We start from the raw sequence: 71938 nt of genomic DNA, 5'->3' as shown, positions 1-71938 counted from the left end.
TTTGACTCAAGTGTGAACACTAACATATTCAGGACTCTTGTTATTTCCGTGGTGTGATTTCTGTAGAGAATCAAGTAAACAAATCAAACCGCAATTCTGAACGCGTTTCTTTGTAACGTGACAGATCTGAAAAAAAAAAGCTGATAAAAAATAATTAAAACTACATAGACATAAACATAACAACATAAAATAAACAAATTTAATTCAAAATATTAACAAAAACTAGTATAATGAAACTAAAATAACACTATTCTGATTTTCACACTTAATGTCTTCAGAAATCTTAATATAACACAAAACATATGTACAGTCCTTTTGAAAGTTGAGCAGCATGAGTAAATCTCGTTCATGTGCGTCTTTAATGAATCTCTGCATGTTTGACTCTAATATTTGATTTGAATATAATAACAGAGACATGTCAAACACTGTGAGGAGTTTAGGATACTAGGACCAAGTCTGAAGGGGATAAATACAGTCTGTGTTTACGTTTATATATTTGTGTGAAGCCATTTTTAATTGATTGTAATATAAAAACGAGTTTCAGTTCTAAAGCTGATGTATCATAACACTCTTCAGTGATCCTGAGTGATACAGACGCACACAGATCTTCCTGATGAAAATGCATCTCACCCGATGAACTCTGGAGGACAGTGGAATCATGCTGTGCCTTAATTTCTCAGCTCTCTCTCTCTAATTAGACTCCGTCCAGCAGCTCGTTCTCCATCAGCCTCCGTCACATGACACCAGCTTGTGCTCCAGTTGGATGGAGACCATCGCCATAGTAACCTTGAGAAGTTGTTGATGTCACCGACCAATTTGAGAATGGAGAGAGAGAAAACAGAGCGAGATGTGAGATGATAAACATGTGATGGTTTTAGTATAACATGATGCTTTTCGATTGTCTTCAGTCTATTATTTGTGAGTGAAGTGTGAAAATGTGTGCATGCTTATCCATGATCAACGTGTGCTGTACAGTAAGAGTGTTCACTGATGTGAAATTGAAGGCAACTCATGAGACTTTAATACTGATATTTGCACTGTGTTATGACGAAACGTGTTCTGCTACTGAACAAGCATTGTTTGTTTTTAAAGCTGTGCATGCATATATCATGAACATTCATTCTGATCATCTACATTCATCTGTTTATGCCTGTTGAATTGAAGTTTACTGTTGCAAAATATTTATTTGAACATTTAAATGAAGATATGCTTTGAATAATACAACAGTCTCACTTTATTTCATTTATCTTGCTAATGAAAAACAGCAACGCTTTGCAATAAAGTATAATTTTTTTGACAGTATTTAATGCATTAGTTAACATGAACTAATTATGAGCTATATGAATTAAAGTGTCTTTGAATTTTAAACTAATTTTAATCTTTTTTTTTTTCGTGAATCTGCCCCCTGGAGAATTTTTTAACGTTTTTATAGTATAAATTGATTAACTGTTGGTTTCCTAGTTTTGTAGCTCATCGTCCTAAAATAACTGATCGGTCGTTAAGGCCCTCACCGTGCAGAAGGGGGCGTGTCCGACCGCGTTCGAAAGGGGCGGGGCGCAGGTGGGTGTGTCTCTCAGCTGACGCGCGCCGCTCGCGCTCTCTCCTTCTCCTCGCGCGCGCGCTTCATCTCCGTCGCGGGCGTCAGCAGCAGCGCATCGCGCGGCTTCACACGTTCGTTCACGCCGCAGCGGCCGAGCAGAGCAGACACACGGACCCGCGGTGAGACAGTGAGTATGTGTGTGAGTGATGGAGACTCTGGATGCTGATGCTGTTCTGGACGGATGCGGATGCAGTGATGCATCATTTTGCATGAGCGCTAACACGCATTATGTAATGAGAGGCAAAGCGAGCGGATGCTTCGTCCTGTAGTCAGGTGAACGCTGGATCTCCATTGTGCTGCTGCTGCTGATGTAGCGCCACTGCATCCTGCACTGTTGCCGTCTCTCTCTCTCTCTCTCTGTGTTAAATGGAGGCAGAGCGTTTTTTATGTTATGATAAACGCAGCCTTGAATGCATCCGAGCATCTGCTGGTTAGCAGCATCACTAGGCCTGCATTCACTGATTCACTGATCATGCGCCGCTTCAAGCAGGTGAAGATGCGTGTTTAGTGCATTTTGTGGTCTGTTTGTGTACAGGCCTCCCTCTCACCCATCCACTCCAGGTTTTTTTCCAGTTGTGTGTGTCTTCTTTGAATTGCACTGCGGTGTGTGAGTGTGATGCATCGACACAGTGTGTCATTCTGCTGCACTGCATGTTTACATCCATGCATTTGCCTTGATTCGCAGATGTGTGTTATGCAGTGATGAGGTTAAGCCGTGAATCTGATCTTGCATTATTGATGGTGTGGCCGAGGCTGATGTGGATGGCAATCTTTAATGTGTGTTGGGATATATGAAGCATGTGAGCGATGATGTAATGCCTGTGAGTGACTGACTGTGCTGGAGAGGGTAGTAGATGCACGTGCCAGTGCTGATCTGATCCAGAGCTCTGCTGGACCAGTGATGTTACTGCACAGCATCAGCAGCAGCACTGCAAAGCTGACCGCCTCGGAGAGAGTTTATGTACAAACTGCGTGTTAATGTGCACCGTACAAAAAAACAATAATGTTGGACATGCACAATGGCAGTGCCTCGGAGGTCTGTGTAAATACCAAGATATTCAGATGGGTTAATCATCCATGTGCATTCAAATGCTGTGATGTATATCCATGTGCACGAGACAAGAGCTGAGTAGTCATGTGTGTTTTTTATTTTTAATGTTGAATGATGTCTTATTGTATCCTATTTTGCCCTTTTTAAAGAAGTACCATGGTAATATGATGTTATCAAAATCCAAAATTGAACCTGTTTTGAAACTGTCCTTGTCCTCCAAGATCAGGAGGAGTGTGTTTCTTCATCAGGTTTGTAGAAATGCAGCACTGCATCAGTGTCTCATCAATGGATGCTCTGCAGTGAATGGGTGCCGTCAGAATGAGAGTCTGATAAAAACATCACAATAATCCACAGCACTCCAGTCCATCAGTGAACATCTGGAGAAGACAATTATTTTTTCCTTTTCATTTAAGATGCTTCCCATTTGTTATCATAAATGGTTTTATGATTCACACAAGAGTAAAAGCAAATAAGGAATGCAATATAGTCAATGTGCAGTTTGATTGACATAAATAATACAGCAAAAAAAAAAAAAAGGATACGTATGCAATTTATTTTCACAAATGACGCTTAGTTTAGAAACAGTTCTGTCATTTAGAGCTGAATGTGAACACTGCCTTTGCTGATGTACAATCAAGATCAGAGTCATGAGATGTGCTCTGTGTTTGTTAATATTTAACTCCAGATATCATCATAATCAGGGTACAGTTTCGCTGAAACCGATCCGTGTTGATCACAGACACATATGCGCTTCATACGACTGAAGACCTTCTCCTCACGGTCTTTTTCTGTCATGTGTTGGCATGAGAACTTGCAGTCAGGTTTTTGAGAGGTCTGATAAACGTTCAGCAAGAAGAGGAAGCAGTTCAGCTTTTATGATTCTCGAGGGACGCACGTATGTTGTTATTTACAACTATTTCCTTTCTCTTGAGCTGTCGGTATAATATCTATTCATTCCACAATGGAACTATTTTTGAGACTATACATGTGGTACACGCACGTTCACATTGGTTGCATTTTATTCTAGTAATGGTGCACATGTAATATTATAAAGCAGCTAGTTGTGTGGTGATTGACATGCATTCCACTGCACTGCTGTTTTAAAAATGGTAAACATGTGTAAACATATCTTTTGCAACATCTTGTGGACGACAAGCCATTCTAAAAACGCAGTGCTCAAGCTAAAAAAAGTTATAAACTCACTTTTTTTCCATTACGCTGCATTTTTATGCATTTACTTTTTTACTTTTCTTAATGAAATAACACATTCTGTGTGAATGGGCTCATAGAGAACAACTTTTAACCTTAGTTTACAGCAGATTTTCCAAAACTGGTGTTCATGAGTTGAAGAAAAACTAATGTATTCTTAAAAAGATTCTTCTCTGAAACTGATCCATACAGGGCCTTAAAAATGACAATGCTGAAAGAAGAGTTTGTTAAGTTTCAAATTCTAAAAGAACATAAAGATAACTTTAATACTTTTTGTGATAAAGGTATGCAAACTTGCTTGATTTTTTTTTACCACTGTCACCACTGGCATATAATGCAACAAAGATGACTAAAGTCAACAGAATATTACTAGAACTACTAATCTCTGTGTAAAAATAACATAATTATTCTGCTATTTTTATTAATTTTTACATCCTATATTTTGGCTCTGAATCTTAGGTGAAAATGTTAATTTTTTCCCCCATCTACAAAACAGCGCATTATTCAGTAGATATACATCTATGACATTTAATATTTTGTCTTTCTTCTTCCCAACTGAATGACCCAATTGAAAAAGAATTATAATGCTATATTGTGTGAAAAAATCCACTAATGCAGTCTATTGTGTTGCAGTGTGTGTGACCCGGCTCACTTCCCCTTCATGCCCGTGTGTGCTGGCGCTGTGGGCGGTGGAGTGAAGCGCTCGAGGCTCCTGGCATGGGCAGCGTAGGGAGCGGGGCGTCCAGTCAGCGGCCAATCACAATGCGCAGCGTGGGCACCCGCACCACCCCAAACGGCCCGCTGGCGGCTGCACCGCCTCCCCCTTCGGCCCGCCGCCGCCTCGATGACCGCAGCTTCAGCGCCGAGCGCATCCCCATCCCCAGCACCAAAACCAAGGGCGTCTCCGCCGACGAGCACAGCTACAATGCAGAGAGAGATTACCATGCTAACGCTCGCAACCACACCGACACAGAGCGCACCGCGGCACACAACACCAACCGCCAGCAGACACTCAACGGAGAGAGGCCGGTGTCCAATGTGGTGTTCACCAATGGGGCACGGAGGGAAGGACACAGGCGCGGAGAGAGTCTGGACCTGTGTGGGAACAACATCGTGCTGAACAATGACAAGAACGGCAGCCATCAAGCTCCACCGCAGCCGCCACAGCACAAGGACAAGAGCAAAGCCAAACCCAATAATCAAAACCAGCCCAACATCCTGCCCATCTCGGGAAAACTCGAGCAGGCACAGGTACGACAAAATTATGAGATAAAAATCCCAAAATAGGAACAACCAAGTCCTAATTATTAGATTAAACATCTGAAAGTTGAAATTATGAGATAGCTACTAAATCATAATTGTGAGATAAAAGATCACGATTTGACATAAATTTGTAATTATGGGATAAATAGTGATAACTGTAATTAAATGCTGAAAATATGAGATAACTGCTAAATCATAATTGTGAGACGACAAACTCAAACGTATGACATACTAAGTCAAAATTATGAGATAATAATAAAAATAGGACATACCAAGTCCTAATTATGAGATAAAACATAATAATTGTCTCTAAAAGTTGAAATTATGAGATAGCTACTAAATTAATTGTGAGGTAAAAGATCACAATTTGGCATACATTATTAATTATGAGATAAAAAGCGATAACTGTGTAATTAAAAGTTTAAACTATGAGATAGCTACTAAATCATAATTGTGAGACGACAAACTCAAAATTTACATACTAAGTCACAATTATGATATAAAAATAGGACATACCAAGTCCTAATTATGAGATAAGACATAATAATTGTCATTAAAAGTTGAAACTATGAGATAGCTACTAAATCATAATTGTGATATAGAAGATCACAATGTGACAAATTTGTAATTATGAGAAAAAAGTGATAACTGTGTAATTTAATGAAAAAAACTCAAAATTATAACACATTAAGTCAAAATTATGAGATAAAAATAATAAAGGACATACCAAGCCCTAATTATGAGATAAAACGTCATAATTAAGTCACTAAAAGTAAAAAAAAAATGAGATAGCTGCTAAATCATAATTGTGATATAAAACATCACAATTTGACATAAATTTGAATATTATTTTTAATTATGAGATAATAAGTGATAACTGTTTAATTAAATGTTGAAAATATCAGATAGCTGTTAAATGATAATTGTTAGACTTAAAGAACTCAAAATTATGACATAATAAGTAAAAATTATGAGATAAAAATAAAATGGACATACTGTAAGTCGTAATTATGAGATAAAACATCATCATTATGTCACTACAAGTTGAAATTCGGAGATAACTACTAAACCATAATTGTGAGATAAAAAGTCAAAATGATGACATACTAAGTAAAATCTATGAGAATTTTTTTTTTCAAAATTAGGACATACCAAGTCATAATTATTAGATTAAAGTAAAAATTAGGACAAAAACAATGACATAAAAGTAATATCTATGAGATAAACAGTCATAATAATGACATTTATTGACTACTATAATTTTGACTTACTCTTTTTTTCCCCTCATGATTATGACTTAGCACCTCATAATTTTGACATTTGGTGTCATAATTATGAATTTTATCCCATGATTATAACTTAGCTTAAAATTTTGTCTTGGCAACTAACTAAAATGAGTTGCAGTACTAAAATGATAAGAACTAAAACTGAAATAAAATATATAAATTAAAGCTAAATAGAACATATATTTACTGTATACTATATATGCAAACTAAATATTACAAAAGCACATTAAAAAAATAATTAAACAAAGTGAAATTTTAACGAAAATGGAAAATATAAAAATAATAATAAGGTAATAAAAAATAACAACATATACTAAAATATAGTTTATACAAAAAAAAAAAAAAACTGTATTTGATGTCACCATTTAAATTAATTTCTATCTCTGCAGACCAACGACTCTCTGGTGCGTCCATCAGCCTTCAAACCTGTGGTACCCAAGAGCTTTCACTCCATGCAGAATCTGGTGTGTCCCCTGCAGTCCAGCTCTGGGACGGCCGGCGGTCCTGGGAGCAGCGGAAGTGGCGGCAGCGGAGGCGAGAAAGGGGGTCCGAACGCGCCTGGCCCACTGTGGGACCAGGACAGCCCCGGCAGCCGTGGGACACACACCGGTGCAGGCCGGGCCGGACAAGGCAGTCTGTCGGACTCCGGGAGGAACTCTCTGACCAGTCTGCCCACGTACACAGGCTCCAGCTACGGCCCACCACCTGCGCTCGGACCCCTCAGTGCCTCCACCAGCCACATCAACCGACTGGGAACCGTCGCCCTGGACAAACTGGACAAGCCGGGTTACCAGAACGGCCTGAGCGCCTCGGACAGCGGCCGCTCCTCCTCAGGCAAGAGCTCCTCCTCGTACCAGCGACTCAGTCACCTGAACGATGCTCCCGCGCCCCTGAGGCCCTCTCCATCATCCGACGACGTTATTCAGGACCTGGAGGAGCGTCTGTGGGAGAGAGAACAAGAAGTAAGTGAGGTGAAAGAACTTTGTACATTCATTAGCAGTATATATATATTAATTTTTCAATGTGCCATCTGCAAAATGCTTTTGTCACCTTGTTTTGTACTTTTGTAAACTGTTTATATTTGCATACTTTCGTGAAAAGCAAAATCATGAATCTGTTGTACATACATGCTGTCTAAATGAATTTTATCATTATTATTAGATTTTTTTGGGGTGTGCTGTTATTCATGTAGCTAGATATAGAAGTTTATGCAAAGTTGCATTAAGAAATGCAATCAGACACGTGACGTGAGCATGCAACAATGCATGAAATCAAGCTTGTGTTTCGTGTGTTTCGGCCACCCTGCTCTACTCGCAGGTGATTCACATGCGGCGAAACCTGGACCAGAGCGAGGCGGCCATCGTGCATGTTTTCGAGGAGAAACAGCGCGTGTGGGAGCGTGAGATGGAGGAGCTGAGGCAGAACTACGCCGGGCGTCTGCAGCAGGTGACCCGACGTGCCCAGCGAACCCAGCAGGCCCTGCAGGCGCAGATCGCCCGTCTGCAGCAGGACAAGCGGCGTCTGCAGGACGAGATGACGATGCTGCTCGCTCAGAGAGAGGAGCTGGAGAAGAAGTGCTTGGACTTCAGGAAGGAGCAGGCCGATATCCTGCCCAGACTGGAGGAGACTAAGTGGGAGGTGAGAGAGACTCGCCTGACATCAAATCACAGTTGGACTTTTTACTTAGTTTTGAGTTTTTACTTAGTTTTGTTCTTCCTCAACACTTTTGTCTTGTTTTCCAGTGAAAACATCTAAACATCCTTGAATCAAGATACATTAAGTTGAGAAGCACAATGCCATTTTTTTTTGAGAAATGAATCAAAATGAAGTGAGTTTATGCCTAAGACAAGATCAAATATCAGTTATAGTTAATAGTTAATTCAAACGGAAAAGAAGTTGCTGTTATTTGATAAACTTTCTATACTGTAAATCCTGAAAAAAAAGTAGTTATGGTTTCCACAAAAATATTTCCAACATAAATAGAAACCAATAATACCTGAGAGGCAAATTAGTATATTAGAAGGATTTTTGAAGCATCATGTGACACTGAAGAGTGAAGACTAGAGTAATGATGCTGAAAAAGTAGCTTTGATCAAAGAAATAAATAATATTTAAACAAAATCTTAAGACCAGGGGATGCTTGCAAATTTTACACATTTCGCACTAGTGGATCATAACCGGGTTGTAAGTGCTGCTTCAAAATGCCAAAAGAAGAAACAGGAGCAAGAGATAAAAAAATAGAGAGTAGGCAATTTATTGAAAACTGCATTTAAAGTCAAACAGGCTGTTCATCAGCTGATCAAAAGTTTAAGACCATAGCCATAAAAAGGTCAAATCTGCACAAAAATATGGCTTTCATGTCATTGTTTTTCAAGCAGTCATACTATCAAGATCTCCTGATGGCAAAGGCAAAAAGGCTTTCTCTCTTTGAACGTGGCAGGATTGTTGAGCTGCACAAGCAAGGTCTCACACAACGTGCCATCGCTGCCGAGGTTGGACACAGTAAGACAGTCATTTTACATTTCTTAAAAAATCCTGAGAGTTATGGGACAAAAAAGTCAAGTGGTAGACCCAAAAAGATTTCACCTGCACTGAGCCGCAGGATCCGACGGGTTGTCCGTGAAGACACAGGTCGATCCTCGACCCAAATTAAGGCCCTTACTGATGCTGACTGCAGTCCAATAACCATAAGACGTCATCTGCTAGAGAAGGGCTTCAAGAACAAAAAACGTCTTCAAAGGCCACGTCTCCTCCCACGACACAAACTTGCCCGTTTGGAATTTGCAAGGGAGCACCAAACATGGGACACTGAAAGGTGGAAGAAAGTTTTATTCTCTGACGAGAAAAAATTTAACCTGGATGGTCCTGATGGCTTCCAACGTTACTGGCATGACAAGGAGATCCCACCTGAGATGTTTTCTACGCGGCACAGTGGAGGAGGCTCCATCATGATCTGGGGAGCTTTTTCCTTCAATGGGAAAATGGAGCTTCAGGTTGTGCAGGGGCGTCAAACGGCGACTGGCTATGTGGATCTGTTGCAGCGGGCATCCCTCTTGACCGAGGGGCCCCGTCTGTGTGGTAATGACTGGGTCTTTCAACAGGACAACACTGCAATTCACAACGCCCGCCTGACAAAGGACTTCTTCCAGGAGAATAACGTTGCTCTTATGGACCATCCTGCGTGTTCCCCTGATCTAAATTCCATTGAGAACATTTGGGGATGGATGGCAAGGGAAGTTTACAAAAACGGACGTCAGTTCCAGACCGTGGATGCCCTTCGTGAAGCCATCTTCACCACATGGAGCAACGTTCCCAACAGCCTCCTGGAAACAGTCGCATCAAGCATGCCGAAACGAGTGTTTGAAGTGATCAACAAGAACGGTGGGGCTACTCACTACTGAGTCCTTTTTTGTCACTTTTAGTTCTGTTGTGAGTTTATTTTTGGGCAATGGTCTTAAATTTTTGATCAGCTGATGAACAGCCTGTTTGACTTTAAATGCAGTTTTCAATAAATTGCCTACTCTCTATTTTTTGTCTCTTGATCCTGTTTCTTCTTTTGGCATTTTGAAGCAGCACTTACAACCCGTTTATGATCCACTAGTGCAAAATGTGTAAAACTTGCGATGCATCCCATGGTCTTAAGATTTTGTTCAGGAGTGTATTTACATAGAAAACCCTTATTTTAAACTGAAATATTTTTCCACAATTTCCGTATAGGCTAAATATCCAGATAACCGTTAGACTGCACAGAAATATATAGTTGTATATGTGTGTGTGCAGGTGTGTCAGAAGGTGGGTGAGATCTCTCTGCTGAAGCAGCAGCTGAGGGAGAGTCAGGGCGAGGTGACACAGCGGGCCGGAGAGATGGTGGCACTGCGAGGACAGCTGAAAGACCTCAACGCCCAGCTGAGAGAGCGAGAGGAGGCTGAGATCAGCCTCAAAGAGTCTTTTTGCACCAAAACTCTGGAGCTGGAGCGCTGCGAGGCCGAGCTACAGACCATGCTTGCCGAGGTAAAGATGCCACACATCTGTGTCTGTCTGTCAGACGATGATAACAGAGAATAAGGTATCTATAAGGTATCTTGGAGGGGTGAGGTGTCCAAGTCTCACCAACTAGCTACTGGGGTGCCTCAGGGCTCAGTTCTTAGACCACTTCTCTTCTCTGTTTACAGTTCATCAGTTCAGTCTGATTCAGTACTCAATGTCTTATATGATATAGGTCCTTTAAGGTATCTTGGAGGGGTGAGGTGTCCATGTCTCACCATCTAGCTACTGGGGTGCCTCAGGGCTCAGTTCTTGTACCACTTTTCTTTTCTGTCTGCACTCCAGCAGTTCAGTCTGATTCAGTACTCTAATTCTTATATGATATAGGTCCTTTAAGGTATTCTTCAAGGTCTCACCATTTAGCTACTGGGGTGCCTCAGGGCTCAGTTTTTGGACCACTTCTCTTCTCTGTCTACATGGCATCATTAGGTTCTGTCATTCAGAAACATGGCTTTTCATACCACGCCTATGCTGATGACACTCAACTCTAACTCTCATTCCATCCTTGTGATCTGATGTTAGCTGCTCGCATCTCAGCTTGTCTAACAGACATGTCTTGCTGGATGAAAGACCATCAGCTCAACTTAGCCAAGACAGAACTCTTTTATTTTACAGTGAAATTTAGATTTAAATTTTTTATTTTATTTTACGGGGGAATATTATTATTTATTAGATTTTTGCCCTAAATCATGCAACCCTATCTGATGTGTGTATATGTCCCTCTCTGTGTCTGCAGGTCACAGTGCTGCGGGACAAGCTGAGTGCATTTGAGACGGAGGTTGCACGGCTGAAGAAGGCCCTCAGTGAACTCAGCAGCAGCTCCAGTCGCTCCAGTGAGCCCAGCCTGACTGATATGGGTCAGCTGGTGGTGTCCCGCAGCCGAGAGCATCTTCTGTCCCCCCCGGAGACGCCCACGTCCCTCAGGGCGCTCCCGGCACCAGACCCGCTGCTCACGCTGCAGAGCGACGACTCCAAGGTCCAGTGGCAGGAGTCGGGCGACCTGCGGCAGCAGCTGGAGCGACTGCAGGGCGAGCTGCGTCTGGAGCGGCAGCAGCGAGAGCGGCAGGCGCTCACCTTCACTCAGGAGCGCCAGACCTGGCAGGACGAGAAAGAGCGCGTGCTGAAGTACCAGGCGCAGCTGCAGCTCAGCTATGTGGAGATGCTGCAGAAGAACCAGGCTCTGGAGGAGCGCGTAGACAAGCTGGGAGCCCAGATCGCAACGCCGTCGCCGCTGGATGCCCCCGTGTCCGTCTCCATATCCCTGACCTCTCCCACCCCACCAGCGGAGGAGAAGAAGCTGCCGGAGATGCACCAGCTGGCTCCGATGTGGCCCGTGCCGACCCGACTGGAGAGGATCGAGTCAACGGAGATCTAATGCATCCCTGATTACAACTGCATTCAGTACAATCCAAAAACTAAACCGCTTGCGAGGACTGTCCAAGGATGCCCTGCTTGTCTGGGGCAGGTGTGTGGGTTGAGGGCAGGTCCGTTGGGTAGTTATGAGTTGCATGTGTGGCCTTATCAGCTGGTTTAGTGCAGAGGAGCTGGCCGCAGGTCAGTAGCCAAGCGGAAAACACTCAGGGGTTTATGGGGAACCGGCATTAACAGACTGTTTCAGCTTTGTGTTTTTACAGGCGCGAGGGTTTAGGCTATTAATAAGTCACCATCTTTTCTGAAGAATATCCTAATAATGACAGCATCTTTCTGTAAACCTCAAACAATCAAAACTAGACTAAAACTGCAGGGAGTTCCTCTTAAAGTGAAGTTCTTGCATGGTGCTTAGATGCAACGCACCATCACGTTTAAGGACCAAATCTTAGTGCCAGTCTCGTATGTTAATGTTTATGTTTGTTGGGCCGCAGAAACATACTCTACAAAAGTACATAGATGTGCAAGATGAAATTAAGCAGGTTATTGAAGCGTTCAAAAGAAGAAGTTCTTCTCTTCTGCTCAGCAAGGCTGCATTTATTTCATTAAAAATGCAGTAAAATTTTGAAATATTATTACAATGTAAAACAGCTGTTTTCTGTGTGAATCTGTGTTAAAGTGTAATGTATTTCTGTGATGCTCCGCTGTATTTTCAGCATCATTCCTCCAGTCTTCAGTGTCACATGATCTTCAGAAATCATTCTACACTCAAAATACAAAATAAATGTTTTGGCTAAAACAATAATAATAATAATAATAATATAGCACAAAAGTTATGCATCAGTCTTTTTGGGTTATGACAACGTAATTCAGATTATGTTTAATCAACAAACTACTCTGACTTGGAGGAACTGAATAATTTCTAACATTAACACAATTTTTTAATTCATTAATCAGAAATATTTAGTTTTTTTTTTCAACTAATTTCAACACATCTATATCTATTAATCGTATCTGTTTGTTTGTTTTTTATAAGAAAAAATCAATTAATGCAGACATTTCAGTTTAAATTACACAATATTAAAATTGTGCATATTAAAGCAGAAATTTTAGTTTAAATTGCAATCCATATTAAGTTGATGTAATCAAAATGGTAAAAAATCAATGCTAAATTTTCAGTTTAAATGAAATGATCAACATTATTATGTCAAAAGAACAGTTTTAACTTTTATCAAAACTGATACATTGCAGACTCCGAATGCATTGTTGCGACGCATAATGAATTGCGCTTCACGAAAAGCGGTGAAATAGAGTTTGTGCATGCCTTCATGTGCTTGAATAGAGTATGTTTGGAGGCCGAGGCCTGGTGTGGGACAGAGGAGCGCTCAACCCCCCTGCTCTATTGCCCAAAGCAGCGGCGGAGGACGTGTATTCATTTCAACTCAGAACGTACTGTATATCACCTGAATGTTGTTTTTGCCCTTTTCTATGTTTTGAGCTACGTAGAGTAAACTAGAAGGAGAGATTGAGTCAATATGTTAGTGCACCTGTCGCTTCGGTCTCAGACCATCCTGCTTTAAACTGAGGACTCGGTTGTTGTGAACAACAGCAGCTGAATGAGGTTTGGTTGATGAAGCTGCTTGACTGATGGACGGCGGCTGAGCCAAAACTGTGCAGAGGGCGACGGGTCCATCTCCAATTAGTCAACGGATGAAGACTTTGCATTCTTCCAAAAAGAGCATATAATGTGTCAATGTATACTTACTGAGAGTATCATTTAGAATATTTGACTTTAAAAATGTCATATGCAGTAGATTGAAGTGATAATTGAAATGTTTTGGCGTAAGTGCACAGAGATCCCGTGGAATATTTGAATGGGTTGGGAAGACTGAAATGAGGGTTGTGTGGTAGATGAAGACTGGAATTGGCATGCTACGAGTACTGTTACTGCAGTGTGTATACAACAGAGCACACTGCGCACAATACTGTTTCCCACAATGCAAAGTGCTTGACTTGACTTTGCATCAACAGTGTGATGATTTAAGAGGGAATAGTAGAAATATTTGATCAAAAATGCTAAATATCCATTTAATTTCCCAGATGCACGCTTGCTGAATACTATGGAAAGTCATTTCCGCCATTGGAATAATAAAAATAAAATTATTTCTCAATTCTAACCTTTTTCTTGCAATTCTGAGAAAATTAGGAAATGCAAGATATAAAGTTATTATTGTAGATATAAGCTCCAAACTGCAAGATATAAACTCACAAATCAGATGAAAAAAAGTCAGAATTGTGAGATATAAACAGAAAATATACACAAATTTGTCAACCTTGTTTCCGCCACTGAAAAAAAAAAAGAAATTGCGACTTTATAGGTCACAGTTCTGACTTTATTTTGGCAATTGCACGTTTATATCTTGCAAATCTGACCATTGTTCATGCAGTTCTGAAACAAATTAAGAATTTCATGATGTAAAGTCAAAATTGTGAGATCTAAACGTGCAATTTGCGAGAAAATAAAAAATTAAGTTAATGGTGGCTTTTTATATTACAATTCTGACCTTTTTAATCTCGATTAAAAAAATTCTCAGACTGATATATGAAGTCAGAATCGTGGGATATAAATTAGCAATTTTTGAGAATTGTGAAATATAAAGTCATCATTGTGAGATATAAACTTGCAAAATGGAGAAAAAAGTCAAAATGGTGAAAAAAAATTAAATAATTGCAATCAACTTTTTTATTTATTTCTTTATTCCATTGGAGAAATAAGCTTCCATAAAACACCATGTGCACTGTGTACTGCTTACTATTTCTTTCTTAATGTGTGCAATTCTGCGTCTTTTTACATTACATTACATCTAATGAATAAAAACTGCCGTGTTGCATTTTTAATACAGTTTTGTGTACAAATGCATCTAGTCAAATCAAGAAAGATTGTATGATGATGTTTCTGTCATCACACTGGAAGTAGAAGGACAAGCGTGCAGTATGTAGTGTGCACTATGTAGTGTGCAGTATACAGTATGCAGTGTGCACTATGTAGTGTGCAGTGTGCTCTCTTGAATAGAAGCAGCACGAGTCGTATGCTTGTATGCTTTTCTAAACATGGCCAGATAACAAACGCACTACAGGCTCTGACGAGGGACAAAAGCAGTTTGCTGTTGTAGTGGTAGCATTTCACAGAACACCTTTTGTCACAAAGTCTTAAACCATTGCTTATAAGCTATAGAACTGATTCCTTTTTGATCAAGTCACATATCACAACACTAAACGAGCAAGATTCGCTGTGTTTTGCATGCGAAATGCATCTGGTGCTGGATGAAGAAACAAGCACAAACAAGTGATTTATTTCCCTCAATGTACCGCTATAGAAATGCAATAGAAAGAGTCTGGAGCGTCTCTCCCATCATTGCCATATCTGAGATAATCACTGCAGCTTTATGACACTAGGTGTTAATAGAGAAAGCTTTAGATGGATGCTGTCTCTGGCCACACTCTTTTGCTGCTATGTGCTTCTTCTGTTGTGTTCTTGGTAGAGACAAAGGCATGTAAATATCACTGTTTCTTCTGTGTACAGAACTATTCTATCCAAATATACCGAGCTAATGCGTGTGAATACTTTTGTGAAGTAATGAGACTGACATGTCAGCTTTTATTTTTCAAAACTATTACTATAGGAATATAATATACATATATGAATCTTAAATCCTTTGATCGGCTGTATTACGGTAAAGTCATACACTCGAGAGTCCCATGTCTCTTCTCTTTCTCGATCAGTTCTTGAGATGTATTGGTGCGCCATGCCACCGAGGTTTTTGTAAAAAATTCATTTTTTCCTTTCGTTCTTTTTTTCAGAAATTGCTTGGAAAAAGCATATCATAGCAAATATTAATTTAAATAATAAAGATGTGGATAAGAAAACATAGCTGCATTTCTTCATTATTATTATTTTTTAAATAAACCTCAACAGGTTCGGTGAACATTTGTGGATGATTTTAGTTACATATGATCAGGGGTGGTTCTAGGGTGAGTGGAGATCCGGGGCTTAGCCCAGAAAAATCCATATATATATGTGACTTTTTATTTTAATAAATCAGAAAGATTTACCTTGTTTAAAATATACAAAAACAATAAAAACAAAAACAAATTTAAAACATTTTATTTAAAGTATTGAAGAAAATACATTTGTTTTTTGCAAACAAGAATTAAGAATTGCAAAACAAATGAAACAGAGCAAAAGCAATGATTTTGCAATAAATATTTTCCATGGTCATATCTATTAATTTATTTGCAATGCTGCTTTTATTTTGTGTGTCAGTCTAATTTGAGCTTGTGATACCATTTTCCCTTTGCGCTTTACTTTTCTGCACGTCTCTCTTTGTGGCACTGTTTTGATGGGGGCGGAGTCAATGGACGGGGGCGTGTACAACATGCCTCCCTGGAAGTGACGTCATCGGCCCGAGACGCAGCTCACTGATCCAGGTCCTGTCATGATGAGCAGAGACTTTCGAGCGGATCGTTTATTTTTATTCAGTAGCATTAAAACATTCATGTTTTCGTTTTATTTACTTTATTAACAAATGTATGTGTATTAGCAGCGTTTGCTCAAGTTAAAGAAGTTGTTAACATGAAAATCTGCTGTTTATTTATTTCTCTCGATGTGCACACTTTTATAGCATTATGTGTATTGGGATCGCTAATCATTTGAGTCAGTTCGGGAGTTCGGAGCGGGATCGCGAATCATTTGAGTCAGTTCGGGAGTTCGTAGCGGGATCGCGAATCATTTGAGTCAGTTCGGGAGTTTGTAGTGGGATCGCGAATCATTTGAATCAGTTCGGGAGTTCGTAGCGGGTTCGCGAATCATTTGAGTCAGTTCGGGAGTTCGTAGCGGGTTCGCGAATCATTTCAGTCAGTTCGGGAGTTCAAAGCGGGATCGCGAATCATTTGAGTCAATTTTACGGATCGCGAATCATTTGAATCAGTTCTGGAGTTTGTAGCGTGATCGCGAATCATTTGAGTCATTTTGGGGATCGCGAATCATTTGTATCAGTTCGGGAGTTCGTAGCGGGATCGCGAATCATTTGAGTCAGTTTGGGGATAGCGAATCATTTGAATCAGTTCAGGAGTTCGTAGAGGTTTTTTGCGAATCATTTGAGTCAGTTTGGAGTTCGCAAATCATAGCTGTATATGGATAGGCATTTTTAACTAATTTAGTAGCTAGTTCTAATTACGTTTTCCACGCTTGTTTAGGTGTGAAATGTGAACTCGTATTTTTTGTTTTTATGATGTGCCTTTTAACAGTATCAAGTATATTAAAAAACTAAACAAATCGTGCCTAAAAAGTGCACGCATCTAGGCTAATGTAAAGTTACATGATGAAGTCATACTAGTGCGCGTGTGCATTTCGAGTGCGTTCTTTCACTGCATTATTCGTTGTATTCAAATGCATTTATGAATGCATGAGTATGATCACAAAATTCGAGATATGAACCCTTTGTGCCAAAAGGGTTCTTTCTTGTCATTATAGAACCTTTTTGGCATAAAAAGTTCTTTGGAGTTGAGTAAAGAACCCTATGGTTATAGAATCCCAATGATCCCTTTCTTCTAAGAATTTGTTGTCATATGATAATTTATGAAATATTAGGTAAAAATAAAAACTACAGCAGAAATAATGATTTTAAATGACTAATTGCTTACATTTTTGTCTTGTTTGTAATTTGTGTATTAAATTGACCATTGTTTTTATAGTTTCTGCAAAAATATGTTGGGTTGTGCAATTACTGTAAAAACTGTAAATCAAAACCATCTGTGTGTGTGTGTCTATATATATATATTTGTTTTGATCAATAACTGTTAGTACTGTAAAATCATGAATATTATATATAAAATTACAATTACAAAATCATGAATTAGATATATAATAGATAATAGATGAGTTAAATATTTCACAACATTTAAAAATATAAATGTATAGGAATATATAAAAATAATCATAAACATATATATATATATATATATATATATATATATATATATATATATATATATATATATATATATATATATATATATATATATATATATTATGTGTGTATATATGTAATTCACATTAATAATCGTAAATGAACGTATATTAATGTAATAAATATATAAATAAATAAATAATTACATTTAATATATTTATATTCTATTCAAATTATAAACTTTCAGATTTGTATTTATTTATTTGTACTGTAGAAATACACAATCTACAATCCCATCAAGAACGTGACAAAAATGTGAGCAGATAATAATAATAATATATATCTTTTTGGCCTACGTATGATCATCGCTGCAGTCTCGGGACTGACTGTGCGCGTGTCCGCTGTTTGTCTCCTGCGAGCTTCCGTAGCGCGCATGACATTGGCACTCACTACACACATGCTTTCTATGTGGATTCAGCACATAAATGAGTGTTTTTACAATGTGTCTTAATTAAATAAATACTTAGTTGACTCGAATAGCTTGATGAATACACGCGCTGAAGGTAAGTCCATCATTCTACACTCATTCGTGCTCAGTTTGTTGTTTTCTGGTTGTTTTCACCGTCTGCTGTCAAGGACGTGCGGTAATTTATGTTTGATTAAAGACGTTTCGCCAAACGGAAATAATGCCTTGTTTAACTGTCTTTTAAGTCAGTGTTTTTTTTTAAACACACGTCATAAAATAAAGCTTGAACATTGATTAAATTCTTGTTTGACGAAGCGAAATACTGAATCTACGATTTTTTTATTTTATTTTTAATTATACTTTGCGAAGCGACTCTTTCATAGAAACAGAAAACACGACAATCTCTTCATATTGTATTTAATATTTAGAGGCTCTGTTTATGTTCTCTCCTGTGTCAGTCAGTTTCGTTACAGTACAGAATCGCTGATATAATAGGAAGTGATTATTCCAAAATTAAGTCTTGTAAAAGCATGCACAGACCCAAATTTAAAGTTACCATGAAATAAAATTCTGACTTTTTAAAAATGGAATATTGACGTTTTTATTGATTAATCTGTGCACATTATTATTATTATTTCAGACATCATCTTTAATTAAAAACATTACATATTCATCACTCATCATTTAGGGAAGAAATTGGAATAATTGCATTTTTTTGTTTCATGCCGACTTTAATATGAGTTTAATTTTAATCTTTAGATGTCACATCAGGTTTAACATTAAGTTGTGTTTTGAATAGTGATAGACGATTTGAGACATAAAGTAATAAACGTAGAAAAATAAATAAGTAACAATTTTCGAAAGTTAAAATAGGCTATTTATATTCACCTAGCTTGTGTAAAATAAGTTTTCTTTGTATTTCATCAAGCTTGTGTACATTTCAGTTGCAGGTGCCAGAATTAATGATACTAGGTATAATTTAGATAATAACTCCTGAGATGTATCTAAAGGCATTATAATGGAATGCATTTCTGTTCCTGTTTCACAGACTAAAATAATTAATATTTGCTGCAGCTTTTGTAGACGGGTTGCATAATAATAATTCAGCCATTAAAAGTGAGAAGAATTAGTGATAATGATTTAACACCAAATACCTGACTTTTGCTTTTAAAGAAGTACAATATTCAGACACTGTTGATCTTTAAAGTAAAAACATAAATCTCTTTTATGATCCTTTCCAGTGCCTGCTATTGATGTCTGCGACAGTGCTGTTTCATCATGTGGCAAAGCGCCATCTTTATGCCAACATACAGCGCGTTTTCATCTTTAGTTCCCAACGTTTGTCATCAAATGTGGAGAATGGAGAGCAAAAGAGAGAAGAAGAGACTGAAAGCACACTGGTATACAAACCCTCGGCTTACTACAAGAGACCGTCGACACGTTCTTCTATTGTGGGCCGCTCCGAAGCTGAAGAAGAACTGTCCGTCAATCGTCCCTTAAACCCTGCTTTCCGTCAAAAGCGTAGCCCGTGTAGTATTAGCGCCTCACGACGGGTCTCCAGTACCAGGAATACGCTGTTAAACACAGCTTCAGACCGAGTAGCCGTTCCGACCCCAAACGCCACCAAAGAGCCAAGTGTCAACAGCGCCCCACGAGCCTTTCAGAGATGTCGGCCTGAATACCGCAACATGACCCATGACCTCTCCCAATGCTCGTCTACTGTAGACCTCAACGAGGCCTTGTTAGTTCTACATAAAGCCACGGTACAAAAAAGCAACATGGAAGCTTCAGAAGTAACTCATTCCTTGTCCAAACTTGGTCAGATTCCCCAAGAACAGATCGTGGTCGTAAGGGGCGACAAGCGATTTAATATGCTCCTGCGGTACAGCGTGGAGATCCTGCAAAACTTCACAACGCCGCAGTTATTGGATGCCCTGAGGGCTTTCGTGAACTTGGCCTTGCCTCATTCTCATAGTATTCTGGGATTGTATGAAACCGAGTTCTGTCGGCGATCCGGCGAGATGGAGCTTCACCAGTTGCTGCTCGCCGCCGACTTCTGGCGATGCCTCGGCCGAGCTGTTCCTAAGTACCTCGAGAGGCTCTTTGACAACGTGAGCCGAAATTATAACCAAATGGGTATTCCAGAGTTGGTGCAGCTCTTGTACATAATCGGAGAAGGCAGGAGATGTCCTGATACCCTCGTTCAACCCCTTGAGTCTTTACTTATGCGTCATTTGAACCAGTTGAAGCCTGAAGAACTGGGCGCCGTTTGTTTAGGCCTCTTCAAATCCCAACGCTCCCTGTCCGAGAGAGCGACGCGCCGGCTTGTGGACAGGGCTCTTGCTGTAGTTGAGGATATGAGTGACTTCGGGATCGTTAATGTAATGAAGTTTATGCGATTTAGCTATCTAGACCATCTCCCGTGGTTGGAAGCCATGGGATCGGAGATTCCTCGACGTGCCCCGCACATGGAGGTGCAAGGACTCATGCACGTCATCTTGGCGTTCTCCGCTCTGCACTACCGAGATGATCGCGTTCTCTTGGCTGTGGCTAAACGATTACCTGACGTGGTCAGTCGGTGCCGGAGTAAAGATGCTGCAAAGATGCTGTGGGCCTTTGGGACTCTAGGAGTCCTTCCCAACCAATGTCCCAACCTTTATCCGTGTCTCACTGCGATCTTACGAGAACGGCAAGTGGAGTTTCAGCGATACCCGGAACATCTGTTGACTGCTTTGCTCGGTCTGGCTTTTGCCGGTCTGTTCCCTGAAGACCTGCTCAGTCTGGCTTTATCTGCAGAGTTTGTCAACAAGGCTTGTAATTCCCAAGAGCTTGAGTTGAGGAAAGACTTATTCACCTTAGACGGAACGGTAGGCTTGGAGTTACCCGAGTCGACGATCCCAAGACTTAGTCTTGCAATTCGGGAAGAAGTGACCAAACAGCTGTGGGATTTTGCTCAATCAGATATCTGCCAGAAGCCAGAGGTGCTCGAGGCTGAAGATGTGTTGCGGAAACTTCTCGGTGGAGAGGTGTTTGTGCGCAAACATATGATTCTTCCACATTTGCGCTCAATTGACTTGGAAGTGCACTTAGACCAAAATGACCAGCCTGTTCCTGTATCCTCCGGACATGGGCAACAAAATCTCGCCTCCCAAAACTTGAATGCAAGGCCCTCTGGAGTTACCATAACTGACGACCTACTAGCTCAACTAACTAATACACAAAAGAGTCCACTGCAGCAGTCCAACAAGTTCCTCCAAAAGCCAGAGGTCCACACAGTTGAACCAGTCCGAGAGAGAGAAAGTATTTTCAATGTGGGTATTGACTTGACGGACAATCTTCTGATGGCGTTGACCAAATCCCGAAAGCGGTCGTCTCGCCTTAGTGATTCTAAACCATCTATTCAGAGACTTGCTGTTCAAGTGACACACAGGAATCACTATTGCTACAGAACTGAGCAGTTGCTTGGATTACATGCACTGAAGAGGAGACAACTTGCGCTGGCTGGATACAGAGTCGTAGAGTTGCCCCATTGGGAATGGTTTCCCTTGCTGCGACGCTCCTATGCAGAGAAACTCGCCTATCTGCACTGCAAGATATTCAGCTGTTCTGACTCCAAAAAATAGACTGATTGAATTCTCTACATATGTGAACTACCAGGTTTTACTCAACCTAGAGATAACATTTCTGTTTTATACTAAACCACAGCACTGATGTTTCTTGTTTTGTTGCACATTTGGAATTCAATAAATGAAAAATTGTGCTCTACAATGTTTGTTAAGCAGTTCTTTGATATAAGTGCTTTATTCTTTGATTTTACATTTTTAAAGATGATTAGGTCAACCCTCCTGTTTAAAACAGTAAATTAGAAAAATACTAAAGATTCAGGGAAAAACTTAGAAAATGTATTGTATCCAATCAGAGATTACAAATATTAAATATGTAAGAAATATAATAATTCCCATTTGTTTTTATTGTATGCACACAATCAAAATTTTAGTTAAATTCCAAATATTACATTAGGACAGTCTGTTATTGTTATTATTTATCTTCAAATCACTTTAAAACCAAATTAACAAACATATATTTCATATAAATATTTTACAATACATTTTCTAAAGCACCTAAGTCAAAATTTGTACAATATATTTATAGAAAAATAATACTGAACACTTTATTGCCTTATTATGAATTAGCTCCCTGCTTTACTATAAATCAATGTGAACATCTGTCTACTAAATTTATTAATGCAACTTTACCATTGCTAATAATGATGTTCTTTAACATGCAGTAATATATAAATGTTGTGTTATTAGTGAATAATAGTTTAATACTGATATAAATAATATCTTATCTATCCATTTTTACCTTAGTTACCCGCATGTATTCAAGATACTATGTAATGAAAACGATTGAAGAGTTTAATAATATTGGTAATTCCTCTTATATGGTAACTGTTTAGTCTTTATATACAAATATTGATCATGAGAATGGATTGTTTGCTTTGGAATATTTTATGAATAGTAGGCCTGAAAATGGAAAATTTGACTCTTAACAACAATATATATTTGTCTTTCAAGATAAGATTTAAGGTTAAAAGTAAAGGTTGTTGGGGCATGTTATATCCCTTCTTATGCTGGTTTATTTTTAGAAAAATGATAAAAAGATTATATACTGAATTTACTTGAATAATATAATTTTTTGGAGATGTTATATTGATGATGCTAGTTTTGGGGGTTCAGAGGAAGATTTGATTTAATTTCACCAATATTTTAATAATACTATTCTAATGTGAAATTATATTTAGAAAAAGGAAAAGATTAACTTTCTGGACCTGTAAGGTATTAAAGACAAAGAAGGATTTTCACATACATCAATATTTAGAAAGCCCACTGGCTTAACCCTCCTAAGTTAATAAATAACATACATTTTGAGACATTTCAAAGATTATGTAGGATATTTGATTAAGAACAAGGTTTTGAGGATAAAGGGTAATTTTCTTTTTAAATAGAGGGTAAAAGTTGGAAATAAAAAGCTAAGATATGTGCAAAAAATATGACAATGGACAATAAATTACAAAGAAAAATAAGCAGGTAATTCTCATAAGGTCTGTTTTGTAACATAATATATATATATATATATATATATATATATATATATATATATATATATATATATATTATTATTAATTGTCAAGTTACTCATGTTATTTATAGACTAGAATGCCCTCACATATTTGGAGAGAACAAAAAGAGGTAATGGGCTAATGAAGAATATCCTATGACTAAACACTTTAAAAGAATGCATAAAAGTAATCCTTTGAATAGGTTACAGATTACTGATCATGTAAATATTACTATTAGAAAAGGAAAGATAACTTAAATGTAACCAAAGAGAGATATTTCGGATTTATAAACTACGTGCTAATATGTATCCAGGACTGAATGAGGACTTTAATACTTTTTTATAATTAATTTTTTAATATGTTTGGGATATTTTAAGTGGTATTTATTGAGGATAATATATATATATAATGTATATATTTATATATGTGTGTGTGTGTGTGTGTTAAAATGTGCTGTTTTTGTAACTGTTTAATGCTATAGTAGAGAGTTGTGGGTCACATGACAATTGTCTATTAATCTGCTGACTTGATGAATGACAGTGCTGTCCCTGAGTTTGTTGTTTGGTCTCCATGAGCAATGATCTGAGACGTGTTGGAGAGTCTTTAGATGTAGCCATCTGATTATAAAGGCTTCTTAGATCTGATAGAGTACCATGATCACCCTAAAGTTTACTTTTGATGGACTATTATGATCCCTAGACCAGAGAGCACCTTCACTTGTTTTTTGTTTTTAGATGCTCTCTCTGATATTGGACTTTGCTGGAAGATTCTAAAGCATCTGAAGACTGGTGCCTGATCATGTAAGAATACTATAGCATCACTTTAGTGTCCTGTCTTTGTTTTGTAGTAGAAGATCTAAGAAATGCTGAGTTATTGGACTCTGTTCGAACCGTATCGCTTTGTGACCTTGAGCAATACAATTTTTTCCCCCCAGACTTCTCTGCTGGGATTGTCCATGGGAATATCTTCTTGTAAAAAATAAATAAATAAAAAGTATCCAGACTAAAATAATATTTTGTCAGACACCAATGGCTGAAAATCAGAATCACTTCTGCTAATATCCAGTGGTATTTCATGATGGAAGGGCCTCGGGCTTGGAGGCGGGGCCTCCAAATCATCCCTTGTCCACCAATCAAGAGCAGCAAAATACTAGGCTGTTTGTTCATTGGATATAACAATTGTCATTCACCTGTAGTAAAACCAACTAATAACCCCCCGTTTCAACCTGAGTCACGCCCACCTCTGAATAATTGAATGAAGAGATTACATACCGGTTTTATGAATGAGATCCAACTTTACTACAAATTGATCTGATGGCGCCGAAACGAACGCAACCTAAAAAGTCAAAGAAAGTGCAGCTCGTCATGCGGACATCTATTTTGGAGTGATTGTAATGTTTTGTAAAAAAAAAAAAAAAAAAACTGAGCCTGATGATCAGCGTCGTTTAGGGATAGATCATTTGACGGTTATTCTGAGTTCAAAAGAGCGCGATCACCGTTGATGGACACTTCGCTTCTGACACTTTGAATCTGAGCGTACAATGCAGAATTTTGTTAGAAAATAGATACGTTACGAACCGTCCGAAAGAATCTGTTCGCGGAAATTAACCAGTCACTGTTTCACTGAGGCGAATTCATGATGAACTGTTGATCTGAATCTTACAAAGGAGTCGGTTCTCCTCGATGGAATCGATTACAACCTGTGGAATCAAATCTTGATTCCTTTACGCCTCTGAATCAAGGAATCGATTCCTTTCCTTTGGAATCGTTTTCCAGCCCTAGTCAGGCGCTGACTGTCAAAATACTAAGTTAAAGAAAAAGTAAAGAAGTTTGTCAGTCAAACAGCAAGCGCTGTATAAATTGGTTATTAAACAAATTAAAGTATGCATGTATTGCATCCAATCAATCCCCACGTAGTTACCAAACACACATGCTCACATTTTTTATATTACTGGTTTGATAACAATAAATTAGTTAGCCAGCTCTTAAGGTGTTTTATTAACATAAGTATGGGATAATCAACGGCTTGCCGTACATTAAAGGATTTTAATGGAAAGAAGCAGGGGTGGATCTAGAAAAATATTGATGGGGTGGCGAGAAGGGGGCAGGAATTTCTGAGGGGTGCAACATATGGCAGATGTATATATACTGAATTTAGTCACAGTTATCACAGATTGATGATAAATATATGTGCACACTACAAAAGGACAAAGGCTATAATTTACAAACTTAAAATCATACAATCAATGTCTTGCATTTGAAACAGTTATAACAAACATTACAAACATATAAGGAATAAGTGACCACGCCCCATAAGCACTGGGTTGTTGTAACCAGAGTTTCTGTGTTTTTTTTATAAACTATTATTATTATTATTAGCTATTAAGCCTACTTGAAGTATAACATTCTCTACTGTGTAATAGTACTATATTTCTGTTTGAATTTCTTCAAGTTATACAGAAATTTTATTTTGACACGTTGTCGTAAAGACATTGCCGTTTCTGTCAGTCTGTGTATACGATACGAATGAATGACGATAGTTTTATCAAATGAAATTAAATGAAAGCTGAAAACACCATGCGTGTGTGTGTGTGTGTGTGTGTGTGTGTGTGTGTGTGTGTGTGTGTGTGTGTAGTAGAGCACACATTCCCAGAGACGTGTAGAACAACACCTTCAGGGCCGCTGCTGGCCAAATGTGTGCCCTAAGCAGGATTTATTGTTCTGCCCCCCTTCCTCAAATATGATGATGGAAAAAACACCTACTATAGGGGTGAAATAAGAACTTTAATCAAATAAAAAACTAAATGAATAAATTGTATTATTTACAAATCACAATTGTAGCTCTCGACATTTACCTGTGGCTATAACTTTATTATGACTCTAATTTATTTTATAGTCTCAAGCATTCAGAAATCATGCAAAAGGAAACTAAGCAGTTTTAATATGATAAAACCATGGTTTATTTTTGTAAGGGTGATATGCAGTGTTGTAGTCGAGACCAGCTCATTCGAGTCCGAGTCCAGATCGAGTTCAGAGAGGGTCGAGTCCGAGTCAAGACTGAGACCAGAGAGATTGGGTCTGAGACAAGACCTAAAGAAATCTTCAAGAGTATGTCAAATGTTTGGTGGAAACAATAAAGGTTAAAAGGGCCACATAGTATGTGGTGTAAAGGTAATTTTATTAGTATTATGAAGTGTTACTTGTCAATATTAAGTTCTCATTTTCACATAACATCGTTGTACCACTATACACATCCATATAACCTTTCTAGTACACATAATATTACTGTACGACTCTATATTGTAATTCTACATAACACTTCTAGTACAAGTAACATTACTGTACCACTATACCTGTAAATGTTCAACTGTAACAGCTTTTACATAACTTTTAACCTTGAAGCTTAACTAATGACTGCTAATATCCTTACAATGTCTTGGATTATGTGCACTTTAGATGTTGTGAAGATTACAGATGGGCATAATTACTTTTCAAAAAAATAAGTGAGGAGACCATCCAGCTACCCAACCAAGCACGATGTGGTCACATGATCAATCCACCCCAACTAAAAACTCTCTCTACTGGTGCAGAGGAAGCGGGGACTGACAACAGTTACCATTTTATCACTTTCTGTAACAGCAACGGATAATCTAACGGATGATCTAATGCTAATTTCACTGGATGGTGCGTTTTAATGCAGGGTAAAATACACACTAGTCGAAGTTTTTTTAGTTATGGAGGGCATACACACAAAAGCCGAGTGACTGTCCAGGAAAATTTCATCCAAAAGTGTGTATATGTGCCAGGGGAAGAAAGCTGGATCAAATGCAATATAAGTTCAATGCATTCTGTCAGACATTGTTTTTGAGGGGGAGATGTTTAGTGTTGAGACAGTCAGTCTGTGTCTGTATTCATTATATAATTTAATTAAACAATATTTGTTTTTTTTCTGTGACCATTTTGTCCTACTTTGTAAAAATAACACAGTTGAGAGAAATAATGTAGCAATGTGGCTTCCTGGAAAGCGGGATCACTACAGGCGGATGGCAGGAGGGTAACTTAGGCCGGTGACACACTGGCTGCGTGGCGTCTCTACTGCGTGCCAGAAACGTGGTGGCTGCTTCGCGTTTTCTGTCTTTACACACCAGAAGCGTGCCTGATGCAGCGCTGGCGCGCTGCTGCGGTTGTAGGTGACATAGAGGGAGGCCGCCAAAAAAACAGGCTCTTGTCTTCATGACAACAATATCAAATTTATTTTTTCTATTTTTTTACACACCTACTGATAAGACTCCGTCAACAGTATTGACGGCAAAATAGAGTATGTTTGACAGGTGCAATATTTGAAAATCGATCATTATTAATTTATTTTTAAAATTACATTTATATCTGAATTTATGTCAACCTATAGACTTTCAAATATCAAAATGTCATGAATTAATATGTATTTGTGTACAAAATGACATATAAACATATTTTCCTAGTAGCCTATATTTTGCCTGGAAACGCTTCCAACATGCACGCGTGTCGCGTGAAAAATAGGCGTCGGTTCTATTTCTAGCATGCACGGGTTTTCCGCGCGTCTCACGCAGGCAGTCTGCAAGCCTGCTATATAACCTGTTAACATGGGAGCCGAATTAAAAACAGACACGCCACTGAGACGCTTGCGCCACACATCCAGTGCTGGCCTAACGTCTCACGTCAAAAGAAAATCACCAGTCATTGGATGTGTCAATCATACATCAATTTAAATAAACATTAACATACAGTAATAATCATGAAATATTTTGATTGGGACTCGAGTGGACTCGGGCATACGTCCGATTCCTAATATGTTCGAGTCCGAGTCAATACCGAGTCAAAATGCACACGAGTCCATGACAAGACCGAGACCATTAAAATACGGTCTCGAGACCGAGTCCAAGACCGAGTCCGAGTCTCGAGTACTCAACACTTGTGATATGCACATTTTTTGTTGAAGAAATTATAAAGCCTGTGTCATCTATAGCAAAAAGGTGTCCAAAACTGAAAGATTAAGTGAATATTTGAATGAAATGTTTGGTCAGTAGCCTAAACAAGGATTTGATCGTCCTGTAAGTGTTACAGCAGCAATCACATGACATTTGTAATAACATGTACATAACATTGTTTATTTTGTATTTGCCTACATTATGTATTTTTACAGTGTTATTATTAACCAATCATTATTTCCTCATTATTTTTTTATATAATGCATTTTAAGCCATTTTAAAGGCTATTGATGGCTTAAGTCTGTTTTATAGCAACAACAACAACAACAACAAAAATATTACAGTATATTAATACTTTGTAAATTATTAGAGTTTGGGGATCGCAAATCATTTGAATCAGTTCGGGAGTTCGGAGAGGTTTCGCAAATCATTTGAGTCAGTTCGGGAGTTCAAAGCGGGTTTGCGAATCATTTGAGTCAGTTTGGGGATCGCGAATCATTTGAATCAGTTCGGGAGTTCGTAGCGGGATCGCAAATCATTTGAGTCAGTTATGGGGATCGCGAATCATTTGAGTCAGTTTGGGAGTTCGGAGCGGGAATCATTTGAATCAGTTCGAGAGTTCGGAGCGGCTTCCCGGATCATTTTAATCAATTCGAGAGTTCAAAGCGGGTTCGCGAATCATTTGAGTCAGTTCGAGAGTTCAATGCGGGTTGGCGAATCATTTGTCAGTTTGGGGATCGCAGACCATTTGAATCAGTTCGGGAGTTCGGAGCGGGTTCGCGAATCATTTGAATCAGTTCGGGAGTTCAAAGCGGGTTCGCGAATCATTTGAGTCAGTTTGGGGATCGCGAATCATTTGTTCGGTAGTTCGTTGCGGGATCGCGAATCATTTGAGTCAGTTATGGGGATCGCGAATTATTTGAGTCAGTTTGGGAGTTCGGAGCGAGTTCGCGAATCATTTGAATCAGTTCGAGAGTTCGGAGCAGCTTCGCGGATCATTTGAATCAATTCGAGAGTTCAAAGCGGGTTCGCGAATCATTTGAGTCAGTTTGGGGATCGCAAATCATTTGAATCAGTTCGGGAGTTCAAAGCGGGTTCGCGAATCATTTGAATCAGTTCGGGAGTTCGGAGCGGGATCACGAATCACGAAAGATTTGCGCTTGTAAATTTTCAAATTGGCCATAACCTTTAGTTTGTTGCTGCCAACTGGGGTGGCAGCAGGGGCCACCCTATGCCACCCTATGCCACCCCGGTAGATCTGCCCCTGGAAAGAAGAAAGAACCACTTGACATGAAGCTAAACTTCTTTGTCACCAGTTTCTCAATTTGATTGATACCTTTGTTGCGAAATTGTTATGCTTATTCCTGCAATACTAATAATAGGATAGTCTGTTCATTTTTCAGAAGAATATTATTACTCTGCCAGCTGGTACTGCTTATAGGAATAATGTAGTGGGTAACATCTGCTGGAAAAAAATGTGGATTTTGCTTCTTGCAACATTTCACATTCACAGATATTAATTCCCTATAACTTTAATGACGTTTTAAGTCTCAAATAGTTTTTTTCTTTTTTCTTTTACATTTATAAGGTATTAAACACCCCCATTTTTCTTTGATTTATTTTTTGTTGTTGTCATTGTGTATCATTTTTATTTGTTTGTGATTGTATACTGTCTCTGAGCGTTAATAATAAAATGTATAAAGAAAAACAAGCTGGTGCCCCGTGCTGATTAAAATGGTGCAAATGCAATGAAAACAAGACAGAGTAATATAATATATTAAATGCAATTCACATCATCAAATGCCGTTACATATGAAGTGTCTGTATTATGTGTGTGTTTTTATCTTATTTGTTTTGCAGAGCTGGTTCTGCTTGTTTTATGAAAATTCATAACCTATATTAGATAGTTTTTCCTTTTTTATACATTGTATTTATATTTTTATATTGTTCTTTTTATTATCTGCATTGTCACTGCCATTCTGTTGCACTGTGGAGTTTCTGTCCCTAAAACTAATTCCTTGGACTGAACAAAATTATAAATGCAACGCTTTTGTTTTTGCCCACATTTTTCATGAGCTGAACTCAAGGTTCTAAGACTTTTTCTATGTACAAAAAACGCTGATCCACAGCATCCCAAACATGCTCAATGGGTGACATGTCCGGTGAGTATGGTGGCCATGCAAGAACTGGGCTGTTTTCAGCTTTCAGGAATTATGTACAGATCCTTGCAACATGGGGCCATGCATTATCATGCTGCAACATGAGGTGATGGTCCTGGATGTCTGTGCAGACTTGATAACTCTCTGCAAAGCCTTTTTTCAGCTGCAAAGCTACTTCCATACCACACCAGTATACCATACTCTCTCAATGGAGCAGCAGTAGAATTACAACAAGTTACCTTTCCTTAGCATTCTTAAAAAGTATAACCGCTTAATTAATGCCACGATGTTTATTGTCCATATTTCTCTGAGATATGTGTGCCAGGACATTTTAAGATGAACACTCTCACCACCATCTCCTCGTTGATATACATGTGGTGTATGTACATCCTTTTTCCTCCTGAAATGAATAATACGTTTTGTTTTCTTGATGTTCAGGGGCAGATTGTTCCCCGTGCACTACACCATCAGGCCTCTTTATCTTCTCTCTGAAGGCATACTCATCTTCTCTGGTGATCAACCCCACCACAGTCATATCATCCACGAATTTGAAAACTCTGTTGGATTTATGACCTCTGCAAGACAAAAAGTGCTCATCTGCAATATGTCTATAGGACTTTTTCTATCAGATGTCAAACAGGCATTTATTAGATGCCCTGACCTGTGACCATTATGTTTAAAGTACTCTTTACAGAAAACAGTGACCATTTGACACAAGATCAACATCAAAATGCAATTTCTTTGCCTGTTCCTGCTGGTGGCCGGTAGTTCCTGCTGGTGGTTTACCAAAGAGGATGACAAGAAGGAAAGTGTCACGGAGGAAATTGTTGGGACAGTGATTGGAATAGACCTCGGGACGACCTACTCCTGGTGAGAATTTTAGAGTTTGGATTCATATACAGGGTTCACTGGATTAATAGTGTGTGTGTTTTTGTATGTGTATATACTGTACATACCCGCACACACACACACACACACACACACACACACACACACACACACACACACACACACATTTATTCTTTTAGTTGTAAACACACACACACACACACACACAAACATTATTACAATATATATATATATATATATATATATATATATATATATATATATGTATTTTATCTTTTTGTATTTATTTTATTTATTACGTTTTTTTATGTGCATTTTATTACCTAGTAATGCTCAGCATTAAAACATTTCTCTATTTATATTTAACATATGAGTTTGTGCTTATTCTATATTAATCTGCTCCAGTGTTGGAGTGTTCAAGAACGGCCGTGTTGAGATCATCGCCAATGATCAGGGAAACCGCATCACTCCGTCATACGTGGCCTTCACTACCGAAGGTGAGAGACTCATCGGAGACGCTGCGAAGAACCAGCTGACCTCTAACCCCGAGAACACTGTCTTTGACGCCAAGAGGTTGATCGGCCGCACATGGGGCGACTCGACCGTGCAGCAGGACATTAAATACTTCCCCTTTAAGGTACACATGTCTGCCAGCCTGTGTCTGAACTGTATTTGTCTCTTTGTCTTTAATGAGGACACTAAACACCTGCTGTGTCTCTTCCAGGTTATTGAGAAGAAGAACAAGCCTCACATCAAGCTGGACATCGGATCAGGTCAGATGAAGACTTTCGCCCCTGAGGAAATCTCTGCTATGGTTCTGACTAAAATGAAGGAGACTGCAGAGGCTTACCTGGGAGAGAGGGTAAAGTTTTATCTCCAACACCCAGAAAACATGTGATCTCTGTTGCACTGCAGTAAAACTCAACATCTGATCTGTTTCTGTTCTTCTAAAGGTCACACATGCTGTGGTCACTGTGCCCGCTTATTTCAATGATGCCCAGCGGCAGGCCACCAAAGATGCAGGAACCATCGCCGGTCTGAATGTCTTGAGGATCATCAGTGAGCCGTACGTATAGAGTTACTTATGCTTTGTTGTAAAACAGGTCGTTTTCTACTAGTTGATTGTTTATATATATTTATTACATTTATTCATTTAGCAGAGGCTTTTATCAGAAGCCACTTACAAACGAGGACAGTGGAAGCAATCAAAAACAACAAAAGAGCAATGATATATAAGTGATATAACAAATCTCAGTTAGCTTAACACGTAGCATGGGCTTTTAAATAATATAATAAATAAAAAGAAAACGGATAGAATAGAAAAAGATTAGAGCAAGCTAGTGTTAGAGGTCTTTATATATATATATATATATATATATATATATATATAATGTATTAGGGGTGTAACGGTTCACAAAATTCACGGTTCGGTTCGATACGATACACTGATGTCACGGTTCGGTTCGGTTCGGTTCGGTACGTTTTAGATACAGCAAAATGTAAAAACATCTCAACTTTTTAGAATGCCGCAAGCGCACCGCGGGTCATGTGACAAGAACTAACCAATCAGCTTCATCCTTTCCCGTAACAACGTGGAAAGCTCAGCCAAGATGAAGGAACAGCTGATCATAGTTGTATATGGATTGCAATTCTGAAATAAATTTAGTAGCAGAGCTACTGCAAGCGATTTTTAGAGCTGCAAATCCATTTATCCTTTGTTGAAATTTCCGCGTCTCATGGAGAGAGCACGTCATTGTTTCTTAGCAAAGGCAGACGCTTCAGGAGCGCTTCTGCCCGAGCACTTTGGAAAGGAGGAGAAAGACGCGCCTAGCGTTTTCCACGTGTTTTTAGGCGAGATTTGGGAACGGCCCCTAAGGTGTCGTCAGCTCATTCACCACCATGGCTCCTCCCGCCGTCGACTCCACCATGGATCTCCATCTTGGCTGGTCTCTGGAGGACCATCTGGCTGCTCCTGCTCCGGTCTCCTCCCTGGCTCCTCCCTCCATCCACTCTGGTCCCTACCTCCATGCTCCCTCTTCACCTGCTCTTTGTCTGCTCCTCACCCGCCTCCAGAACCCCCACCCTCCCTCTGCTGGTATTCCTCTTGTGGTGCGAGGACGCACCGTTCCGGGAGGGGGCGAACTGTTACGTTTATGAACTTGTGTTTCCTTATTTGGTCATCTTCCTTTTCTTGTTTTTGGTAATTGATTATTCCCCACCTGTTTCCAGTTCCCTCATTACGTGTGTTTAAATACCCAGTCTGTTCAGTTCTCCCTCTTCCGTGATTGTTTGTACATGTGTCAATGAATGTGAATGTGAACCTGTATGTTAATGTAACTTTGTCTTCTTCGTCCTCTAGTAAACCCCTCATTTGTTCCATATCCTCCTCGAGCACTTTATCCTTTCGTTTAGCACTACACCAATTTGTAACATATTGTTGGAGTACTCCAATATTCCTTTATTGTTGCTGGGGACTTTAATCACTGCACTTTAAGATCCGTTCTCCCTTAATTTCATCAAAATGTCTCCTGTACTATAAGGGGACACTAAACATTGGTCCATGTATATACTAATGTAACTGATGCCTACAAAGTCACACCCCTCGCCCACCTAGGTCAGTCTGACCAACTCTCTTTGTTCCTGCTCCCCATGTATACCCTGGTCATCAAATGTGTTAAACCTACAATAAGAACTGTTCAAATCTGTCTTAAAATCAGAATTAAGCAGTAAATATATATATATATATATATATATATATATATATATATATATATATATATATATATTAGTGCTGTCAATCGATTAAAAAAAATTAACTAATTAATCGCACAATTTTTTAAAATTAATCGCGATTAATCGCGATTAATCGCAATTAAAAGACTGAAACTTTTTGCATATGTAAATGTAAAATGTAAATAATTAATGTAAACTCAAGACAAAGAAACTATTTAAATTCAAAATATGATTGTTTATTGGAATTTTTGTTTAACTTGTAACACAGATTTTCTCATGTAAACAACATACCTGCAATAAACCATCAATATCCTCCAAATTAACTGTTGGCTTGAAAGCCATATTTATTACAGAAATAAAAACACAGGCATGTAAGTACCATTTGAATTTCAAAACAATCAATGTCAATAAAAAACAAAAATGATTTCCATGTTGAATTCTAAGTGGACTGCAAAAAAATTCCAAAGTATAATCATTGCCAGTGCTTTAAGTGGGCTGGTACGCACAGGTACTCAGTACCGCCACTTCCAAATATAGCTCTTGAGCTTACCGCCACCTCTCCGTGCGCCCAGAACGTGCTTGTAGCGTACCGGTACGCTCATTTGGACATCTGTTTTAATAGAGGTTTTAATCTTTTACCTGCACTGCCGATTTTCAGAGCGCCCTTCACAATGCAAGCTTCCTAATTCATCCCACCCAGAGCAGAAACTACATTACCCATTCACCCTTAAGTTATACAAGTGAATAGCGCATGTGTCGCTTTTCCCACTGTTAAGTGTCAACAACTCAACGTGGCCGGAGAAGGTGTGTGAAACTCGTTATGAGTGTACACAACACTCGGTTCGGTTAAAAATCAAATACGGTTAACAACAACACTTAATATGTTTTCTTGGCTTCAGACTCTGAATACTGCAAGAACAAGACCAGAATCTGATGATTCGCTGACTGACACCTCACCAAATTCGAATCTTATCACTGCAGGTCAGACTCAAGCTAATAAAGTAATGCAGCTCTTTCAGGAATGGTGACCAGACGGGACAGAAAAATTCGGGACAGTCCCGAAATCTAAACTGTTGTCCCGACTCCTGAATCTGGCCCTAATTGTCCCGGAAGTTATACTAAAGCAACGTTTATTGTCTGATAAACATTAAAAACTGTCTGCGGAGGTTGAGTCGTCCTGCAGCCCCCGCTGGCTGTTCTTTGACTGCAGCATCTTTTTTTCTAAGTTCTAAAAAAATACCATAGACGGCAAGGCACAAATTTAAATATTCATTTATCTAATTAATCTATAGCCTATGCACAAAGACAATATGATATTTTTGTCCCCTTTTTGTTTTAAAGCTTGATGAAAAGAGAGAGCGCAAGTTGCTGCAGCTGAGGAGGACAGTGATGCACGCGTACAGGAGTTATTGACAGTTCGCGGCACTGTGTACAAAAAATACTCCGCTACACAATTATTTCTTTATTTTCGTTTAAGCTTATTAACGTTAGCGTTACAGAAAGGTCTGATTTACGCACTGTTACAACAGTCATTGTTTTTTTTTTTTTTTAAACAATGACATTTGAGTTCATGATTTTAATGTTGCTGTTTCTTGTGGCAGACTAAATGAAGAGTAATGTTTCTTGTGGCAGACTGAAGAGTAATCCGGCAGAGTTTTATACTGAAACTTTCCGTCTAAAAGTCCTTCCTTGGTCTTATCCATATTTCTTTGCACGTTGAACACACATAGGCCACAACCAGAAATAAAAAAAACTGCAACCGCGTTAATTGCGTTATTTTTTTTTAACGCGTTAAATATTTCAAATTAATCGAATGCGTTAACGCGCTAATTTTGACAGCACTAATATATATATATATATATATATATATATATATATATATATATATATATATATATATATATATATATATATATATATATATATATATATACATACATACACACACTTTATGGTTTTGGTTAATGATAACCCTGATGGACATCTTGATCTCCACAGGACCGCTGCTGCCATCGCTTACGGTCTGGACAAGAGTGAGGGTGAGAAGAACATCCTGGTGTTTGATCTGGGCGGAGGCACCTTTGACGTTTCCTTGCTGACCATCGATAAGGGCCTTTTTGAGGTGGTGGCCACCAATGGAGACACTCACCTCGGTGGTGAAGACTTCGATCGGCGCGTCATGGAGTACTTCCTCAAGTGATACCAGGATAAAACTGGAGAGGACGTGCGCAAGGACAACCGCGCTGTGCAGAAGCTGCGTCGTGAGGTGGAGAAGGCAAAGAGAGCACTGTCCACCCAGCATCAGGCTCACATCGAGATCGAGTCCTTCTTCAAGGGTGAAGACTTCTCCGAAACGCTGACCCGCGCCAAGTTTGAGGAGCTCAACATGGTAAGAGACGCTCTGCTTTACCAACAAATTCTTAACAGAACTAGAACTACAATTTATTGGAAATATAAATAATGGGGGGAAATTTCCTTTTAGTTTACTTTTTTTTTTATAATCCAATTAGTATTTATTTGTTTTTATTTTTATTCATTTACAAAAATTGAAATAATTAATCCGATCAAAAACAAAAACTATTATCATCTTATATCTATCTCAAAATTACTGAAGCTTTAAACATAACTAATTTAAAATATGAATAAATACTGTAATAGGAAACTAAAAACAGCATTACTTTAAATAAAATAAATGTTAACTGAAACAATATATATATATATATATATTTTATAAATCTATCTATCTAGAGAGAGAGTTTAGTTTGTTCATTTTAATTTTAGTATCACTAAAACTGAAAAAAGTAAAAAAAAAAAAAATGGCTGCCCACTGCTCTGGGTGTGTATTCACAGTGTGTGTGTTTGTTCACTACTTATGTGTGTACACTTGGACAGGTGAAATTCAGAGGTCAAATTCTGATTATATGACACCTGTAAGGACTGGGCAATAAAACGGTATTGATATCGACGGTTTGAGCCCCTGCCCCTTTGAGGTCATACGCTAAAGTGCCCTCGCGGCCCGGTCTGCCCTCGGTCCACGATTTCTTTCGAGGGGTATGCGACATGACGTTTTTTGATCGTGAATGATAAAAATGTCTCCATGATCTGATTTTGAGGAAATATCGTTGTATTGTGCTGCAGCACACGTTCTATCAGCTGCAGTTCTGGTGCTGCGGAATTAATATAGAGATTGCTAATGTGACGTCATCATGACGTTTTCCCAGTGGTGAACGCAAAGCATTTTGGGAATCCATGGCACAAACATAATGCGCCAGACTTCTTTGCATGGAGGGAAGAACGCAATGTTCAAGCTGTCATCTACCTGCTGTAGAGATTGTAACTCTAAGGAGAGCAGTCTCAGTACTATGATACGGTCTAAATCCTGACTGGAAATCCTCACATATAACATTTTTCTCTAAGAAGGAATATAATTGTGAGGATACCACCTTTTCTAGTATCTTGGACAGAAAAGGGAGATTCGAGATTGGTCTATAATTAACTAGTTCTTTGGGGTCAAGTTGTGTTTTTTCGATGAGAGGCTTAATAACAGCCAGTTTGAAGGTTTTGGGGACATATCCTAATGAGAATGAGGAATTAATAATAGTCAGAAGAGGATATATGACTTCTGGAAGCACCTCTTTTAGGAGCTTAGATGGAATAGGGTCTAACATACATGTTGTTGGTTTAGATGATTTAACAAGTTTATACAATTCTTCCTCTCCTATAGTAGAGAATGAGTGGAGCTGTTCCTCAGGGGGTCTATAGTGCATTGTCTGATGTGATACTGTAGCTGACGGCAGAATGGTTGCAATTTTATCTCTAATAGTATCGATTATCAAAGTCAATGGGGCAAAAACAGCCACAAACCATAAATGAGGGAGAAAAAATTAAAATCTAATGCTGCACAAAAACTAACAACATTGGCTTTAAAAAATATTTATCTGGTACATTTTTACAGCAGTTTAATTTAGTGGATGTTTTCATCCCGAACATAACGAAAGGGTAGTGAATTTGAATAGCGCACAAGGGTTAAAATGACAACAGCAACAACAACAAATTAATAAACTCACATCAGATTACTAAAATGTTTAAATTAAAATGAAAACTCAAAATTCAAAATATTCAAAAATACTATTGACAAAATATAAATAAAAATAACAGCCAGTTGTGCTTGTATTACATGTAAAAAAAAAAACATGATTTTTGCTTTTCTTCTCACAGGACTTGTTCCGCTCCACCATTAAACCAGTGCAGAAGGTTCTGGAAGACTCTCACATGAAAAAGTCTGACATCGATGAGATCGTCCTGGTCGGTGGCTCCACTCGTATTCCCAAGATCCAGCAGCTGGTGAAGGAGGTCTTCAACGGCAAGGAGCCTTCCAGAGGAATCAACCCGGACGAGGCCGTGGCTTACGGAGCTGCTGTCCAGGCTGGAGTCTTTTCTGGAGAAGAAGACATTGGTGAGTCCCTCTATAACCTTTAATGATTATCACGTCTAGGGCTGGCCTGTATAACCACACCAAGTCTCTTGTGAGATGATTGAGGACTGAAATGTGTTGAACAGGTGACCTGGTGCTTCTGGACGTTTGCCCTTTGACCCTGGGTATTGAGACGGTCGGAGGAGTGATGACCAAACTCATTCCCAGGAACACCGTTGTGCCCACCAAGAAATCCCAGATCTTCTCCACCGCTTCTGACAACCAGCCAACCGTGACCATCAAAGTTTACGAAGGTGAGCAACACTTAATCTACTTGATTTAATTCTCGATTTACTTCAATTTGTTAGATTACATTTATGACCCAATTTTTTAGTTAGTTTACATGAAAATGGTTTTAATGGTTTAGTTTTTGATTTTGAAGATAAAACAAAGCAAAAAATGTTGCTGGTGTGTTATGGGGGTCATATGATGGTGCTAAAAAGAACATTATTTGGTGTAGTTGTAACGGAGGCCAACGAGTAGTGCTGTGCAGGTAAACCTCACTCCCCGATCTCAAGAGACGTGCTAGCGACAGATGCTAGTGGCTGTAGCCATTCAGCCTCTTTGTTAGTGCGTCTGTCTCCCATGCTGGAGACCCGGGTTCAAGCCCCGCTCGGAGCAAGTGCGAGGAGCGCCAGAAAGGACCAGGGAGAAAGGGGTTGCATTGGTGCCGTGACCCGGATGGGAGTGAGGTTTAGGGGGGTGAGTGTAACGGAGGCCAGCGAGTAGTGCTGTGCAGCTAAAACCTCACTCCCCGATCTCAAGAGATGCACTAGCGACAGACGCTAGTGGCTGTAGCCATTTAGCCTCCTTGTTAGTGTGTCCGCCTCCCATGCCGGAGACCAGGGTTCGAGCCCCTCTCGGAGCGAGTGTGAGGAGCGTCAGAGAGGACCCGGCTGAGAGGGGTTACTTGTGCAGTCGGTATATCATCACAGGCAGGCTACATTAACATTGTGTATATTACTAACGTTATCAAAACTCTGCATATATAATTAGCCTTATCGTTCTACCTAAAGCAAAACTATCTAGCCTAGTGTCTAACCTAAACTTGCGAACCTAAACAGTTCTGCTAAGAGGTGTAGTCTACGTGATATGCCGTTACCCACTAGAAAAGGCCAAGGATTTCCGTATACCCACTTAAAAAAGCGTGAGGATACGTAGCAACTTCATTTTGTGTCAGAACTTTCACACTTTCATTCATAAATTCACCCCGTCTGTGTTTGCGAAGTGATTGAATCACGGAATCCAGTCAAAAATGGATCTGGCTGTATAAAGCAGAACGTCACAGAATTTGGCTATTTTTGAATGAATACATCTACAGTGGAGTTATAGAATGAATCAAATATCGATATGGACTAGTATATAAGAATATTAAAGTTAAAAGAGACTGCAATTGTTCTTTGTGTCTCTGGGAATGAGTGCTCAATATGTGCATTTTTGTCATTCAAATACACACAATGTACGCTGTGTTTTCCCCCACACCTACTCCACCCTCACCATGCCCCCAGCTATGACTAGATGCCAACTGTATGTATTGCTCTTGTCTTTACAATCAAAACTGAAAGTGTAATTTAAGTTCTTTTTGGGGTTATCAGGAGAAAATGCCTCATTCCGCGTATGCACAGGGATCGACTCCACATAAACAGTTTCTCACTAATTCTGTGTTCAAGGATATTTAAGCATTGTTTATATAGCATAGTGTCATTTAGAGTCTTTACTACAGGTTTAGCAGATTTGTGTTTTTGCCTGTAGGTTGGTATACGATGAACCAAGCAGTGATCAGAGAGTCTTTAAGCTGCCAGTGGGACCAGGTGGAATGCATCCTTTATTGCCGTGTAAAAGAGATATGTTATATATTATGTATATTACTCTCTCTGGTGGGACATGTAACAAGCTGTCTGTATTTCGGCAGTTCACAGGAGAGATTTGCTTTATTAAAGTCCCCAAGAATTATAAAAAAAAATAGTTTTAATGGGTTTTCTTGCTTAGTCTCTTTGATCTGATCAGCAAGTTTTTGCAAAGTCAGGCTCACGTGGCCTTTTGGAATAATGTAAACACTCACAAGAACGAACGAGTGAAACTCCCGTGACAAGTAGAATGTTTTTTAGATCAGGACAGCACATCTTCTTTAACACAGTTACATCTGTACACCACCTTTTATTTATGTGAAAGTATGTCCTGCCATCGCTTTTTTCCCCTGTTGATTCTGCATCACGGTCTGCTCTGTACAGTTGGAATCTCAACATATTTAACAGGCTGTCCAGTATGGCGTTATTCAGCCAGGTTTCCTTGAAATCCTTATTTGTCCAGGAGAGCAGAAGTTGTACATCTGTTTTGTTGGGTAAAGGGTGGAGATTCAACAGATCGATGCTAGGTAATGGTGTTTTGAAATCCACGATGCCTGAGCTTCATGAGCGCACCAGCTCTTGTGGTGTGTTCTGCCAAATGTTCAGCAGGGGAAAAAAACCCCACTTTACTTTACAAATTACTTTTGCAGGAAAGTCGAGGCCTAGTGGTTAGAGAGTTTGACTCCTAACCCTAGGGTTGTGGGTTCGAGTCTCTGGGCCGGCAATACCACAACTTAGGTGCCATTGAGCGAGGTACCGAACCCCCAACTGCTCCCCGGGCGCCGCAGCATAAATGATGAACACTGCTCTAGGTGTGTGTTCATATCTTTTCACTTCCGCAGCCAGATGGCAAAAACTGAAACACTTAGGAGTTTGTTCCCCCAGGCCATCAGGCTCCTAAACTCAAAACCCAGCATCTACATGTCTCCATTTAATATTCACTTGATAAGTAAGATATGTATCATTCTCTACCTCACATTGGCATACTGATAGTGTCAATCTGTTTGCACATTTGCCTCTTGTACATTCCCGGGTATCTTAATCTTTAAGACTACAGTGTACTTTCATGCACATTATTTTCAATTCTACAGTATACATCTTATTTATATTTTATCATATTTTTATTGTTTAGTTTTATTATTACATATTAATTTATATTTATGTATATTTATATTCATCTGTGTTGTAGCCTTTAATAATTGCACTGTCCATGGAGTGCAGTCACATTTCACTGCTGGTTATATATACTCTATATAATTGTGTATGTGATGAATAAAAATCTTGAATCTTGAATCTTGGATAGTGAAAATGACAGATCCCATTATTTCACTCTCTTTTATAGCATTTTCAAGCTTTGCCTTTCTTATTGTTTTGAAAATGTGACCTCTAGCTGCGACAACTATATGGTATATAGTATGTGGTGCCTTTAATATTCAGAGTAGAATCTGTTCTCACTCTTTCCCTCAATCTTTCCAGGTGAGCGGTCGCTGACCAAGGATAACAACCTCCTGGGCACGTTTGACTTGACTGACATCCCTCCAGCTCCCCGCGGTGTCCCCCAAATTAAGGTCACCTTCGAGATTGATGTCAACAGCATTCTGCGTGTCACCGCAGAGGACAAGGGCACAGGCAACAAGAACAAGATCGCCATCACCAACGACCGGAACCGGCTGACGCCCGAGGACATTGATCGCATGGTGAAGGAGGCCGAGCGCTTTGCTGATGAGGACAAGAAGCTGAAGGAGCGCATCGACGCCCGCAACGAGCTGGAGAGCTACACCTACTCCCTGAAGTACCAGATTAGGAACAAAGTGAAGCTGGGTGGCAAACTGTCATCCGAAGACAAGGAGGCCATCGAGAAGGCCATCGAGGAGAAGATCGAGCGGCTGGAGTCTCACCAGGATGCAGATCTTGAAGACTTCCATGACAAGAAGAAGGAGCTGGAGGAAATTGTGCACCCCATCATAAGCAAGCTGTACGGCAGCGCTGGCGGACCGCCACCAAAGGATGAAGATGGAAAGGTTGAGTTGTAAATCGTCCAGATTCTGTTTTCAGTCGCATGATGCCCTCATCTCTCTAGGTTTACATATTAAACACACTGACATTTTTATACAAGACAGGCGAACCTAAAGCTTCAGATCTCTTCAGGGAAAAACGTGGGGGAAGAGTTGCGTTTGTTGTCTAATTTTCTCTTCATTCTGCTGAAGATTCTGTCAGCCCAGTTTGAGGTTTGATTGAGGGTGCAGGAAAAAAATTATTGACATGTATCATGATTATAACTTCTAAATCTATTTTCTAAAGTGTTAAATTTCTTTAACTTTATTGTACTTGATATTGCCACATTAAGAGTTATTCACAGTAAGCCGTGTAAAAGTACTCGATGAAGTGTTCACTCTGACGGTAATAGCCGAAGTGCGAGCACAAATTCCGCCTCTCAGATGCATGCAATCCTGAATTCAGCTGTCTTTCACAGTTTATTGCTATAATAAGGTCAAATTCACACACACACACTTATGTCAAAGTACACAGTCTGTTATGTCATACGTAAACATAAGCCAATTGGATGTGCAACATTATATTAAATCAGTGGATTTGTTCTTAAAGCGACAGAGTAATAAACTGTAGCCACCTATTTCACTAATGTTAATCAAAAACAACATGAATCACTTTTTGAATTTCTATTATGGATCAATTTACATGTAGTTCATATACTACAGATTATAGTGTAGTATTTTTATATTTGATTATTCAGTTTCTGTAGTATTTATTAAGACATATTAATCTTAGGATGATGTATGTATTTATTTAATTTGACAGTTTTGTCTATTGTATTTGTCCTATTGTTTATTTTATTTACCAGTTTAATGTTTGAAAGAAGCAAATGAGAGGAAGGAGCTACAATATGTGGTAATGTCAAACAATGCTGCCATCAGCAGGGCTGGAAAGCTTCACTCCACCCTGTCAAGGTCGGCTGCCGGGGCTTTATTTCAACATCTACCATCAACCTGATTAAGGAGTTGGAAATCCATGGTTAAACTGTGCACCAGACCATCAGAGCAGTGGCAGATGCTTCAGAAAACTACAGTCAGTGGCTATGGTTAAGGAGGAAAGACCTAAACTGGGCCCCAAGAAAATAGGGTGAGTAGGGTGAAAGACGACACACAGACAGAACAAAATGCTGATAATAAATTTGAAATTGATAAGAACAAGTAGGCACTGCACAAAATGTTGTCACACTGAAAGAACCTGCTAAGAAGCTTCAGGTGTGCTCATCCTCAGGTGAGCCCTGCTCTTGCTTGTTGAAGCCCTAAGACTGACAAGAGCGGCTTCCAAATCTTCAATACCTATTTTGCTGGATCTGTCCACTGCTTTTGAAACTGTTAACCACCAGATCCTCCAGTCAAACTTCATGGCAAAAGGGGAATCTCAGAAACTGCACTCCACTGGTTTAAGTCTTACCTCTCAGATAGGTCCTTCAAGGTATCTAGCTACTTGCGTACCTCAGGGCTCAGTGCTTGGACCACTTCTCTTCTCAGTCTACATTTCATCAATAAGTTCTGTCATTCAGAAACATGGTTTCTCCTATCACTGCTATACTGTTCACTCAACTCTACTTCTCATTCCATCCTGATGATCCAATGATAGCTGCTTTCAACTCGGCATATGTTTAACAGTAAAAAAAAACTATTAATGCATTGGAAATTAAGGACCACCTATTTCAAACAATTCTAACAATACTCAATCAGATTGTCTGCAAAAAAGGCAAATGACTCCACTTCTTTTGGACGAGTTTGATTCCTGAAATGGCCAGGCTATTAAGACCTTTATTATTATTATTGTTTTAATTATTACATGATTATTATTATTATTAAACTCAGTTCTATCGTTATGATACCAACATCACATAGTGAGAACAGTTAATTGCAATGGACATGTTGCACATGTTTGAAGAAATTATGAATCTGTAGCGGATCGTTTCACAGCTGGAATTAAGCTAAATAAGTCATCAGATAACAAGGAAACCAGTTAAACCGTAACACTGGCACTTCTGACATGTTGACGGTATTGAGTCAAAGAATGCCGGCTGAAGGTGTTTTTGTAGATTATGCATTAGTCAGTGGTTATTCTGAATGGATCCGTATAGTAATATGTACAGTCAGGTTAAGGCAGCAGGTTTAGTGTTCTTTTGGTGTCTCCCTGTGGTCCTGTTTGGTATCGCAGATTAACTGGTACCTATTTATATAAAAAAAATGCTCTAAATAATTTTATTTTTTTCTATCGGGCAATATATACATTCATTGGGAATTATGAAATCACTTAAAAGGGCGAGTGTGTAACAATCAAAACAGACCATCATTTGTATGCACTAAATTTGGTATTTGTTCGAAGGTTACATGCAATTCGTAGGATTGATTGTATTTGTGAAATAAGATGTATGCTCATGTATTTCTATTTGTAAAGCACAATACGTTTTGCTACACCTCAGGGGGTTTCGCTCAATCTGACCTATGTATGTAGCCAATTTGCAGATCGCTTTCTGTTTGTTTGTGAGTCTACTTTTCCTTTCCAAAGCAGATCAAGTTTGTTTGCAAAATACTGGATTTGTTTGTTTAGTTTTGGCACAGTATTCACTCCGTAAAGGTTGAAACAGGTTCCGCACTAGCTTTAGGCAGAGCAGGTGATTGTCTAGGGCCTCGGGCTTTGATGTGGGGCTTCCATAACACCGTCAAGACAGGGAGAAAAATACTAGTCTCTCTGTTCATTCATAATGCAGCTGTGTGAGTAGTCATCTTCTATTTTGGAGTGATTGCAAAAGTTTAGAACATTACTATTTTTTTATGTTTTTTTTTTAAAATAAGTCTCTTATGCTCATCAAGCCTATATTTATTTGATCAAGAAAAACAGAAACAAAAACAGTAATGTGAAATAGAAAATAAAGAAGAAAGACAAAACACGTTTGGGTTTGTATTTATCAGGTGAGCACGGAATTTAATGGCCTTTTTTGAATTGTGATTATGAAAGTGAATAATCCTAATTCTGCTTGCGCATGCATTATTTGGGGTTTTGCGCTTTAGCTACACGTAGCAAAACTTTGCATGATTTGGTCTAATGTTACATGTGACACTGAACCTTCAAATCGCGTATCGATTAGGCAGCTAGAATCACGTGATCAACCAAAAACGAAACCTCATTTTCTTTCCAGTCACGTGAATTCTTTACTTTGCGTGTCGGAATGTTTGAATCCAGGTTTATGAAAGTTGGGTTTTCCCGCTACTCAGATGTTGGTGGCTTGGGCAGGTGGACAACATTCGTTTGGCCGTTTTCAAAGATAAAACATTGGTTAACAAACAAACCTAGTGTGTCAAAAATAGCCTATAAGGATTTTCTTTTTATACATATAGCCTAATGAATTATAAAGTAAAACGTAAAATAGAATGGAAGGAGATGGCACGAAGGCTTAACTCTACGCCAATTTAACTCTAAAATCAAACCACAAAACTTAATCAAAAACTGAATATGGGACTATAGGTCACTGTCCTGCATCAGGACGTGTTTAAACGCTCCAGACTGGTCTTGTAGTCTATGGCACTGAAAGCTGCTGGACTTTATTAGTTCAGACTGTGTCAAGTTCAGTAGGCAACTTCATGAAAGACTTCCTCATTCTGTCTGAAGTTCAAGTGTGACACGAAGGTAAGCGCATTATTGTTATGGTACATTGTTTTAGTCTCGGATTATCGTACATTATTTTATCTCTATATCAATGAATGACGGTTTCAACTGTAATGGTGTATGCATAAACAAATATAAATAGCCTATGCTACGTTGTGTTTTCACGTAGACTATATTGGTCCCTTTTTGCATTTAGCCTAAATTGACTGTTGACATTGGAAATGCTGCATGTGATTTTTCGAGGGTATCAGTTAATATCTTGATTGCCGTTTTAACAGTGTGTGTCTGAATATTTTGTCATTATCTTTAATAGCCCATTTGCCCCTTATTTGATCCGTTTACCTGGGGAATTTATATTTATATTGTCGTCATTATTTAGTTTCAATGCGTTAAAAATGGTCTTCATCAAACTAGATTGACATGACAATAACATTCTATCCCATTATTGTGAGAGTTCAATGTTTTGGGCTTTTTTTATTGGAGTGGGCAGGTTTTGGTGAGCTTTTGGGCTGTAAATGGTCCATCCGCTGTTCACCTCTGAAAATATATTTACTTTTTTTTTTTTTCAATATTCCATTAAACTTGCTGAGATACAAGGATCATCAAGTATAATTCTCAGTTCCACGCGCGTGCCCGGGAGAGTAATGAATATTAATGTTTGCTCCACCCACTGAAACAGACAATCTCAGAAACCGAAAAAACCTGCTTATATACAAGTGAGAGCAGAGCAATAAGTTACTGAAACTCAGAGAAAACACGTGTGTGTCTGTGTGGCATGTGAAAGTTTGGGAACTCCTTGCAGATTCTGTGAAATTTGAATTATTTGAACAAAATAACAGAGATCATACAAAATGCATGTTATGTTTTATTAAGTACAGTCCTGATTAAGATATTTTAGATAAAAGATGTTTACATATAGTCCACAAGGCAAAACAATAATAATAATAATAATTGATGAAATCATTTAAATAACCCCATTCAAAAGATTGGAACCCATTGGTTCTTAATGTGTGATTAACTGGATGATCCACAACTGTTTATTTGTTTTGTTCTTGTTCTGAACAGTTAAACTGAGCACAGTTCTTCAGAAAAATAATCCTCCAGCTTCTGTAGATTCTTCAGTTTTCTGCATCAATTGAGGGACTCAAACAGAACTATTTTTTTCCCCACATTATTTTAAAAAAAAATAATAATAATAAATGGTCGTGGATTATCCAGGTAACCACACACAGTATTAAGTACCAATGGTTCCCAAATCTTTGAATGGGGTTATTTTAATAATGTAATAATAATAAAAAAATGGTTGTCTTGTGGACTAAATGTAAACATATTTTATGTACAATATGTTACTAAAGACAATACTAAATAAAAAATAACAGGCATTTTGTATGATTTCTCTTATTTTGTTGAGAGGTGGGGTTTAGGGGTTCACAAACTTCTGCATGCCACAGTGTATATATACATATATAGCATTTTTTTTCAGCACTTTGAAGGCTTTTGTATTAGAAATAAACTCATAAAATGCACAAAACTTTGGTTTCACTTTCAAGTTCTTAGATTTGTTATCTAAAAACTTTCCCAGCATGTTGTTGTTAACCAGGAAGTCATCTTTGTTATTATTTAAATTTAAATGAAAAAAAAAAAAAAAAACGAAAAGGAAATTAAGGATTATATCAACAAAAAAGTAACCATATATCCTTGGGTCCTTCTCATAAATAAGCGGCATTTATAACAATATAATATGCACTGTTGCTCAATATTAAATTACAGCTACAGATGCATGATTCATTCAATGCCAATGCCTACACTTACCCAGATAGCACACATACGTCTGCAAGATGTCTGTTAAAGATCTGGAAAGCATCTGCTGTGTACAAACAATTGCTAGATGTCTTTAAGATGTCAGTTTAACATACATTCTAAGTCATAAACACCTTAAAGACTGCTTCTAATCCTTTTCATGATTTGGCTCCCTGTTTGATTCATGAACTGTGGGTATGGCCCCTGAGTGAAGCATGTTAATGTCTTCTTGGCTCTCAGCTGAGATTGCAGATGATATTCTTAACTTTAGGACCCCTCTACGTGGTGCCTGTATGAATTCCCTGCAAAGTTTAGATTTGAACTCTAATTAAAAGAAACACAAATTAAACACACCTGACCCAACTAGTCCAGTCTTTTGGGCTTATTTTGAAAACTGCATGGTCTGTGTGTTGGAGCAGGGTTGGAAAAGAATCTCTGCAGGGCTTCAGCCCTCAGGGAATTGAGTTTGATACCTCTGACACATACACAGTATACAGAAGAGCAAAATTTAGTTTTATGATGGACCAAGGTGCAAGACAAACATAACATAAAAACATCTGTAGCTCAATTGGTAGTGCATTGCGCAAAGTTGGGGGTTCGAATCCCAGGGAACACATGATAGGTAAAAATTTGACAGCCTGAATGCACTGTAGGTCGCTTTTGATAAAAGCGTCTGCTAAATGCATAATTTTAATTTTTAAATTTAAATTTAATTTCCTCGAACTTTGTGATGACTCTTTTGGAACTGTACTTTTACAAACAAATTTTGGCAAGACATTTTAGGTTTCATTTGTAGTTAAATTTATAATGGATTGTGTTCTGTTTTGGAAGGATATGATGCTGGGTCTGAACAGTCTAAAAGAAAACCGCTTCTTGCTAAATTCCACATTCATAGATGCAATTTATTTATTTTAATTTTATTTAGTTTTATCTTGTTGTCATTGTCTAATAATGTTTATTTGTTTGTGGTTATATTACTTTGTATAATGTCTTTGATCAATAACAAATCACCAAAATCTGGTGATCCTGCTGGTTAAAATCATGAAAATGCAATGAAAATGACACCAAAACATGCAAATTGCCTTTACAAAACCATTGCAATTTTTTTTTATTAATATAAGAAATGCAATTCACATAATCAAATAACATAACATATTAAGTGTCTGTATATCGTGTTTTTTTTTTTCATTTTATTGATGTGCAGGGCTTGTTTTGTTTGTTTTATGGAAAGCTTGTCTAAACAGCAAATAAGAGACTATTAACCTGATGTGATGTCTGCATTTATATCTGCAAGACATATATTTTTTAGAGTGTTTGCTCATCTGCAATACATCTATGGGATGTTTCCATCAGATGTCACATATATGCCCTCACCTGTGACCTTTGTTTAAAGTATCATTACAGAAGTGACCATTTGACACAAGATCAACATCAAAATGCGATTGCTCTGTCTGCTCCTGCTGGTGGCCGGTAGTTCCTGCTGGTGGTTTACTGAAGAGGACGACAAGAAGGAAAGTGTCAAGGAGGAAAATTACAAGAAGGAAAGTTACAAGAAGGAAAGTAACAAGAAGGAAATTATTGGGACAGTGATTGGAATAGACCTCGGGACGACCTACTCATGGTGAGAATTTGGGAGTTTGAAATCATAAACAGGGTTCACAGGATTAATAGTGTGTGCCTGCATGCATGCATGTATGTATGTATGTATGTATGTGTATATGCACATACAGTGCATTAGGAAAGGATTCACAGCCCTCACTTTTTCCACATTTTGTTATGTTACAGCCTTTTTCCAAAATAGATTAAATTTATTATTTTCCAAAAAATATGTACACTGTAAACCCTGATAAGTTCACAGAACTCAAAAAATATTTTGTAACAGATTACACAAAAACATTTAAGTGATGTTTTTAAATGTTTTAAGTTTACATAAACTTAAAAAATTTAATTCCAGTTACCTTAAATTATCTCAGAGTTATCTTAAATAATTATATTTCTAAACTTATAATTAGGGAGTAATTCACTCATAATTGTATCTATTTTTCAACTCCTATAATGTGGGAAATACACTCAAAAATAGGCTTTTGCTGTCCATCCTCAGTCTAACCACAGGCTCTACTCTTCACCACAACGGTAACACTACAAATCCAACATAACATAAACCTTTGTAAAATCTAATATAACACAACATTTATGTATTAACTTATGTCCCTCTATGTTAATCTTGTGTAAAAACACACAAAATAACACTTAATTTCTAAATTTATTTTCCTTGTTTTCTGATGCAAAGCATGCTGGGAACTAGAAAACACAATAATTTTAAGTTCACCTCACTACAACAAATTTTTGAGTTAACAGAACTTATTTAAATTAAGTCCAATGAACTTTCATTATTATTTGAGTGCAATTAACTAATTTCATTTGATTAATTTCACTGTTCGGTTTTACAGTGTATGTATATAAATGATAATTATATTGGGATATATCTTTTTGTCATATCAAGTCACCTTTATTTATATAGCGCTTTAAACATGAAAGATTGTGTCAAAGCAACTGAACAACATTAATCAGGAAAACAGTTTGTCAATAATGCAAAACGACAGTTAAAGGCAGTTCATCATTGAGTTAAGTGATGTCATCATTCATTTAAATTCAGTTTAAATAGTATCTGTGCAATCATTTGCAATCAAGTCAACCATATCGCTGTAAATTAAGTGTCCCCAACAAAGTAAGCCAGAGGTGAGAGCGGCAAGAAACCAAAACTCCATCCAGGAAACCAGTTCTCCTCTGACCAGACGAAACCAGTAGTTCAATTCCAGGCTGCAGCAAAGTCAGATTGTGCAGAAGAATCATCTGTTTCCTGTGGTCTTGTCCTGGTGCTCCTCTGAGACAAGGTCTTTACAGGGGATCTGTATCTGGGCTCTAGTTGTCCTGGTCTCCGCTGTCTTTCAGGGATGTAGAGGTCCTTTCTAGGTGCTGATCCACCATCTGGTCTGGATACGTACTGGATCCGGGTGACTGCAGTGACCCTCTGATCTGGACACAGACTGGATCTGGTGGCTACGGTGACCTCGGAACAAGAGAGAAACAGACAAATCTAAGTGTAATGGAGGCCGAGTAGATGTGACAGAAGCTAGTGGCTGCAGTCATTTAGCCTCCTTTTTAGTGCGTCTGCCTCCCATGCCGGAGACACGGGTTCGAGGCCCACTCAGAGTAAGTGCGAGGTGTGTGAGGCAAGAAAAGGTAAGTGTTTGTATTAGTTGGTCAAGTGCTGGTGAGAAAGATTGGTCTTTAGATGTTTTTTGAAAATGGGTAGAAACTCTACTGTTCGAATTGAGATTGGGAGGTCGTTCCACCAGCTGGGCACAGTCCAGGAAAAGGTCAACGAGAGTGATTTTGAACCTCTTTGGGATGGCACCACAAGGCGTCGTTCGCTTGCAGAATTGTTGAGTTTAGGTATATTGGTGCTGTGCCAGTTGTCGTCTTGTAGGCAAGCATCAGTACCTTGAATTTGATGCGAGCAGCTACTGGTAGCCAGTGTAACCTGATGAGGAGAGGAGTAACATGAGCTTTTTTTGGCTCATTGAAGACAACCCTCGCTGCTGCATTCTGGATCAATTGCAGAGGCTTGACAGTGCATGCAGGAAGAGCCAGGAGAGCATTACAAATGTCCAGTCTGGAGAGAACAAGAGCTTGGACAAGAAGTTGGGTGGCTTGCCCTGACAGGAAGGGTCTAATCTTCCTAATGTTGTATAAGGCAAACCTGCAGGACCGGGTCATTGTAGCAAAATTGTCTGTGAAGCTTAATTGATGATCCCTCACAACTCCTAGGTTTCTGACTGTCCTGGAGGGAGTTATAGTTGATGAACCCAGTTGCATAGAGTAGCTGTGATAAAAAGATGGGTTAGCTGGAACCACCAACAGTTCTGTTTTAGTAAGGTTGAGCTGAAGGTAATGGTCAAATTCCAAGAGCAGTTCTTTTATTTAAACTCACTGATGAGGTAGTAGAAAGACGTCAGTTCTATGCTGAAAAGGTAGTGAGCAGGCCAGTGCTGCACAAAGTGACTGGTGCATGTCATCGTATGTTAGTGGGAGGGGGAGTGGAAGGACCTGGGGGTGTGGGATCTGGGGGAGGGGGGGTCATAGTTCTGTGGTGCCTGGGGCAGAAGAGGGAAGGGGGGCAAGTGGGAGGAGGTGGAGTCTTCTGTGCAGTGGTGCTGTTTTGTTGGTCAAAGCGAGCGAAGAAGGTGTTCAGTTCGTTCAGCAGAGAGATGTTGATGTCACAGGTCAGTGGTGGGGGGTTGTAGTCTGTAATGTTCTCTATCCCCTGCCACAGGCTCCTAGTGTCTCTGCTGTCGCTGAATTGATGAGCTGTCCTCCTGGAGTACTGTCTCTTAGCTTCTCTGATGGCTAGGGACAGGTTGGCCCAGGCAGTCCTCAGGCTCACCTCATCTCCAGCTCTGAAGGAAGCGTTCCACGTCTTCAGGAGTTTGTAGCCTGTCATCCTCGGCTTCTGGTTGGCCCGGACATTGTGAAGTTGTGAAGTTATCCTCAGTCTGCGGTGTGGAGAATTGTTCATTGATTGTTCTTGTCTTATTTGTGAAGATGCCATTTTTCTAACGATGTAGGGAAAATGCAGTTTTACAAATGCTAGAAATGTGGCTTTTTAAGGAAAGATTGCTACCAAATAACAGGTTAATAGGTTCCTAACTGATGACGAAGAATTTTATGAAGAATACATTTATGGATCTTTTTTTTTTTCCTAGTAATGCTCAGTATTGAAACATTTCTGTTTTATCTATAATTAACTTATTAGTTTGTGCTTATACTCTTTTAATTTGCTCCAGTGTTGGAGTGTTCAAGAACGGCCGTGTTGAGATCATCGCCAATGATCAGGGAAACCGCATCACTCCGTCATACGTGGCCTTCACTACTGAAGGTGAGAGACTCATCGGAGACGCTGCGAAGAACCAGCTGACCTCTAACCCCGAGAACACCGTCTTTGACGCCAAGAGGTTAATCGGCCGCACATGGGGCGACTCGACCGTGCAGCAGGACATTAAATACTTCCCCTTTAAGGTACACATGTCTGCCAGCCTGTGTCTGAACTGTATTTGTCTCTTTGTCTTTAATGAGGACACTAAACACCTGCTGTGACTCTTCCAGGTTATTGAGAAGAAGAACAAGCCTCACATCCAGCTGGACATCGGATCAGGTCAGATGAAGACTTTCACCCCTGAGGAAATCTCTGCTATGGTTCTGACTAAAATGAAGGAGACTGCAGAGGCTTACCTGGGAGAGAGGGTAAAGTTTTGTCTCCAACACCAAGAAAACAGGTAATATCTGTTGCGCTGCAGTAAAACTCAACATCTGATCTGTTTCTGTTCTTCTAAAGGTTATACATGCTGTGGTCACTGTGCCCGCTTATTTCAATGATGCCCAGCGCCAGGCCACCAAAGATGCAGGAACCATCGCCGGTCTGAATGTCTTGAGGATCATCAATGAGCCGTAAGTATAGAAGTGTTATTTTAATTTGATATGCTATTATATATATATATATATATATATCTATATCAAAACATATCACGTGACCGCTCATTTACCGTGCAAACCGTAGCACAAGCCCGAGTCCACCCCGAGCCCATGTAAAATGATATAAATTAAGCCCAAACCCGTCGGGTCCCATTAGGTCCCATCGGGTTCGGGCAAAGATCTTCAGCTCTAGCGGCTATCTTGTGGAGAGGTTCTGGGCTATCAGCTATCTTATGAAAAAAAAGTGAAAGTGGCACGTCATACAGACAAGTTGGGTGACCCACACTCAGAATTTGTGCTCTGCATTTAATAACCCATCCAAAGTGTACACACACCCAGAGCAGTGAGCAGTCATTTATGCTGTGGCACCTGGGGAACAGTTGAGGGTTCAGTGCCTTGCTCAAGGGGACATCAGTCATGGTATTGCCAACCCGAGACTCAAACCCACAACCTTAGGGTTAGGAGTCAAACTCTCTAACCATTAGGCCATGACTTAACTTTATTTTACTCTTATGAAAATGTTCTGGGCTGGCAACCATGACAGGTCAAGACTCTGGAATGGGAACCACAGGACTAGTGAGCATCAGAACTGGACATGTTGGCGACCAAGGTGGGCACAGCTCCATGGCCACCAGCGCTTGGTGTATTGTGCCCCACTTGGACAATCCAGAAACTTAATCCAAAATTCAGGCAACATGGCACAACCCAGTCAAACAGTCCAAACAAGCAACAAGGCAGGAGACTCAGACAAAAGGGTAATCCAAGATTCAGGCAAGAAATCCAAAAACCAAGAGTTGCAGAGTAACAACTAGCAAGACAATGTCAACAAACTGAGGCCCCCTGTCAGAGACCATTGCCGTGTTTCCACCGAAATTTGTACCAGGAACTTTTTTTCCCAGGAACTTTTTTCCCCCAGACCTGCTGCGTTCTGCGTTTCCACCACGATGTAAAGTACCGGGAAGATTAGGCAAATAGACTGGTGACGTAGGTTTGCGATTGTTTCTCAATACAAAGTATGCTGATTTTGGACGTGCATCCTCGGTAGTACAGACTTTGCGCATTCGACTCGGGAGTGTGATGTCCGCAATGACGCAAGTCCGGTAAATCTGCAAACAGCAGCGTACTTGATAACTTCAATCAGCTCGTCTTGGCTACTGCAATTTTCCTCTCTGTATATTTACAATAAAACTAAATAGCCAAATAGAAAATACCATTGCCTCCTTTCGTTTTCATTTAAACATAATAACAGCTGCAGAAATGTGCTTAGTTCAGGGATATGTGTATATATACAGCCATTACAATGAAACTAAATATTACATAAATTTGCCTTTTTTATTTTCATTTTAACATATAAATATATTGAATACAGACCAAAGATAACCTGTTAGATTTACCCAAAACAAATTATATTTTGTTTAACCACTGAAGAGACATCAGAGCCAGCGGCACATATCAGAAGGTGTAGCCGAGGTGAGGCTGCTCTTGGCGGATACATGAGGACTGAGCTCTCGCTGATCGAGTGGAGCTCATGTCTCTGAGATCGGTGAAACACATTTTTAAATAGGTGCTGTGTTTAATAATAAACCACAGATTTGACTTTTAAACAACTACATTCTCACTTGAAATACTTTTTAAATTACATTTCATGACACAATAACAGTAATATTTTGAAAATGATCCGGATAAATGGTGGTTGAACTCAACCAATGCTGCGTGAACTCAAACAATCAGGATGTTTAGCGCTCAAGTCCCGCCCCCGAAAGTTCAGGAACTTTGATAAAGTACTACCTCACCAGCAGGGACTTTCTGAGGGGCATTTTTTTACCCTGAACTTTATTTAGTTCCTGGTTCCCGCGGTGGAAACACACCGAGTACAAGGCCAAAGTCCCTAGTTCCTGGGTAAAGTTCCTGTGGTGGAAACGCGGCACATGTCCACCAGGAGGCCATGAATACTAAAGACGTAATCAATGACAGCAACCGCTGTTTCTCTGGCTGAGGGTAATTTGGGCAGAGGTACAAAATGAGTTGCCTTCGAGAACCGGTCCAACATGGTCAAAACTGCCATGTTACCCTGTGACGGCGGGAGTCCTGAAACAAAATCTAGCAAAATGTGGGAACAGGGTCTCGAAGGAACTGACATTGGCTGAAGGAGTCCAGCAGGGGGTCGATTGGAAACCTTAGAAGAGATCCAAAACAAAATTTAGTATATCCCGGGCCATAGAGTGCCACCAGAACCGCTTTTTGATGAGAAATACTGTACGATTTACCCCTGGATGAAAGCTACATTATAACAATGGCCCCAACGGATGACCTCGGACCATAATTATATTGGCACATATAAACTACTCGGTGGGCATCTAGGCGGAGGCTCGACTCGATCTCCCAAGTCATACCCTATACCGTGATGTCATGTGGCACGATGGACTCGGGAGGCAACGGGCATTCAGATCTGTCAAAAATACGAGACAAAGCATCAGGTCTAATGTTCTTAGAACCTGGACCATAAGAAATTGAAAAATTAAAACTAAGGCCCACCGAGCCTGCCTAGAATTTAACCTTTTAGCAGAACTGATGTATTCAAGGTTCTTATGGTCGGTCCAGACTATAAAAGGTTCCTCCCAACCCTCCAACCAATGACGCTATTCTTCCAAAGCGAACTTAACTGCCACCGACTCTCTGTTGCCAATGTCATAATTACATTCATAAGGAGACAGACAATGAGAAAATTACCCGCAAAGGTTAACCTTACCATCTGTGGAAGAACGCTGGGAAAGAACCGCACCAGCCCCCAACTCTGATGTGGCGACCTCCATGACAAAAAACTGACGGGAGGGATCAGGGGCCACCAGAATGGGAGCTGAAACAAAGCAACTCTTTAGTTTGCAGAATGCGGCTTCAAACCGTTGTTCCCCATAGACCCACTTGTCCAGAGAGCAGAGTGATGATAAAGACCACTTTGGACTCCTCTGTGGGAAAAGTCGAAGGCTGGAGAGCAGTGTGAAGAGAACAAGTAGTCAAGAATGAACGACATAACAGGGGCTCACTGGAGTAAACAGTCAGAAGCAGTAGACGGGGCTCAACACGCCGGTTGGTGAAATCCACCGGTGCAACAGTCAGGGGATTGATCGCAGTGGGCTGTTGGGCAGTTTCAGGTTTTAACTGTCTGACCTGAGTGGTTAGATCTGAGACCTGCGTAACAGGTGGACGTGCCTGCACCTGCATCAGTAACCTATATTTTATTATTATTATTATTTCCCCCATATTTTGATCAATTTTAAGCTGTTTCTTCCTTTATTTCAGTTCATGTTTTTATTGCAAGTCACTTGAAATAAAATAAAATATTATTTTATGTATTTTTTTATGGTTTTGGTTAATGATGACCCTGATGGACATCTTGTTTCTCTCCACAGAACCGCTGCTGCCATTGCTTACGGTCTGGACAAGAGTGACGGTGTGAAGAACATCCTGGTGTTTGATCTGGGTGGCGGAACCTTTGATGTTTCCTTGCTGACCATCGATAACGGCGTCTTCGAGGTGGTGGCCACCAATGGAGACACTCACCTCGGTGGCGAAGACTTTGATCAGCGTGTCATGGAGCACTTCATCAAGCTCTACAATAAGAAGACCGGCAAAGACGTGCGCAAGGACAGCCGTGCAGTGCAGAAGCTGCGTCGCGAGGTGGAGAAGGCCAAGAGAGCACTGTCCACCCAGCATCAGGCTCACATCGAGATCGAGTCCTTCTACAGGGGTGATGACTTCTCAGAGATGCTGACCCGTGCCAAGTTTGAGGAGCTCAACATGGTAAGAGAAGTTCTGCTTTGCCAACAAATCCTTCAACAAATTCACAGGTACCGCAGAAAAAATGGCTGCCCACTGCTCCAGGTGTGTGTTCACAGTGTGTGTTCACCACTGGATGGGTAAAATGCAGAGCTCAAATTATTATATGATACATGCTTGACCACGTGTCTTGTCCTTATGTTTGTGAAAATGTCTTAAAACTCACAGCAGATTACTAAAACTTTTGAATTAAAATGAAAAAAGAAAATCTAATAATAAAAAAAACTAATTCAAAATGTTGAAAAATGCTATCGTAGTTTATTTAATTTTTTTAATCAGCGTGATTGTGCATCTGTTCAATGCATGTAAAATAATCAGTGTATTGTGCGTTTCTCAGGACTTGTTCCGCTCCACCATGAAACCAGTGCAGAAGGTTCTTGAGGATGCTGACATGAAGAAGTCTGACATTGACGAGATCGTCCTGGTTGGCGGCTCGACTCGTATTCCTAAGATCCAGGAGCTGGTGAAGGAGTTCTTCAATGGCAAGAAGCCATCCAAGGGAATCAATCCGGACGAGGCCGTGGCGTACGGAGCTGCCGTCCAGGCTGGAGTCCTGTCAGGAGAAGAGGAAACCGGTGAGTCCCTGTACAACCTTTAATGATGCCCACATCTAGGGCTGGGCTGTCTAACCACACCAAATCTCTTATGAGATGCTTACTGAAATGTGTTGAACAGGTGACCTGGTGCTTCTGGACGTTTGCCCTTTGACCCTGGGCATTGAGACGGTTGGAGGAGTGATGGCCAAACTAATTTCCAGGAACACCGGTGTGCCCACTGACAAATACAAAGTCTTCACCACCACTTCTGACAACCAGCCAACCGTGGCCATCAAAGTTTATGAAGGTGAGCAAAATTTTTTACTTAATGTTGTTGGCTTACTTTTATGACCCAATTTGTATTTAATAGGTTATATGAAAAGAATGTAGATAAAAGATAAAAAAGCCGTTTCTCGCTTAAAATGTTGCTGGTGTTAAATCACATTCCTTTTATTTATATTATTCAAATGAAAAGGTACATTTTATTGAAGCTAATTATATTCAATAATCAGTCATATTTAACAGATTTTTCTTTCTTTCTAGATTTTGCTTCATTTTAAGTCATTATTTGCTCGAAAACAGCAATCTTAGGTGGCATGGTGTTTGTTACGCACTGCACTTAGACAAGAAGATTGAAGATACAAATACAGCTTTTAATAAGGGGTAAACATAGTCCACAAACAGACGTAGTCCAAACAGACAAAAGGTCCAAAGCATAGACAGGGCAGTCCAAACAACAATATCCAGAGTGCAGGCAACAAAGAAAAACAAGGGAAAAGACAAGTAATCCAAAATAAAACAAAAAATGGAGCACTGTAAACAAGGGTTTAGAATATCAGCACTAAGACTAAGCAACGAATCCATGAAAAATGTCTCAGGTTACGCATGTAACCATGGTTCCTCGAAGGAATGAGACACTGCTTCGGAGAATGCTTTGGGAACGACTTCAGCATGACCGGCTCTGAATCATGTGTGTAATCAGCCCAACAGATGGACGAGACATCATAGGTGGGTGATGTAAGCGACCAGTAAGCTTAAAAACATGTGCGGCAAAGCTGGCGTCATCCTCTAGGAATGAAGTAAGTGCCAGCAGAGATGCCGGAAGTGTGGCACTGTGACACAGTGTTACGTTCCTTCAAGGAACCATGGTTACATGCATAACCTGAGACGTTGCTTTTCAGACACACGAGTTGCATCGGAGGAGGGTTTGGCAACAAAAATGCCTACGCCGCCAGACTTTCAAATCCCTGCCTAGTGTGGAAGCCTGCACAGCTAGGGTGAGAAAACAGGAGAGCCTGGATCATTGCAGATTTCCTTAATATAGACACCTGCCAGAAAGGCCTTGGACGCCGCCACACTTCTTGTGGAGTGTGTCTTCACCTCTAGAGGTGAGGGGAGATCAGGGGGATTATAAGCAATTGAGATTACATCTTGAGGGTCTGTTTTGTAGCTGGAAGACTTCTCTTAGGGGGACCATGGTACACAAGCAACCGGTCCACCCTTCTCCACATCACAGCTCTGTGGATGTACTGGACACATACAATTAAGCTTCTAAGCTTCTGCTGGTCTGGATCCATGAAGTGAGGAAGACTGAAGGCCTGTAGTACAACAGGCCGGGGGGTAGAGGAGGAGACCTTAGGAACATACCCCACTTGAGGGTAGAGAAACACTTTGGCCCAACCAGGTGCAAAGTTGAGATAAGAAGGGGCCACTGAGAGGGCCTGCAGATCCTCAACTGTCTTTAGAGCAGATATCGCCAGAAGAATGGTAGTCTTTATAGTGAGATGGCTACCAGAGATCTCCTCAATTGGCTCAATCGAAGGCTTACAGAAAGCATCTTAACACCATAGCCAGGTCCCACGTGGGGATACGAGATCATACTGAAGGGCTCAGCCTGAGCGCATCATGTAAGAAACATGTAACTAGGGGATGTCTGCCTATTGACTGACCGGACTGCCTATTGACTGGAGCCTTTAAAGACACCTCTGTATTAAGATGGGTGGAAAAAACACATTCCACATTCGACATTACTTTTCCGTGATTCAGCCTTTTTCTTGGGTGGGCCAATCAATGTTCAACTTGGCCACGGGATGAGTTACCACCTCTAAGAGCTCCTCATACTCAGTGGACTGAGGGGGCTGATCCGCAATGATGGGGAAAAGTAGCCGCAGAGCGTGCTTCTGATCCCAGAGAATGGGTCCTGGATCTGGTGGGTCTTCTCCATTCACTCCGCCAGATAATCAGGGACCAGTACCGCTAGAGTACCTCAAGGCTCAGTACTAGGGCCATTACTTTTCATTATTTACTTGTTATCCTTGGGAGATATCAACAGGAACTACGGTGTTGGCTTTCACTGTTATACTGATTAAAATCGGTTCTACATTTCTTCAAAGCCCGGAGAAACATACTAAATTGAAAAATTTACGGAATGCATAGTTGATATAAAAACCTGGAGGAGAAGTAATTTCTTACTGCTAAATTCTGAAAAAAAGAGGTGTTAATTACAGGACCTAAAAATGTGCTGTCTAAGACTTGATGGCTGCAATGGCTTGCTTGGAGGGTCGGGAGCGCTCGGCCCACTCGACTCCTGTAGCAATGGCTTCCGCAATGGCCTTCAGTACCTAGTCATGCCATATCTAAATTACGACCTATGCTCTCAATGTCAAATGCAGAAATATTAATTCATCCGTTCATGACCTCAAGGTTAGATTAAGAGTGCAGGGTGGTTGTTCTGCACTCTTAATAAAAAAAACTCCAGTTAATCCAAAATGCAGCAGCTAGAGTTCTTACTAGAACCAGGAAGTATGACCATATTAGGCCGGTTCTGTCAACTCTGCACTGGCTCCCCATCAATCATGTTTCTTACTTTATCTAACTGCAATTATAGTATAACGGTCTATTATCTAATGACAAACATTAACTAGAATGTGTTTAATAAAATACCTCTACTGTCCAAATTTCTAATAGGTCAATTAATGCTTTATACTGTCAAAAAATGTAGAAATTTCTTCAATTTACCAGAGAAACACTGAAATAATGTGCCCCATCATTCCACTGTCCTTTATATCGTCATCAAACTTCACCTTTCTTATTGTTTTGAAAATTTGACATCTAGCAGCGACTTAATATGTTCCTTCAATCTTCAGAGTAGTATCTGTTCTTACTCTTTCCCTCAATCTTTCCAGGTGAGCGGTCGCTGACCAAGGATAACAACCTCCTGGGCACCTTTGACTTGACTGACATCCCTCCAGCTCCCCGCGGTGTCCCCCAAATTAAGGTCACCTTCGAGATTGACGTCAACAGCATTCTGCGTGTCACCGCAGAAGACATGGGCACGGGCAACAAGAACAAGATCGCCATCACCAACGACCGGAACCGGCTGACGCCCGAGGACATTGATCGCATGGTGAAGGAGGCCGAGCGCTTTGCTGATGAGGACAAGAAGCTGAAGGAGCGCATTGATGCCCGCAATGAGCTGGAGGGCTATGCCTACTCCCTGAAGAACCAGATCGGGGACAAAGAGAAGCTGGGCAGCAAACTGTCGTCCGATGACAAAGAGGCCATCAAGAAGGCCATCGAGGAGAAGATTGAGTGGCTGGAGTCTCACCAGGATGCAGATCTTGAGGACTTCCAGGACAAGAAGAAGGAGCTGGAGGAAATTATGCAGCCCATCATAAGCAAGCTGTATGGCAGCGCGGGCGGCCCACCGCCGGAGGAGGAAGATGGAAAGGATGAGTTGTAGATGATCCAGAATCTGTTTTCAGTTGCACCTCACCTCTCTAGGTTTACATATTGAAGACACAGACATTTTTGTACGAGCCGGGCAAACCTAAAGCCTCAAATCTCCTCAGAAAGACTTGGTGGAAAGCATTAGAGAGTTGCGTTTGCTATCTCTTCATTCTATTGGAGATTTTGTCAGCCTGGTTTGTGGCTCGATTAGGGGTGTGGGAAAATTATATTCACATATGTATCACGATTCTAACTTCTAAATTGATTGTCTAAAGTGATACATTTCTTTAACTTCACTGTACTAGTTATTGGCATGTAAGAGTTATTGACGGTACTATGATGGACACACAGCCGAGGCTCAAGCACAAAATCTGCCTCTGATGCATGTGATCCTGAATTAAATTCTCTTTCACACTTTATTGCACTGATACTGTCAAATTCACACACAATTATGTCAAAATGCACTCTGTGTGGAGTATTCACATATGCACACAGTCTACGTCATGTCATACGTGAACATAAACAGTTAGATGTGTTACAGTATCTTAGATTATATCTTAGAAGATTTTGTCTATTGTATTTGTCCTATTGTTTATTTTATTAACTAGTTTTATATATTTTTATATATGCTTAATTTTTATGTACTACGTGATTTTTTTTATTTGTCTCAGTTCTGCCTTACTTTGATACAAATGACTCCTGGTCCTGACTGCAGTCAGCTTACATGGCATTTGTTTTATAATACTGGGTTGATTTAAATGGGAAGAAAAAACAACAATAAATTTTAAGGTTTGCATTTAATTCAGTGTGATTTTTTTCTTCTTTAGACCTATGGGAAGTTGTGGATTAGTGTTTAGCGAGTTTGACTCCTAACCCTAGGGTTGTGGGTTCCAATCTTAGGCTGGCAATACAACAACTTAGGTGCCCTTACATAAATCTAATCTTGAGGTTCCAAAAGGTTCCCACCTCTAGACTCAATTCGAGATGTAAACTCAAAATTCTGAAAAAAAGCCAGAATTGCGAGATATAATCTCATAATCAAGAGAAAAATTAATCAGTATTGCGAGTTTATATCATGTTTATATCCCACAATTTTGACTGTTCTCCGATTTGCAAAAACAAGTCTGAATTCGATTCATTCAAGTTTATTTGTATAGCGCTTTTTACGATAAAATCCTTGCAAAGCAACTTTAAAGAAAATTACATTTTTACAATATTTAGTAGTAGCTGACTGTCAGTTAATGTACATTATGGCAGAAATGTATGGAAAAATCTATTAAAAATGTAATCAAATAGATCATAAAGAAAATTAAGAGAAATTATTATATGATGCAATCAAACTTATAGCAAAGTTTGGTAGTTCTGTATGTGGTTTCTGGGTTGGCATCATCTGAGGTCATCTGAAGGGGTTGCACAATTGCTTCACAGGATTTCTAATTAGCCTCAATAGCTTTATTTTCTTGACTTGTCAGATAATAAGTCAAAAACATTCTTCCATTGAAAATAGTGTCCTTCGGCAGTTGCAAAGGAACACAGCTGAAGATTGGTTCTATTTCATCTGCTGGTGGCCCAGAACATTTGATGGTGGTGGCAACTTTATATCCAACTAGTGTGGTGGGGACTTATAACATCTTGTCCTATGTTTTAAAACGAATGTATCTGCATGCATCCATTGGCATCTCAGGAACTGCACTCCAGCAGTTAAAGTATTACCTCTCACATAGGTCCTTCAAGGTATCTTGGAGAGGTTAGGTGTCCAAGTCGCAACATCTAGCTACTGGGGTACATCAAGGCTCAGTGCTTGGACCACTTCTCTTCTCTGTCCACATGATCACTAAGTTTTGTCTTTCAGAAAACATTTATTTTACAATCACTGCTATGCTGTTGACACTGCTGTTGCATTTTTTTTTAAATCCACTGATGGGAAACAGGTGTGTCTGTAATTAATTTCTAGATTGGGGATTGAGTGAATTGGAGACCGGAAGAATAAGGAGATGGCATCTGAAAGTGAACGGGAGGAATGACAGGGACCAGATTCATAACACAACCTCAAGTCAAGTCACCTTTATTTATATAGCGCTTTAAACAAAAAAGATTGCGTCAAAGAAACTGAACAACATTAATTAGAAAAACAGTTTGTCAATAATGCAAAATGACAGTTAAAGGCAGTTCATCATTGAATTCAGGTTCTGGTCCACCATCTGGTCTGGATACATACTGGATCTGGTGACCTCGGAATAAAAGCGAAACAGATTAATAATACCGTTATAATATTAATAATAACTAATAATAATGCAGCCTAAAAATCCTTTAACGGATTTGGATATTAAAAGCATATTAGTATGTTATGTGTAAGCCAGGTTAAAGAGATGGGTCTTTAATCTAGATTTAAACTGCAAGAGTGTGTCTGCCTCCCGAACAATGTTAGGTAGGTTAATCCAGAGTTTAGGAGCCAAATAGGAAAAGGATCTGCCGCCCGCAGTTGATTTTGATATTCTAGGTATTATCAAATTGCCTGAGTTTTGAGAACGTAGCGGACGTAGAGGAGTATAATGTAAAAGGAGCTCATTCAAATACTGAGGTGCTAAACCATTCAGGGCTTTATAAGTAATAAGCAATATTTTAAAATCTATACGATGTTTGATAGGGAGCCAGTGCAGTGTGGACAGGACCGGGCTAATATGGTCATACTTCCTGGTTCTAGTAAGAACTCTTGCTGCTGTATTTTGGACTAGCTGTAGTTTGTTTACCAAGCGTGCAGAACAACCACCCAATAAAGCATTACAATAATCTAACCTTGAGGTCATAAATGCATGGATTAACATTTCTGCATTTGACATTGAGAGCATAGGCCGGAATTTAGATATATTTTTTGAAAGTTCTTGAATGGTTTCTTTGGCCTTGGCTAGACAGTTAGAGGATTCAGAAATAGCGGAAGCATGAACAAATGTGATGTAACAGGCTTTCCATTGTAACATTGCGCATTGTACAAAAGGGTGACATCTAGTGGAGATGGAATAGGGCTACTTTTAAACTGTTGCCATGAGTTGATTTTCACCTGTGGGTTAAAGGTTTAAAAAGTAGCATGAATTAATTTTGCATTCTACCTATGATGAAACTAAGCAGTTATGTTTTGTGAACAAGGGCCACTAGCAAGGTTTTTTTTTTTATTTTTTTTTTTTACTGTGTTTATAATCAATATGCAATACAGACTGTAAAATATGTTTTTTTAGTTGTGGAAATTACATATTTTGAGTCTTGATATGGCATTACTTTAACCACCAACTAACCACACCACTGCCCCCCGCCCCAAACACCTACTGTCTTCTTTCTGGAAAACGAAAATATGGTCACCCCATTTAAAAAAGTAAAAATGCAAAAAATTACAAAAATAAAATAAACCTACAACTATTGAAAAAAAAATACTATAATGTATGGTAACACTTTACAATAAGGTTCATTAGCTGAAATAAATTAAGAATGAACAACACTTCTATGGTATTTATTAATCTTGATTAAATATAAAAAATATAAAGCTGTGCTTGTTAACGTTAAAGCACTGTGAATTAACTTGAACTAACAATGAATGACTGTATTTCCATTAACAGAGATGAATAAATACTTTAATAAATGTATTGTTCATTGTTTATTCATGTCAGTTAATATATTAACTAACATTAACTAATGGAAATTTATCGTAAAGTGTTAACAGATATATAAAGTTAAATGACCTAAAATATATAAATTTTTAATTTTCTTGTTTCATTCATTACTAAATTAATAATAATAATTACTAATAATAAGAAAAATTGAAAAAGTAAACATTAATTTATAAATGAATACAATTTTGGCTCATTGCTGTGCATTTACAACATTTTCATAATACACAATAAAATCACAAGTTCAGTGTGAAAATGTCATCATTTACATGAAGTCTGATCATTTATGATGCAGATTTACACTTTCCAATCACTGATAGTGTCTAAATGACATTAGCAAGTGTGTTTGACACAGCATGAGGGCACAACAAACCTTTTGTTTATTTCTATTACTCTTGACTTCCTCTTCCTTTTGTTTGAAGAGCAATCTGTTGAGTATAATTAACCATTCAGTGGCAATATCAAGAATATCTGGTATGTCGTTATATCAATGGTTTCATAATACAGTGATTTAACTATGCTAATATACGTTTGACATATTGAGGTTTTATTTAATTTTTATTGATAGATCATTGTATCTGTTCTATAAAGCATCTGAAGGAAGGTGTCTATAATATCATAATATCACCCTAACTTTATTCTGAAATAAAATGAAATGCTGAATTACTAAAAGACTCTGTTCCAACCCTTTTGTAACTTTGAATGAGACACTATTTCCAGATTGAAATAATATATTACAAGGCACCCATGATTGAAAATCTGAATTATTTCCTCACACTAATATCAAAGGCATGACATGATGATGCCTTTAATTAGCAACACTGGCAAATGAAAGATACAAAATAAAAATATAACACTCAAGCTATACTGAAATATGCTAAATCATTTCAGAAAATTAAATGAAGAAGTCATAATCTATAATGTAAGAATAACCATTTAAAGCAGCCAAACTACATTTTAGAAATCATACCAAAAAAGCATTGCGAGATTGTTCCTTATCCTTGCATCATTACATGAGAACTGATCATTTCTGGTTTGTTGTTGCTCTGCTAATGAGTCACAAAACCACAACAATATCACTGTGAATGTGCCAAAAATTCATGCATGCATTTAACACACATACTGGTTCTCAATGGACCCTCACTGGTTATCTATTAACACTTAATCAGCTAAATAAGCTTTTTTCCTGGATATATATATGGTCTCATAGGCAAATGTGTATTTATAATGACAAAAAAAATGTATGCATTCATTTATTTTGAAATTAGAGGAGGATATTGTACATGATTGTATTTGAGAATATATGTAAGAGATATGTAATGTGTACGTATATGTGAGTTAAACACATGCTGTGTTTAAACCTGTGAAGAATGAGTGGGTTTTTGTACATTTTAATAAAAATATTCCGAATTATTGAACTGATACTGACGCAAACCAATCAAATCGTTACAGTTCGCCTCAATCGATGACGTATCGGCCGCACTGTACCTGTGCAAATCAGCATCAGCCAGCGTGCAACGCTCAACCAATCAGCGCCTTCCAACGAGCTGCGCTCCGACCAATGGCGAGGCTCCACGACGGGGAAGCGCTGACGGCTTATATACAGCGGAGCGCAGCGCACTGAGTTACAGTTCAGACTCAGAGAAACCACGAGAAGCATCGAGAGAAGAGGACAAATACAAATATAAATACAGACCGCAACCACATTCTGCACAGCGGAGCTTATTACTACACTTATCAGGTAAGTCATCTCATTTAATTTATTAATATAATTGGTTTATGTAATAAAAAGCTGTATCAAAGCAACCGTTATAACTGTTTTGATAGTCTTGAGGAACGTTGCTTACATTGTTAGATTTAAAAATAACCTTTTTTTTTTTTTTAAGTGTTTGTAAATGCAATTAAAAATGTGTCTTGTTTGCTGCTTGTTCATTCATCATTAGATAGTTACGTTAGCTGGAAGACTAGCCGAATTAAAAAAAAAAAAAAAAAAAAAGATAAGTCTTAATAGGTTTTCGTCTTAAGTAATTTTTTTTTATTTAATTTTTTTTTACTTTTTATTATAATTTTAAGTAATTGGTCAAAATGCGGATTTTCATGATCTGTGATCAGCACCAGGAGACTTTTTATTTATTTATTTATTTTATTTATTTTTTGGACATTATAGTATCTTTTATTGTTTGTATTGGTCTTTATTAGATACTTAATTTGTATTTTCACATTCTTTATTTAAATGGCTTGATCTGCATTTGCAGCTGGGTTCAATGCTTCATTCTAAACCATGTAGAAGATGTGTAGTATTTTTCCATTCATTAGTTTTTGCATGAAAATGCATTGCTTTATAGTCGAATGTGCTTCATTATGTACCTGCTCTGACCTCTGACCTTTTATCTTTTAGGTACTCTTTTCAGATATCATTTGACACGAGATCAACATCAAAATGCGATTGCTTTGCCTGTTCCTGCTGGTGGCCGGCAGCGTGTTTGCCGAAGAGGATGACAAGAGGGATAGTGTTGGGACAGTGATTGGAATCGACCTCGGGACGACCTACTCCTGGTGAGAATGAGTTTAGATTTTTTTTTTATATATATATATATATATATATTTTATAATAATGGTCCCTTAAAAACATAAAATTTATAGTATTTATTCCTCTATTTTGGTTTAAATTTATATAATTCTATATTTATTATTGATTTCTAATGTTCAGTTTTACATTTCTTTTATAAGATTTTTACACCGTATTTTAAAGGTGACTTTATTTTTTTTTTTAACTGAATCGGTTTATCGTTTTCTTATAATCCTGAGCTTAAAAACATTAAGTTTTCCATTTCTTGTGTGCTCATTCTATATTAATCTGCTCCAGTGTTGGAGTGTTCAAGAACGGCCGTGTTGAGATCATCGCCAATGATCAGGGAAACCGCATCACTCCGTCATACGTGGCCTTCACCACCGAAGGTGAAAGACTCATCGGAGATGCTGCGAAGAACCAGCTGACCTCTAACCCCGAGAACACGGTCTTTGACGCCAAGAGGTTAATCGGCCGCACATGGGGCGACTCGACTGTGCAGCAGGACATTAAATACTTCCCCTTTAAGGTACACATGTCTGCCAGCCTGTGTCTGAACTGTATTTGTCTCTTTGTATTCAACGAGGACACTAAAACACCTGCTGTGACTCTTCCAGGTTATTGAGAAGAAGAACAAGCCTCACATCCAGCTGGACATCGGATCAGGTCAGATGAAGACTTTCGCCCCTGAGGAAATCTCTGCTATGGTTCTGACTAAAATGAAGGAGACTGCAGAAGCTTACCTTGGAAAGAAGGTAAAGTTTTATCTCCAACACACAGAAAACACATCATCTGTTGCACTGCAGTAAAACTCAACATTGATCCGTTTCTGTTCTTCTAAAGGTCACACATGCTGTGGTCACTGTGCCCGCTTATTTCAATGATGCCCAGCGCCAGGCCACCAAAGATGCAGGAACCATCGCCGGACTGAACGTCATGAGGATCATCAATGAGCCGTACGTATAGCATTACTTCAGCTTTTTTCTTTTATGGATTTAATTGATGATAACCCTGTTGGACATCTTGATCTCCACAGAACCGCTGCTGCCATCGCTTATGGTCTAGACAAGAGGGACGGTGAGAAGAACATCCTGGTGTTTGATCTGGGCGGAGGCACCTTCGACGTTTCCTTGCTGACCATCGATAACGGCGTCTTCGAGGTGGTGGCCACCAATGGAGACACTCACCTCGGTGGAGAAGACTTCGATCAACGCGTCATGGAGCACTTCATCAAGCTCTACAAGAAGAAGACCGGCAAAGACGTGCGCAAGGACCACCGTGCCGTGCAGAAGCTGCGTCGTGAGGTGGAGAAGGCCAAGAGAGCGCTGTCCGCCCAGCATCAGGCTCGCATCGAGATCGAGTCCTTCTTCGAGGGTGAAGACTTCTCCGAAACGCTGACCCGTGCTAAGTTTGAGGAGCTCAACATGGTAAGAGACGCTCTGCTTTTCCAACTAAACCCTGACAAAACTACAACTTCGAGTTTACAGTTCAACAAAGCAAGCATTTTGTGAATCCCGCATTGAACTCCCAGAGACTAGAGAATCAGTGATTGTGCCTGTATCTGTTCAATGCATGGAAGAAAATAAACATGATTTTTGCTTTTCTTCTCGCAGGACTTGTTCCGCTCCACCATGAAGCCAGTGCAGAAGGTTCTGGAAGACTCTGACCTGAAGAAGACCGACATCGATGAGATCGTCCTGGTCGGTGGCTCCACTCGTATTCCCAAGATCCAGCAGCTGGTGAAGGAGTTCTTCAACGGCAAGGAGCCTTCCAGAGGAATCAACCCGGACGAGGCCGTGGCTTACGGAGCTGCTGTCCAGGCCGGAGTCCTGTCAGGAGAAGAAGCCACTGGTGAGTCCCTCTACAAACCAGAATCTGTGCTGTATAAGTCACAAGTCTTTTATGAGATGATTAATGACTGAAATGTGTTGAACAGGTGACCTGGTGCTTCTGGACGTTTGCCCTTTGACCCTTGGCATTGAGACGGTCGGAGGAGTGATGACCAAACTGATTCCCAGGAACACCGTTGTGCCCACCAAGAAATCCCAGATCTTCTCCACCGCTTCTGACAACCAGCCAACCGTGACCATCAAAGTTTATGAAGGTGAGTGACGCTTGGTGTCAAAACATTTATGACCCCATTTCTATTCGATTAGTTTATAGCCATTTCTAATTTCTCACTCCTCTTTCCAGGCGAGCGTCCTCTGACTAAAGATAACCACCTCCTGGGCACCTTTGACCTGACCGGCATCCCTCCGGCTCCCCGCGGCGTCCCTCAGATCGAGGTCACCTTCGAGATCGACGTCAACGGCATCCTGCGTGTCACCGCCGAGGACAAGGGCACGGGCAACAAGAACAAGATCACGATCACCAACGACCAGAACCGGCTGACGCCTGAGGACATCGAGCGCATGGTGAACGAGGCCGAGCGATTCGCAGATGAAGACAAGAAGCTGAAGGAGCGCATCGACGCCCGCAACGAGCTGGAGAGCTACACCTACTCCCTTAAAAACCAGATCGGGGACAAGGAGAAGCTGGGCGGCAAACTGTCATCCGAAGACAAGGAGGCCATTGAGAAGGCTTTAGAGGAAAAGATTGAGTGGCTGGAGTCTCACCAGGAAGCAGACATCGAGGAATTCCAGGCCAAGAAGAAGGAGCTGGAGGAAATCGTGCAGCCCATCGTAAGCAAGCTGTATGGCAGCGCGGGCGGCCCACCGCCAGAAGAGGGCGAGGAACAGGGCGACAAGGACGAGTTGTAGATCGTTTGGACTCTGTTTTGAGTTGCATGGTGCCCTCGCCTCTCTAGGTGTACATATTGAACACAACAGACATTTTGTATGAGGTTGGGGGAACGTAAAGCCTCGATTCTCTTCGGGAAAGACTTGAGGGAAATGTTTGAGTTGCGTTTGTTGTCTTATTTTCTCTTCACTCCGGTGGAGATTTCAGTCAGCCTGGTTTGAGGCTCAATGCTGCTGTTCTCAGGCAGTTCTGTGAGGGGCGCTGGGTGGGAGGGGGTTCTGGGGAAATGTCATGTCACATACTAAAAGTTATTTATTGAAATCTGGCAATTGTAGAAGACATTTCTACCACAATTACAAAATAAAAGTTTGTACAAAATATTTACAGTTGTTCGGGTCTCTTTATTTTTTTGTCACTGAACTGAGAATTAGTTTTTGTTTCACTGAAATTTATAAAAAATGAGAACTTGTTTTCAGTCTTGTTGGCTGGGTCTCTCTAAAACAGTTCTTGCTTGGTTTCTATCTTAACAATCATGCCCAGTTTGTAAGCATGGGAACTTCTAGATCTGATACCTTACCTGTTAGACAAGGTGTTCCTCAGGGTTCACTATTGGGCCCAATTTTGTTTAGCTCTTATATCAGGGGTTTTCACCTCTGGCCTTCGAGGGTCCGCTTTCCTACAGGGTTTACATTTCAACCTTGATCAAACTCACGTGCCAGTAACTTTAAATTAATCCTGAAGACCTTGATTATCTTTTTCAGGTGTGTTTTAAGGTTTGCGCTACGCTCTGCAGGAAAGTGAACCTCAAAGGCCAGAGTTGAGAATTCCTGCTGTATATGCTTTCACTTGGGCAGATTATCAGGAAGTATGGTCTTGGGTACCACACCTTTGCAGATGATGCCCAGGTTTACATCACCACTAGCTTTGATGTTCACTTCATATTTACACCGAGTGTAAAAATTAATCTGAGTCTGGATGCAGTGTAATTTCCTGAAACCGAATGATTCTACAACTGAACTGATGTTAACTGGTACAGTGGCTTGTGAATTATATATATATGTGTGTGTATATATATATATATATATATATATATAAAACCGTTAATTCTGATCCTTGAATCTGATTGATTTCAGTCACATGCTTGAGGTTTCTGGCCAATCACAATGCACTGGATAGCTAGCCAATCAGAGCACACCTCGCTTTTCAGACCGTTTTTAACAAACAGCATAAATACAACACACAAAATAATGTACTTTTTAGCAATGTCATATCTTATGACACTTTTAAGCCAGTACTATATACACCAGATGAGTAAGTAAAAGAGTTAAAATAAAAAATAACAAAACAAAATGTTTTATTTTTTCAAACAGCTCTAAATTCTTATAGCTCACTTATATTAACATTACTACGTAAGAGTCTATGATCCATACAGTCTGGGTTAGAGTAAAATATTAAGTCAAA

At 39.5% G+C, this 71938-nt stretch overlaps 5 protein-coding genes and 1 pseudogene across 7 annotated transcripts in view; all 6 read left to right on the top strand.

Annotated features, from left to right (window-relative positions):
• LOC128014939 (transmembrane protein 127) overlaps nucleotides 1–1224 on the top strand; it is a 6037-nt gene extending 4813 nt beyond the window's left edge. Inside the window, exon 5 of the mRNA XM_052598726.1 lies at nucleotides 1–1224. This exon is cut by the window's left edge and continues 1763 nt beyond it. The gene's annotated coding sequence lies outside the window, so the exon portion shown is untranslated.
• Nucleotides 1225–1598: 374 nt separating this feature from the next.
• LOC128014928 (leucine zipper putative tumor suppressor 3-like) lies at nucleotides 1599–15752 on the top strand. Of its 3 annotated transcripts, none has more exons than XM_052598658.1 (6): nucleotides 1599–1727; nucleotides 4494–5111; nucleotides 6799–7380; nucleotides 7727–8047; nucleotides 10190–10420; nucleotides 11190–15752. In XM_052598658.1, exons 2-6 carry the CDS (start codon nucleotides 4578–4580, stop codon nucleotides 11826–11828), a joined length of 2307 nt encoding a protein of 768 aa, XP_052454618.1. In that variant the 5' UTR covers nucleotides 1599–1727; nucleotides 4494–4577; the 3' UTR covers nucleotides 11829–15752. The 3 variants fall into 3 exon arrangements, with proteins under 3 accessions (XP_052454618.1, XP_052454617.1, XP_052454619.1); XM_052598657.1 differs by lacking the exon at nucleotides 1599–1727 and adding an exon at nucleotides 3342–3546; XM_052598659.1 differs by lacking the exon at nucleotides 1599–1727 and adding an exon at nucleotides 3343–3546 and having other exon boundaries at nucleotides 6799–7371.
• A 2420-nt stretch (nucleotides 15753–18172) lies between these two features.
• On the top strand, nucleotides 18173–22024 carry LOC128014923 (FAST kinase domain-containing protein 5, mitochondrial). The gene is made up of 2 exons (XM_052598634.1): nucleotides 18173–18353; nucleotides 19498–22024. Exon 2 carries the CDS (start codon nucleotides 19510–19512, stop codon nucleotides 21877–21879), a length of 2370 nt encoding a protein of 789 aa, XP_052454594.1. The 5' UTR covers nucleotides 18173–18353; nucleotides 19498–19509; the 3' UTR covers nucleotides 21880–22024.
• A 9194-nt stretch (nucleotides 22025–31218) lies between these two features.
• On the top strand, nucleotides 31219–42454 carry LOC128014922 (endoplasmic reticulum chaperone BiP-like; annotated as a pseudogene).
• Nucleotides 42455–45655: 3201 nt separating this feature from the next.
• Nucleotides 45656–62317, top strand: LOC128014920 (endoplasmic reticulum chaperone BiP). Its single transcript, XM_052598632.1, has 9 exons — nucleotides 45656–46097; nucleotides 49270–49497; nucleotides 52724–52955; nucleotides 53043–53180; nucleotides 53272–53384; nucleotides 56819–57209; nucleotides 57583–57820; nucleotides 57921–58088; nucleotides 60967–62317. Exons 2-9 carry the CDS (start codon nucleotides 49313–49315, stop codon nucleotides 61521–61523), a joined length of 2022 nt encoding a protein of 673 aa, XP_052454592.1. The 5' UTR covers nucleotides 45656–46097; nucleotides 49270–49312; the 3' UTR covers nucleotides 61524–62317.
• A 4437-nt stretch (nucleotides 62318–66754) lies between these two features.
• Nucleotides 66755–70857, top strand: LOC128014921 (endoplasmic reticulum chaperone BiP-like). Its single transcript, XM_052598633.1, has 9 exons — nucleotides 66755–66910; nucleotides 67568–67725; nucleotides 68036–68267; nucleotides 68356–68493; nucleotides 68582–68694; nucleotides 68775–69165; nucleotides 69352–69589; nucleotides 69675–69842; nucleotides 69932–70857. Exons 2-9 carry the CDS (start codon nucleotides 67610–67612, stop codon nucleotides 70495–70497), a joined length of 1962 nt encoding a protein of 653 aa, XP_052454593.1. The 5' UTR covers nucleotides 66755–66910; nucleotides 67568–67609; the 3' UTR covers nucleotides 70498–70857.
• Nucleotides 70858–71938: the final 1081 nt, after the last annotated feature.

Source organism: Carassius gibelio, chromosome A5 (genome assembly GCF_023724105.1).
Source record: "Carassius gibelio isolate Cgi1373 ecotype wild population from Czech Republic chromosome A5, carGib1.2-hapl.c, whole genome shotgun sequence".
Classification (NCBI taxonomy): domain Eukaryota; kingdom Metazoa; phylum Chordata; class Actinopteri; order Cypriniformes; family Cyprinidae; genus Carassius; species Carassius gibelio.
This window is presented reverse-complemented; position numbering and strand designations above follow the sequence as displayed.

Coding starts and splice junctions, on each gene's coding strand:
- LOC128014928 (XM_052598658.1), top strand. CDS start 4,578: ATGGGCAGCGTAGGGAGCGGGGCGTCCAGTCAGCGGCCAATCACAATG. Junction 5,112..6,798: donor GAAAACTCGAGCAGGCACAG/GTACGACAAAAT, acceptor CTATCTCTGCAG/ACCAACGACTCTCTGGTGCG. Junction 8,048..10,189: donor TGGAGGAGACTAAGTGGGAG/GTGAGAGAGACT, acceptor GTGTGTGTGCAG/GTGTGTCAGAAGGTGGGTGA.
- LOC128014921 (XM_052598633.1), top strand. CDS start 67,610: ATGCGATTGCTTTGCCTGTTCCTGCTGGTGGCCGGCAGCGTGTTTGCC. Junction 69,590..69,674: donor GTCAGGAGAAGAAGCCACTG/GTGAGTCCCTCT, acceptor TGTGTTGAACAG/GTGACCTGGTGCTTCTGGAC. Junction 69,843..69,931: donor GACCATCAAAGTTTATGAAG/GTGAGTGACGCT, acceptor TCCTCTTTCCAG/GCGAGCGTCCTCTGACTAAA.
- LOC128014923 (XM_052598634.1), top strand. CDS start 19,510: ATGTCTGCGACAGTGCTGTTTCATCATGTGGCAAAGCGCCATCTTTAT.
- LOC128014920 (XM_052598632.1), top strand. CDS start 49,313: ATGCGATTGCTCTGTCTGCTCCTGCTGGTGGCCGGTAGTTCCTGCTGG. Junction 57,210..57,582: donor AGTTTGAGGAGCTCAACATG/GTAAGAGAAGTT, acceptor TGCGTTTCTCAG/GACTTGTTCCGCTCCACCAT. Junction 58,089..60,966: donor GGCCATCAAAGTTTATGAAG/GTGAGCAAAATT, acceptor CAATCTTTCCAG/GTGAGCGGTCGCTGACCAAG.